The 63,089-nt window shown below is 47.7% G+C and overlaps 6 protein-coding genes and 1 pseudogene across 6 annotated transcripts; 6 read left to right on the top strand and 1 right to left on the bottom strand.

The window, feature by feature from the left end:
- Window positions 1-4,755: 4,755 nt before the first annotated feature.
- LOC139834095 (low-temperature-induced cysteine proteinase) lies at window positions 4,756-8,038 on the top strand. Its single transcript, XM_071824504.1, has 6 exons — window positions 4,756-5,467; window positions 6,215-6,450; window positions 6,540-6,680; window positions 6,773-7,204; window positions 7,527-7,653; window positions 7,760-8,038. Exons 1-5 carry the CDS (start codon window positions 5,008-5,010, stop codon window positions 7,623-7,625), a joined length of 1,368 nt encoding a protein of 455 aa, XP_071680605.1. The 5' UTR covers window positions 4,756-5,007; the 3' UTR covers window positions 7,626-7,653; window positions 7,760-8,038.
- A 2,288-nt stretch (window positions 8,039-10,326) lies between these two features.
- On the top strand, window positions 10,327-13,409 carry LOC127327262 (jacalin-related lectin 3). Its single transcript, XM_071824506.1, has 6 exons — window positions 10,327-10,446; window positions 10,823-11,041; window positions 11,335-11,799; window positions 11,903-12,133; window positions 12,211-12,552; window positions 12,668-13,409. Exons 1-6 carry the CDS (start codon window positions 10,444-10,446, stop codon window positions 13,181-13,183), a joined length of 1,776 nt encoding a protein of 591 aa, XP_071680607.1. The 5' UTR covers window positions 10,327-10,443; the 3' UTR covers window positions 13,184-13,409.
- Window positions 13,410-19,166: 5,757 nt separating this feature from the next.
- On the top strand, window positions 19,167-20,884 carry LOC127327261 (thioredoxin H-type). The gene is made up of 3 exons (XM_051354036.2): window positions 19,167-19,397; window positions 20,311-20,433; window positions 20,526-20,884. Exons 1-3 carry the CDS (start codon window positions 19,260-19,262, stop codon window positions 20,664-20,666), a joined length of 402 nt encoding a protein of 133 aa, XP_051209996.1. The 5' UTR covers window positions 19,167-19,259; the 3' UTR covers window positions 20,667-20,884.
- A 4,145-nt stretch (window positions 20,885-25,029) lies between these two features.
- Window positions 25,030-27,536, top strand: LOC127338513 (disease resistance protein RGA5). The gene is made up of 3 exons (XM_071824514.1): window positions 25,030-25,371; window positions 25,539-26,392; window positions 26,599-27,536. Exons 2-3 carry the CDS (start codon window positions 25,605-25,607, stop codon window positions 27,464-27,466), a joined length of 1,656 nt encoding a protein of 551 aa, XP_071680615.1. The 5' UTR covers window positions 25,030-25,371; window positions 25,539-25,604; the 3' UTR covers window positions 27,467-27,536.
- Window positions 27,537-40,176: 12,640 nt separating this feature from the next.
- LOC139834221 (disease resistance protein RGA5-like) lies at window positions 40,177-41,411 on the top strand. The gene is made up of 2 exons (XM_071824682.1): window positions 40,177-41,128; window positions 41,401-41,411. The coding sequence occupies exons 1-2, from the start codon at window positions 40,177-40,179 to the stop codon at window positions 41,409-41,411; spliced, it is 963 nt and encodes a 320-aa protein (XP_071680783.1).
- A 2,171-nt stretch (window positions 41,412-43,582) lies between these two features.
- LOC127338502 (3-hydroxyacyl-[acyl-carrier-protein] dehydratase, mitochondrial-like) lies at window positions 43,583-46,897 on the top strand. The gene is made up of 4 exons (XM_071824686.1): window positions 43,583-43,939; window positions 45,949-46,227; window positions 46,333-46,448; window positions 46,551-46,897. The coding sequence occupies exons 1-4, from the start codon at window positions 43,583-43,585 to the stop codon at window positions 46,675-46,677; spliced, it is 879 nt and encodes a 292-aa protein (XP_071680787.1). The 3' UTR covers window positions 46,678-46,897.
- Window positions 46,898-47,804: 907 nt separating this feature from the next.
- On the bottom strand, window positions 47,805-51,701 carry LOC127327256 (uncharacterized; annotated as a pseudogene).
- Between the last annotated feature and the right edge of the window lie 11,388 nt (window positions 51,702-63,089).

The raw sequence follows: 63,089 nt of genomic DNA on the forward strand, positions 1-63,089 counted from the left end.
TTAGATGTGTCACCTAAGAAATTGACAATAAACGGGCAGGGTATAGGGTATGGGTATACCCGCGGGTACAAAGCTATACCCGTGCCCTACTCATGACTTAACGGGTAGGGTATGTGTACTACCCATGGTCATGAAAGTGTACCCGTACCCTGCCCATGCGGATACGGTACCCGTGGGTAAAATTGCCATCCTTCATATGTGTTCGTTTTTATATGGTTGATTCATGTATCAACCTTATTTTCTCCTTGATTGTAAAACACTGAACTTTTTGCTACCCAAACTTTGACATAAATGAAATCCGCTGATGCAGAAGCTGGTGCTTGCTCCCATATCGGAGAAAAAAATATCGCTTAAATACCATCACCTGCCGACCTCGACATTTGCTGCGAGATCATTCTACCCTTCCTATGAAAATATATGAATATGCATATCTTTTCTTTCATGCCATTAATTCTGTAAAGATCAGTAAATTCATAAGTAGCTTGGGCTGCTTGGCCATGTCGTTGGTTGCTGGGGTGGAGGACAAACGGCGAGTGAAAAAACGCCTCTCGGGTCGCCCCCTCCAGGCGACCAGGGAGGCGAAACCCTAGTCGCGCCGCCGCCGCCTCCCCCAGCCGTCCTCTTCCTCCTCGTCGCCCCTAGAGGCGCCGCCGGGCTAAGCCCGCGACGCCGGTGAAGGGGGCGGCGGGGATCTGGGCCCTCGCCCCCCGCGCGGAAGATCGGTGGAGGAACTCCGCGCTGGGTTCGCCGTGGCCGGTGGGGCTGCTCGGTGGCTCTTCCATCGCCGTTGGCTGGCCTCGGGCCTAGCCGGAGGTAAGGGAGGGTGCTGCCGGCGGCATCCTCGGAGGGGGCTCTGGACCTCAGGGCGGCGGCCCTGATCTGGTGGACGGCGCCGGCTCTGCGGCGAGCGGTGGCTGTGAGTGCTTGCCCTCCTCTCTGGTCGTGTGGACGGCGGAGGGGTGGCGGGCGTCTGGTGTGGCCGGGGAGCTGCCGCCAGCTCTGTGTGCCTGTCCCCAGAAGATCCCCCCTTTTCCGGTCGGTGAAACCTGCATCCCTTGGCCAGATCTGCTTGCTCTGGTTTGCTGGATGGTGGCGGGAGGCTCGGGACCGGGGAAACTTGTGGCCGGCGGTGGCCACGACGCTGGCGACGCTCCTGGCGCCGTGTCCCTCCTTGGAGGCAGCGTTGAGATCCCTTGTTTCTTCCCCACCCTCACCCCTGCCCGGGGTGAAAACCCTTTTTCCTCGTGTGGGCGTTGGCGGCATTGCGATGGCGTTCCCTTCCTGGAGGCTTCGTCTGAGGATTGCAGGGGTGGTTGGCGGGTTCCGGTTGGTCGTGGTGGTGCTTGGCAGTGCGTTCTCTCCTTTGTCAACCATGTGCTTGGCCAGGTTGATGCTCTTGTTTGCCGGTCTTCGTGGTGCGCCGGCGCCCAGCAGCTTGCGTCCTCCTCATGGTGGTGCCGAGGCGGCTGATGGCGCTCGACGGGAGCTCTCTGTTGCGGTAGCCGACTTGCCCACTTCCATGCTCTTTGGGTGTTCTTACTCTGGTTTGCTCTTGGGAGAGCTTCTCTGTCTGCCGACGGCGGCGCTCTTCGGACCGGGGCGAGAGGGAAGGGTCCCTCTTCGGAGTCAGAGGCCATGAGTTGGACACTAATCACTCTTCTGGAAGCTGGCGTGCTCGTTCCTTCCGTTGATGGTGCTCCCTTCTAGCTATGTTTCTTCCTCTGGTGGCTGCTCGGGTAGACGATGGCCTTAGTGATCATAGCATCTGTGCTTTTTCTCTTTGGTTTGTAAGCTGTGTATGCCTTGTTGCACTCTGTATCTGCCGTTTTGGCTTTATTAATTTAAAGCTGGGCCTTTGGCCTTATGTTTAAAAAAAATGTCGTTGGTTGCTTAATCTTGATGATTAAGTTCATCTCATTTCAATCGTGTCATACCTTCCAACAGAGCAAACACCACAAGCCACACCTTGTCCGGCGGGGCTTATCTCCAACCATCTTAACCAAAATCAGCGTACGCACGCGCGACCGCCTCCGAGCTATCGAGAATCACCGAGGCCCGGCTAGCTGCTGCAAGCCTGCAAGAGTGCGAAGAACCTGGATCACCAAGCCGCCGCAGAAAGAAACACGTCTCGGATGGTTAAGCTATCAAGCAAAACATTTCATAGTACCCACAAGCAACGTTTCGCGTCCACATGAGCTGCTTTCGGATGTTATCATCGTACTCTGCCATCACATAGCAAATCCAGTGTGCAGCCCATACCCTAACTTGGAAGAATCGAAGGTGCTAGTTAGGGTATGTTTCAATTGCTGCCAAACTATATTTTACCGATTCTTTGGTTATGACTGAAAATTTGGTTCTTGTTTGAATAGTTGCAAACTTTTTGACTTGTCAATGCTCCACTATTAATTCGCAAAAAAAATGCTTCACTATTAACTTTAGTTTTTTTTTGCCAATGTTTGTTAAATCTTGGTTAAGCTATTTCTTATCCACAAGTTAGCCTAGCCAAAATCTTGGTAGGATAATCCTGGGCATAAACAAAACGCACCCTTAGTTTTAACATGCATGAGTTATAACTTCGTTCAGATGTTAGTATTGGCAGGCTTAGCATTGCATTATGTGAAAATCACTCCGGCGGCACTCACTCTGGCGTCTCGGAAGCCAGAACGGCAAACGGCTGAGAAGCCGATCATACCGCCATTGATGCATATTCTATCCTGGCTTGAACTGAACAGTCACATCGGCTGTCAAGCGGGCCCGAGGAGTCCTTCCTCACTAAACGCCGTTCCGGACCCAATTTATAGGGCCGGCTATTTTATTGACCTCCAAAACCAACCGGACTACTTGTGAAACGATGGTGTGGGCCCAAAAAAAAAAATACGGCACTGTCCCAGTAAAGCTGTGGAATTTGCTAGTATTGAAGTCTCAATGATATCGATGCTTCTATGAAAAGTTGAAACGGAGGCCGAGCTATACATAACCATTTATTTGCTAATAGCCGGGATTCATATTTTAAAGTTTTAAAATATCTGAAACAAAATTCTAAAGATAGGCAATGATACTACAATGGCAATGGTGTAAAATCTCAATACGAACAACCTCATATTCTATGCTACCGAAAAAATGACAATTTTTTTTTGAAATAGAAGGTGGTATTCCATTAGAGTGACACGTGACGGGTACAAATTGCAGACAGGCTCTTTACAACACTCGCCCTAAAGAACCTAGTATTTGAGGATAAGGCCTGCAAATTTACAAAACACACCCCAGAACAAAAGTTGAAAAAGCAATCAGGTCCTAGAGCTTCACCGCCACCGCTCGCCAGCATCCTCGAAGCGTCGCCGCCAAGGAATGGAGAGAAGCCGCTCGAACTCTTCCTTCTGGCGAGAATCCACCTCTGCTGGCTACCTCCAAGCCGCCGGGAACGAATCACTTGGCAGCGAGGAGGCGTCGAGCTCCAACAGGGACAGGGAGAAGCCTCTGTCACGGAGGTTGAGAAACAACCGCCTTGCTGGCTGTAGATGTGCTTGACGAACAACCACCAAAGATAGAGCTGCCGCCGCCTGGTCGAAAACACCACATCGCCCCCTCTTCTCCCCTCGCGACCATGGCCGGACAGAGAAAGAGATAAGGCTATGCTGCCCTTCAGCAGATAGCACCAGCTAGCCCTACTAGCTCCAAACTTTGCAGGGGAAGGCAAGGCAGTTCCTCCCTCACCACCATGGCCGGCCAGGGAACAAACCTTGCTTAGATCTTGAGCACCACCGTGCTTCTCCCCCCTGCCGCCACGACCAGCCAGGAGGAGCAGAGCAGTCACCGCACACCTGCAAAGAAGAAAGCATCTACTGGGCCCTTTATTAAAGGAGATTCTGGAGCATAAGGCCCGCCGCGGCTGCTCCCACCATTGGAGCTCGCCGCCGCCAAGCCATCACCAGAGGCACCAGATCCTGGCCGGAGATCCAGATGGCAAACTCCAAAAACCCGGCACGAAGCCGAAAAACCTACTCCTACACCTAAGATCTACTCCGGCGCCTTCTCCTCTCCATCTCCGGCCAGCTATTCCGGCGGAGAGGAGGAAGGAGCTGCCCGGTTTGGATAAGGAGGAGAGCAGTGACTGTAGCTAACCGAGAGCGGGGGAGGGGGGAAATGAGAGAGCCCTCTCGACCTACAAATTTTATATTGAGTAGTGCATATTTCAAGACTATAAAAGTAGCCAAATTTTATCAATTTTGTCGTGTGGCCTAGAATATAATTCAGTTTACACCACCATTGTAGCATACATTATTGGCTAACTCGAGAATTTTCGTTTCGGATTTTTTAAAACTTTGAAATATAAATTTAATTGTTTGAAGAGAAAGAGGTATACATAGCTCGGTCCATTTGAGCAAAATGTGCATCATGGAAGAAGAGCAGACTGGGTAAATTGTACAACCTCTGCAGAGCGTTAAATCTAAGTACTTAGCCGTGTCCCCGGTTACGGACAATTTGAGCGAACTGACAAGGCACATGTTCGAAAGTCTCCTCATCCCAACTTCTTAAATAAAATTTGATGGGTGAACAGGGAAATGACAATTGGTGTAAGTGACTATCGGCCTCTGAAGCACGGCTAAACATTCACAAGTTCAGGCTCGGGGTTCGCGCGAGATCTACCGGAGAAGGAAGAGGAGAGCCGCGACGTCGCTGTGCTGCGTGGCGCGGCGCCGGCCCCGCGAGAAAACCCGATCGCTCCTCCGACTGTTGCTGCAGTCCCTAGAGCCAGAGGCAGAGCCATTTATGTCGCGCACACGTGGATCACGCCTCGACCAATCCGCCTCGCTGTTCTTGTTTGTCCCGCGACGCTCTCTCTCTCAATCAACAAACACACCATCTTCCTCCTCCTCCGATCTCCCCCAGAGTCCGTGCTCCTCAATCCAAGCCCACGCCCTATTTATACACCGCAGTCTGCGGAGCAGCGTCGGTCCAAGGGGGAATCCAGGGGTGGAGCTGGACTGAGCTGCAGCGCGGACGGAGATGGCCTTCCTCGCCCACCTCCTCGTGCTGCTGCTCTCGGCCTCTGCCGCGGCCGCCGGGCAGCGGACCCTCCCGGTCTCTGACTACGAGCAGCTCTTCGACGCCTGGTGCGCGGAGCACGGCAAGTCCTACGGGTCCCCCGGGGAGCGCGCGGCGCGGCTGGCCGCGTTCGCGGACAACGCGGCCTTCGTCGCGGCCCACAACGCCGCTGCCGGCAACGGCGACGCGGCCCCGTCGTACACGCTCGCGCTCAACGCCTTCGCGGACCTCACCCACGCCGAGTTCCGGGCCGCGCGCCTCGGGGGGCTCGCCGCCGGCCCGCGCCTCGTCGGCGGGGAGCGGCAACCGGCGTCGTCGTCGGACGGGGCATTCGAGGGCGCGGTCGGCGCCGCGGTGCCCGACGCGCTCGACTGGAGGCAGAGCGGCGCCGTCACGGCCGTCAAGGACCAGGGCAGCTGCGGTGAGCGCCCCATCATTTAGCAACAGATTTGCACTTAGTTGTTATTATCATTATGCACATGAGACAGAATGGTGAAAAAATTCCCCCGTTTAGTTGTGAACTTCTGATACAACTAGGTAAACTAGGCGGCTTGTCGTTTTGTTTGCTTGGTCCAGTACTGCCAAATTATATTGTTTCTTAGTCACTTATGCTCTTCCCAGCACTACATCCACAGGCTTTGTTACGATGTTATCTTTAAAAAGTTAAAATGAAATGTCAAGTTTTTGAACTGACTACACTAGTATACTAGTAGATTAGATAGATAGAAACTTCTGCCCCTAATTCCTTAGGAGAGGTTGCTTCTTAGAGTGTCCCACACAAGAGAATTGCTTATAGTTTTGTTATCTTCTGCCATGGAAATAGATGTTTCAGTTTGTAGATGTCCCACACAAGAGAAGTGCCTTATGGCTTAATAGTTGAGATTCTTTGAAGTATTAACTTACATGCTATAAGCAATCCAGCATCCTTAGCTCGTGCAAGCTAGTACTACGACTGATACTAAAGGTGCATGGCTCTGCTTCCATGAAGTGGCACCTTTGGACTTCTAGCATTTCTTTCCTTATGTTGAAAGATGGACATACTTGAAGTATGTTTTCACTTAAAAAGTTGCTGATATCTCATTGCATATTTACTAAACCCTAATGGTACTTCCGGTCAAGGTGGTGTGTATTTTTTTTCTACTTATAACTGTTGTTTTCTTTTGTTCAGGTGCTTGTTGGAGCTTCTCAGCTACAGGTGCCATGGAAGGAATAAACAAGATCAAGACAGGGTCTCTCGTTAGCCTTTCTGAACAGGAACTTGTTGACTGTGACAGATCCTACAATTCTGGCTGTGGTGGTGGGCTCATGGATTATGCTTATAAATTTGTTGTTAAAAATGGTGGAATCGACACGGAGGAGGATTACCCTTTCCGTCAAGCAGATGGAACATGTAACAAGAACAAAGTAAGATGGAGATGTAGAAAACTACCTTGTAGCATGTTTAAGCACTTGATATGTCATATTTATAAATTTTGTATCCTATTTCTTTGCAGCTGAAAAAGCACGTGGTAACAATCGATGGCTACAAGGATGTACCTGCTAAAAAGGAAGATTTGTTACTTCAGGCTGTGGCTCAGCAACCTATTAGCGTAGGAATATGTGGCAGCGCTCAAGCGTTTCAGCTATATTCACAGGTTTGAATACAAGCTTTGGCTGTTCTCTCAGTAACTTATGCAATACACTTTTATCATAGGTTGAACTGTATTTTCATTGTTTTGCTATTCAGGGAATCTTCGACGGTCCATGCCCAACGTCTCTTGATCATGCAGTGCTAATTGTGGGATATGGTTCTGAAGGTGGCAAAGATTACTGGATTGTGAAAAATTCTTGGGGTGAAAGTTGGGGAATGAAGGGCTATATGCATATGCATCGAAACACTGGCACATCCGCAGGCATGTGTGGTATAAACATGATGGCATCGTACCCTACAAAGACTAGCCCGAATCCTCCTCCTTCACCAGGCCCTGGTCCAACGAAATGCAGTCTTTTTACCTCCTGCCCTGAAGGATCCACCTGTTGTTGCTCCTGGCGGGCATTGGGATTATGCCTTTCCTGGGGCTGTTGTGAACTGGAAAACGCAGTTTGTTGCAGTGATAACCGCTCTTGTTGTCCCGCCGACTATCCTATATGTGACACAGCTGGGGGGCGGTGCTTGAAGGTAGTAAATACAAGAGGTTTTATGCATTCATTATCTGAGCTTTCATCATGTTTGTGATTACAAACTGGCCTGCCTAATAGCTTGATATGGTTATGTTTTCGTCATTATTTATTTTATTTGACAGATGCTCTAGACTAGCCTTTTGCTTCTATCATAATTTTCCTCATATCATATTTCAGTTTTTTTGTTTTAATGGATTGTTATAGCTCTGTAAGTTGAGTCAAGTTACCGAAGTTCAAAAAAAAAAAGTTACCGGCGTGTATTCTGATGGCTAAAATGTATTCTGATGACTGAGAATTTGGTAAATTGTTTACTGTTTCAGGGCAATGGCAACTTCTCCAGCATAGAAGGGATTAAGAGGAAGCAAGCCTTTTCCAAGGTTCCCTCTTGGAATGGTTTGTTGGAACTGTTGGATCAATGAACATACACAAAAAAGTTATGCATCACAGGTAAGATCATGCCAACTTGACTGCCCAGTATTGACACTATTGGCATGGCAAATGCAATCTCACCTTTTGAATCCCTTACACTAACCAGTAAACATCCTTTCTCCAGGCACATAGACGCACATGTATGCAGGATCTTATACAAGTATTGGTAGGGCTCACTGCGTTCTTCAAATGTCCTGCTGCCTTGTTGTATGCTCTCCTAGCCTCTGGTCTTGGACGGAGATATGTCCAAGAAGAGAGATGTCCAGAACTCCAAAATTGTAGTGTCGCTAGTGTGTATTGGTGGATTACATAGCTGGTGTTGTACTGTAATATGATTGTACATGTCAGATTAGCCTATGATGTGCCCACATATTCGTTACACGGATGGTTTACTTTTACTCCACTTTTATTAGCTGGAAGAGAACCACTAATAATAAAGTGCTATGTGCATCCAGTTCAGTAATAATCTTTAAAAACAAAAAACAAATCTGGCTATTCCTACATGTCTGCTGTGATGCCAGTTTATATGCCTAAAGTTTTAGAAATCTACTCCCTCCGCACGTGAAAGATGTTTTAACTTTGTCTAAATTCAGATGTATCATGATGATAGTTTAAATACTTTAAATTTAAACAAATCTAAAAGCCTGTTAGATTTGTAGGATGCTTCAAACACAGGAATAGGAAAACTACAGGATTAGAATGTTAGTCCGTTAAATCCTACAGGATTTGAAATCCACACAAAAAATTCAAGTAACATTTGATTCATAGGAAAATCTGAAAAATTGTAATGATGTTTGCGTGGATGATGAAAAGTTCCTTCAAAATATAGTGAAATGCAATCCTACAAAAAAATCCTATGCATTCCTAATGATCAATCAGATGAATCACACGATGCGTATAGAAAAATATAAGTATTAAAATCTAACAATATTTTTATAAGATTGTTTTGAATCAAACAAGCCTAGGACTATTTCGTGGGATATAGGGAGTATCTTATTTAGGAGTCCTTTGATTCTTGGGATAGGGCAAGCTTATGAGTAGCAAATGCATTGAATTAGGAATATCATGTCTATATTATTTCTATAAAAAAATGAAGTATTGTTAATCGTGGCAAATAAATTTTTCAAGAGGTATGGCCTAAATTTTTTTTCTACAGAATTTACACTACAAGATTCTTATAAGAATTTTTCCTATAAAATATATTCTATAAATCAAACGATTTAAATGCGATTTTTTTATAGAATTTAAATTCTATATATTTTTATACAAATTCTATGAACTAAAGGAGCTCTTGCATGTGACCCGAATTTTTCTCTCTGAGGTGCACCAGAACTTGTTTTAATCCATAAAATTATGATAAGTACTAAAGATAATTTCAAAAATACGCCACAAAACATGTGAATATGTGCATGTACGTGCATGGCAAGTTTCAACCTAAAATATATAGGTATATGCAACCTACACAAAAATAACAAATTGCACTATTCATAATATAAGATTTAGACGTATAACAAAGCTTTATTTTCACTTTTTTTGCTGTTCACATATATGTATTTTTTAAAATAAAAATCGCACGAGTAAGTATTAAAGTGACATGTACATGCGTGAATAATTTATTTTTTCTACAATTCTACTAAAACATTTAAATAGAAAAAAAATTAGGTGCGCTGGTACAAAGGTTCTCTTCCATATTTTCGCTCTTTTCCATATTTTGGCTCTTCATGGTGCTAGTTTATGCCATGTTGTTTTGTTAATGTTGGAGGAGGTTGGCCCATGCGCCATGCCAGTGCGAAAACTGTGGTCCAGCCTCCAGAGCCGGAGAAGACGTCGCCGGAAAGAGAGACACACCACTCGCACCCGACGGACATGTTCCGACCTCGATACGCCGTCGAAGGGGCAATATGCGGCGAGCCACCAGTCCCAGCCGCGAAGCCGGAGGCCGTGCGTCCTGCGCCGCCACTTTGATGCCCGGGGCTGAGGGCGACGCGGCCGGAGCCACCCAACTTGGCCACGCCCGGTTCTGCTTGCATCACGCGCGCCCTCGATTCACGGCCAGCGCTCCACGATTCCCCCGCGGCAAAGCCGCGCGGTGAGACTCGGGTGCCTTCCAGCTCACTAAGGTAACAATCCGACCCAAAATTTGTATTCTCCACTTTGAGAAATTAGGGATGTAGGAAATTCGTTCGTCAGCTCCTGTGCAAGGCCGTGAACAACGTGGTGAAAGTCTTCCATTCCTTTCCATTTCATGCCACATAACCAACAAGTGCTAGCTAGTGAAAGGTAGAATACGGAATCCTGCAAAGGTAATTTCTGAAGATGGTTTTCACCCCCAGCTCTTCACTCGACCCACTAGTGGAATTCAGCCATCCACACACTTCAAGATATTATTCTGCGCGAAATGGGGGAATTGGGAGATGACATTTTGTTGGAGAATTGCTGAAAAGAAGCCTGTGCTTCTTTAATTCTCCATCGCCAAAGTCCGCATGGGAGATGGGCAAAAAAAAGAAAGAGAATCTTACAGACTTGGAAAAGATTGCGTTGTTTTCCAATTTGCGTGAATTGGCTCCAGCAGGCCAGAGAATCGAGTTCCCTCCGGTTGCTTTCAGGTCTCCCCAGCCGTTAACTCGGCTGCCTGCTTGCGACATTCCTCGTGGCCTTCTTGTTCCTGCGATCCTATAAATTGCCATGCCGTTGTTTCTTGGTGTGCCAGGAAGCAGAGAACATAGTAGCGGTAGCGGACCGGCAGTAGTAGGAGTCCACTCTTAACTCTATCTCTAAGTGTTTGAGCGTATTGGCACGACGGAAAAAATGGTACAGTGTTCTGTCAGCTCATGACCCTTTGTGTGCATATTTAGTTGGAGTATGTGTGTGAACGACAGAGAAATGGGATAGTAACATGAATAGAATTTGCAGAAATGTTATTTGGTTAAGGATTATAGTGGCGCTTCCAACATCTTAGGTTTTTTTTTTGGAACTTGGAGCTGTAGTCCTCGAGAAATTCTTTGGATCCATAACTGAACTCGTCACATTTGCACTTTTTTGGTCCATCTAAAGCATGCTCACTGAATGCCATGACATCAGTTTGATTTTACTAGATAAGCACATTATTTTCTTGATGGATCTGTAATTTCTAGTATTCATGTTCAATGACCATGCTCTGATAAGATCTTGGTTGCCATCTTAATAGAGCATCCAGAGCGGCAACGCAAAGAGCCCCATAGTTGTTGGGCCTTGGGGAGGGATTGGAGGATATCCTTGGGATGACAGTGTGTACTCCACGATACGCCAGATTGTGATCACTCATGGTGCAGCTGTCGACTCAATAAGAATCGAGTATGACCTGAAAGGAAATTCTATCTGGTCAAAGCCGCATGGGAGTACGGAGGAAGGGTCTGATACAGATAAGGTCTAATCTACTAAACCCTCGTTAAAACATTTTCCATTTGTATACTCTCAATCTTTAAAGAAATTGGCTATGATTATTGGCCTTGATAAAGCAAGTATGAACTTCTATACGCAAATATGATAAAGTGGAACGATACATGTTAGCACATAGGTTTGTACTTCTATATTCCTAGCTCGCATTTATGTTGCTTAGATTAACATAACTACTTTTATAAAACACAAGTCTATATTGGAGTATTTATGATTCAATGTTTCTGAACAAAATTATTCAGACTTTGTATTTATGATGTACAGGTGAAGCTAGATTTTCCTGGAGAAATTCTTGTGTCTGTAAGTGGATACTACGGATCAGTCTGTGGGAGTCCAATTATCATAAGATCACTAACATTTCAGAGCAACCGTTCCAAGTATGGTCCTTTTGGCACGGAAGATGGAACACCTTTCTCACTTCCAGTGAGCAGTGGCAAGATTATTGGTTTCCATGGAAGGTCTGGGTCGTACCTCAACTCAATTGGCTTTTACCTGAAGCAAGTTAATGTTCCAAATCCTTCAAGTTATCCAGCCTCACCTCAAAGTCAAAGGCCCTCAAGTGCATACAGCAGAAATGGTTATAGTGCTGCTGAGGGTGGTATGGAAGATGACATGGTCCTTGCAGTGAGGGATCGAGGTGACAGCTATGCTGCTTATACTAGCAATTACCCCAAGCAGCAGTATTCATATCCATCTCCAAACTACAATGATGGGGCTCTCTTGAATAAGGTGTCACAAACAACCTTATCACATTTGCATTCTGCTATGCATTCTTTGAATGTCGGATTACTCTACATACTACAGTCTTTATAATCCGAACTTTGCTTTGCAGATGGTTTCTTATCCCAGTTCTTACAGAGCAACTATGAACAGCCCTGAGACGCACGGTCCATGGGGCGGTAGTGGTGGCACCATCTTCGATGATGGCACATACACCGGTGTGTGGCAGATCAATTTGACCCGTGCGGTTGGAGTCACTTCTATGAAGGTACTGTATGATCGTCACGGGCAGGCGGTATGGGGCAACAAGCATGGATTCAGTGGAGGAGTCTCGCCAGACAAGGTAATGTGATCTTCAGCATTCTTTTTGCTTTACAATGAAGTAGAGGATTGTGATGGCCTGACACTTGTGCTTTGCAGATCGTGTTCGATTTTCCATCAGAGGTCTTGACTCATATAACTGGGTACTATGGTCCAACAATTATAATGGGCCCAACTGCGATCAGATCGCTCACGTTCCACACAAACAAGCGAAGATATGGACCTTATGGGGATGAGTACGGCACTTATTTCTCCACCAGTTTTACCAATGGAAGGATAGTAGGGTTCCATGGTAGGGAGGGCTGGTACATCGATGGCATTGGCGTTCATGTCCAGGAAGGCAAGGTGCCATCTCAGAGAGCTAGCAGACCAGCAAACGGGAGGAGCCCGTCGCCGAGCTACAACATGCTAGCACGGTCACCAAGTGATATCGATGATGAGGTAACTGATAAATTCTTATCCGTGACATGCATAATATTTGAACAAATACAGTACACAAGTAGCTACAGAATGAACTCACTAAGGATGTAATCTGAAACTCTGACTGATTCTGCAGGTTCCTTATAGCATGGTGCAAGAACCTGTCCCGATGGGACCGGGACCGTGGGGCGGGGAGGGAGGCCGACCATGGGACGATGGCGTGTACACCGGCGTGCAGCAGATCTACATCACGAGAGGAGCGTTCATCGGCTCGATACAGATCCAGTATGACCGAGGTGACCAGTCAGTGTGGTCGGCGAGGCACGGGACGAGCGGCCACATCACCCACAGGGTGAAGCTGGACAGCCCGCATGAGGTGCTGACATGCGTGCGCGGCTACTACAACACCGACAGGGAGGAAGGGCCCCGGGCGCTGAGGTCCATCACTTTTATCACCAACCGGGGCAAGTACGGGCCATTTGGAGACGAGGTCGGGACGCACTTCACGTCACCAGCAACGGCGGAGGGGAAGGTGGTGGGGTTCCATGGCCGGAGCGGGCAGCATCTGGACGCCATTGGTGTGCACATGCAGCACTGGCTGGGGGACCGGCGTGCCGCCCCCAAGTACGTCCTCTCCAAGTACCTCTTCTGAAGTTCTGATTCAGGAACTTGGTTGCTAGTTAGCCACACAAGATTCAATTATTTTTTGGATTTGGAATTGGAGGCAGCGAGTTCTTTGTAATAACAACGACGGTGTAATAAATTTTGGCTGTGTGCACCTCGTGATGCAGAGCCGGAAGATATTTTAGAAACTAGAAAATATGTTACTGTGCGACGGTCCTATATACATTGTTTCACCCTGTTTTTGTCAGTTGCAATTTGCTTGTCACGGAGAGCTGTTGCTGTTGGGTTTCAGTCCCAATTTATCATGTTGCCAGATGATTTGATATGCATGCCCGCATTTTGTACAGGATTTGCCAGCCTCGGGCCAGTTGAGGATGAGGTCGCGAGATGCACACAAGATTCCATGGATTCGCTGATGAACTGTGCTTGTAGGTGTGTACTGTAGGATGTATATTCTGACGGTTGTTAAGGTCTGAGTTCTGGATGCCAATGGAAGCTGATATACTCCACCACAAGCACGTAGCGTGTTCGTGTTATAGCTCTCTAGAACTATAAGGTGGTACTAGATGAAAAGGCGTGCTTCGCCGCGCAGCTTACGGTGCATTTTGGCACTGCAGGATTCGGGTGGTGGGCTAATATGTGTTTTCAAAAGTGACATCAAGGCTTACACTGCAATTGTGCCTCACCTGAACATGCATAATCATGTTGTCCGGTGACCAAATTGATGATCGATTCGATGATAGACGTGATGATCTATTGATGGTCTGCTCCAATTTATTCACCCAAATCCGATAAGAGACTACATGTTTTAGACACTTTTAGTTCAAATTTGAACTAAACCCACAAGAGATATTATGGATCGGAGGGAGTAACACAAATCTCTGACTGTAATTGTGTTAAATATACAACAACAAAGTGCTCATACTAATCACATCGAACTCACCAGTAAGATATCTAGTGGTGCCAGGTGTAGATACAGTAACCATTACGTGCATTGTAGTGATCAGCAATAGAAGACACTCATTTTATTAGCTAAGAACTCAGGCCAATGAAAAAACATGTACTTATTACTAAAGACATCAAGCAAGCAAAATTGCCTAGCTATAACAGCAACACTCTTCATTGGCATTAGTGTATTTTGTGTGTTTTCGTTACTTCTCAACACCCAAAGAACCCAGAAATCCAAGAACAGTCTTGCAGCAAAGAGAAGAATTATGTAACAGAGGAATCGTACTATCACTGTGAACACTGAGAAATGAAAACTTGATAGAACCGATCATGTAAATTTACAATCTCTAATGTATTCTAGAAGTTGGTAATTTTGCAAATATTCAGAGAAGAGAATGTGATTGTGCTCATCTTTCATTAAGAATTGATCAGGTAAGCATATGATCTGTAGTTTACTATGAAAGTAGGTAATTCTGCAAGTATGCAAAGAAGAGAATGTCATTGTGCAAATGTGAGTGAGGGTGACAAAGTGACAGACCAGCTCACATTGAGTTGTAGACAGGAAGAAAGCACAGAGTTCAGCTTTTCAAGATTCCCAACCCCTTACCAGGAAAGCAAAATAAGCATAATCATGCTGTATGCAACGCCCTCTCCGTATTAATGCACAGGAATCTATCATTGCTTTGACAGGAAGAAAGAATCCCCATATATGCAGAGCAAGAGCATCTCCAGCCGCGTCCCCAAAGCAATTTGGGGCGCGCCGGACAAAAAAACTGTTCCAGCCACGTCCCCCAAAGCTCATTTTTGTCCGGCGCGCCCCGATACGGTGTTCGGGCACGCCGGACACAACGAAAAGCGAGGTGGGCTCCCACATCTCGGTGACTTTTTGCATAAACCGTTGGTTCGCGCCTTTTTCCTCGTCGCTCCTTCCTTCCCGCGCCTCCCACCCCTCCGCCGCCGCTGGATTTCCCGGCCGTTTGGACGTGTGATCTCTGCTGAGAGTCGGCACCGTCGTCGCGGCTGGGGCTCCCGCCGGTCGTGCCGCCGCTGCCGCTTCGCCAGCACGTCCCAGAACGCGCCGTCAAATCCGCCCCACCTCCGCGCCCACAAGGTGCTCGATGACTTGCCAGGTAGGCGCGATTGGCCGCTGTTCGTTGCGTCGTCTGCCTCGACGCAATTTTAACCATTGATTTTGCTTTATCCATGGACAGCGACGATGAGATGCTTGCCCTGCTGTTGGAGGACGAGCAAGCCTTCAACGACGACCTGCGGGAGCATTTGCTGATCATCGCGTCCCTCCAGAACATGGTTGACACTGAGGCGGAGAAGAGGAAGAGGCCGTGCCGCGGAGGATCAAGGCGGGGAGAAGGAAGTCCAAGCCCCGTCAGAGGATGGAGGGGCATACCATGCTGCACAACGACTACTTCGCCGATGATGCAACACATGCCGACAATTTTCGGCGCCGGTACAGGATGAGCAAGGGCCTGTTCATGAATATCCTCCACGGCGTTCGAGAGTTCGACCCCTACTTCAAGCTCAAGCTCGACGCTGTACGCGTTGTCGGGTTCTCGTCCATTCAGAAGTGCACCGCCGCCATGAGGATGCTTGCATACGGAGCACCTGCCGATACACAGGACGACTACCTTCGCATGAGTGAGTCTACTGCCATTGAGGGCATGTACAAGTTTTGCCGAGCTGTGGTGGGAAAGTTTGGCAAATACTACTTGAGAGGGCCAACTGAGGAAGAGACTGCAAGGATCATGGCACAAAATGCTGCCAGAGGATTCCCTGGAATGCTTGGAAGCATCGATTGCATGCACTGGGCATGGAAGAACTGCCCGTTTGCTTGGCAAGGTATATACAGAGGGCGTCATGGATATTGCAGTGTGGTGCTTGAAGCTGTGGCAGATTATGACCTGTGGATTTGGCATTCTTTCTTTGGCATGGCGGGATCACACAATGACATCAACGTGTTGCAGCAGTCTCCGGTGTTCAGCAGACTAGTGGAAGGGCATGCTCCACCATGCAACTATGAGATCAATGGCCAACAATATACCAAAGGCTATTATCTAGCCGATGGTATATATCCAAAATGGGTCACTTTTGTCAAAACAATATCGAATCCATCAGGTTTGAAGAATTCCCACTTTCCTACGCGACAGGAGGCTTGCAGGAAGGATGTCGAGCGGGCATTTGGTGTGCTTCAAGCACAATTTACCATTGTCCGGTACCCTGCTCTAAGCTGGTCTCACGACCAAATGTGGGAGGTGATGCAGGCTTGTGTGATCATGCACAACATGATCATCGAGGATGACTGCAAGAATCATGCCAGGAAATATGTTGGTCCCTATGAGTGTGAGGGCCCTCTTGCGGAGGTTGATCATGAGTTGCCTGCAGATTTTGCTGATTTTCTCGCCATGCACACAGAGATCCGTGACAGCAATATTCATGATCAACTTCAACCTGATCTCGTTGAGCATTTGTGGAGGATCAAAGGAAATACCGTGGCACCTTGATCTAGCATCTAGCCCTATTTATTATATTTGTTTACTTGTTTTATTGTTTGTTCTAATTTAGTTTCAAAACAATCCTCGCAAATATTTTTATTCATATGCTATATTTGATAAATGGTTATGTGTTAAAAAGAAGTATTTTAAATGTTTGGGGCCGGCGTTTGGGGGACGCGGCTGGCGAGGGACGTCCCCCAAACGCGGCACGAACAAAACACGTCCCCCAAACGCTCAATCCGGCGCGGTTTGGGGGACGCTTTGGAGGACGCGGCTGGAGATGCTCTAATCTATAATTGCTTCAACAGGTAGAAAGAAACAAGACCAAAGAACCTTATTATCCATATAGGCTATCTCTTTACGTGTTAACTCAACCGCATGCTGGCATAAAGCTTGAAATAAGCACTTGCATTTGTAACTTTGTACTGCTCTCATCTCATCTACTTGACTATCTCTTAAATGTAGTCCATACATTCTTTCTTCTCAGCTTCAAGATTGATGCTGCCAAATCGCTTATTCAGATAGAAAACGGTTCATCTTGTCATGGATGAGAATGCAAGAAAACTTCTCGGTGAGCCTTTTTGGAGCAAGCAAAACTAATTAGAGCTCATGCTTTAAAGCATATCCAGGCCTCCAGAGTCTAGTTCAAACCTTGAATGCCTAACACAATTCAAAGTGAGGAGTTGAAGCCGCCAGGACATTTTGGAAAGACTCTACATTTTATTGGTTGAAACACAACTAAAATTCTCAAGCCCAACAATCAGAGGGCGATATCATCCAAAAGATAAATAAGTTTAGTAGCTTGTAGAGCTCTGTAACTTGAAAAGAAATATGCGCCGAACACCTGATAAAAGTGATAAAAAAAACAACATGCTTAGGGTGATTAAGGAGTTTCCTATAACCTGATGGATCAGTCACAAATCCTGAATTTCAACCATAGACGAATGGTCCTACATTTTTATATTATGTTACAAAGAAGAAAACATACATAGTTTATATAATGAGATCTTAGGCCGGCAGAAAGCGGAATAACATATTTTCGAGTACTTAAGTAAGCTTGTATGGTGCATTATAAGTGAGTTGCAGAAATTATTTTACATATTACATTAATAACTTTTAACCAAATTCAGCAAAATAGAGATGTATAATAGTTCAGTTATTAAAAGAGAGATAAATGATGTTGAACTAGTACATACACATATTGAGCTGCAAATTCTCATCCAACTTTGACATGTCCTCCGAATCGGGTTCCCGTGCCATCGCCGCCGGTGGGCGGGGAGCGCCATCCTCCGCCACCGCGAACTCCTACCACCGGACTTCCTCGTGCTACCCCGATATGGCGTCGATTCTCCGTACTAGGACAAGGTATTCGAGCTCGAGCACACGCTCCGCCACCGCTCCTTCCTCGCATGGGAGATACCATAGTCGTCGTGGCGCGAGGAGGGGACCTTGCCCACCTCAGACGACTCCGACATGGCGCAGAGCGTTGACGACATGTATGTGCGCACCCCGGAGGAGTGCCTCCATCGGTTTGGCACACCAATGCCTCCACGGTCACCGTGGTTGCCCAAGTCGATTATTATCCACGCGCAGTACTTTCGCCTCTACTTTGCTTAGATCTAATTTATTAGTTTTGAGTATGTTTTAGTTTAAATCTAGTTAAGTTCAATGTATTCCGAACTATGTTTAAACTAGTCCTAATAGAAGTTTGTATAAATTTTCAAGTTGAAATATAAATTTAAGTTTAAAGAAGTTCGAGACGCAGACATATTTTGGGTATCGAAGTTGGGCGCAGGAGGTGGACGTCGTGTGAACAGCAGTCGTTTGGCGCCTCTAATAATTCCTTCCGAGAACAAAATTGGACACGATTTGGGTGTTTCTTTGGAAATGGTCTAATAATAAGACGCTTATAAGACTAGTCACAATAAAAATATCATATCATATATATCATGTTGACAAAAATCTGATGTAATACAATAATTATTGAGAAGAGAGATGAAAATGGTATCATAGGTAGATACCGTATCATAGAACGTTAAATTAGAAATTTTAATGCTAAACACATCATGTACATAATTAATTTATATTAAAATTATATAAAACATTAAATATACTATCTATGATACTCCGTACTACGGATTAGAGGAACGGTATTACAAACTATTATCGTAGGCATGATACTAGTATATGACAATTTCTATTGTGACTAGTCTAAATTACCTAGTAGACTGATTCATACCAACTGTCATATCTTGTGACACACCGTCCGGCCGTCTAGTATCTGTAAACGTAAACGTAGCACTGCCTCCGTGGCAGAACTATCAATTTGATATCACACGACGGTAAAAAAAGATCTTGTATGGTGCTCACGTGGCTCGGTCGGCTGAATCAACGGCCTCAGCTGGCCACACTTGGGCCAGGTGGCCCGAACACACCAGTCCGACCCGTTCGTCACGGATGGACAGCAGAGCAGTCCACGTAATTTCGTGCAGAAGGGTAGTTCCGTCATTCACACCGCCCACCGATAAATCAGGTTCCCATCGGACAATATCTCTGGGAAGACGAGCCGAGCCCGGAGAGATAGAGGCGGAACACAACAAGCGCGTGAGAAATAAGCGGTCCTTGTCCTTGCCGAGAGGAGAGAGAGAGATGGCGTCGGCAGCAGCAGCGGCGACGCCGGCGACGCCGGCGGCGGCGGCGACGGATGTTTTGGGGGAGGTGATCGCGATCCACAGCCTCGAGGCGTGGACAATCCAGATCGAGGAGGCCAACGCCGCCAAGAGGCTGGTACGAATCTCCCGATTCCTCTCCCCTGCGACTCCTCCCTTCTCTAGCTCTGCAAAGCGGCGAGCGGGATTCTTTTGTACGGCTTAGGCGCATGGTGTTTCAGATTCTGCTCGAGCGTGCGTGCCTCGTTGTTCATCCAAGCGTGAACCCTAGGTTGTTGGGCGAATTTGAGATATTTCGTACTAGTACTATGTGTTTTATGGGCACCTGAGGACGAGTTCATGGTTAATCAGGTTGGTGTACCTGCGATTATGCTTTGTGATTCGGAGAGCGTAGTACGGTTTTCTTTGATCCCCTTCTTGGCGGTTCTGGGATCTATTTTCTGACCACAGTTAATAATCGGGCCTTGTTAAGCACACTGTTAACCACAGTTCCAGTACGTTAATAATCGGGCCTTGTTAACTTAACCCAGCTAGTACTGTAGTTTTTTGGGATCTATGCCGCAGGTATCCCGAGCCTCTAGCGGTACTGTAGTTTTCTGTACTTCTTATCTGGCCTTGTACAGTTCATGTAGGTTGAAAACTATCCTCTGCTATTTTCGTAGTGATACAAATTTTTCACTGTTTTTCTACATGTAGACCGTAATTTTTATTCAAGTTTGTATGATAAGAATGATCATGCTATGTTTTTTTTTCGTAGATGTTAATTAAACTCAACCCTGACCCATGATATTTCCTATGACAGATTATTTCGTAGTTTATAATGTGGCTTTACCTTGGCTGAAATTTCCACCGGGAGTTCAGAAATGAATGATCACATCGGTTTGATGTAATTTTTCTTGGCAGAAGTTATAGTAACTTTGGTCTGGACGCTCTGTAGGCTTTTATGCTGTTGAATTGTCAACATTTTCATCAACCCATGCACACATTTTTTTTTGTCAAGTTCATACTAACCTTGTTTTTCCTCCTAACAGGTGGTGATTGACTTCACTGCATCATGGTGCCCGCCATGCCGCATCATCGCTCCAATTTTCGCTGATCTTGCTAGGAAGTTTCCGCATGTTGCTTTTCTAAAGGTTGACGTTGATGAACTGAAGGTAAACGGAACTTCTGGTGCTGTTTACAGAGTACTGTTGTGCAAAATTCTGAGTTATTTTCCTAACAAAGAATATGTCTATGTGACAAACAGCCAATTGCTGAGCAATTCAGTGTTGAGGCCATGCCGACATTCCTGTTTATGAAGGAAGGAGATGTTAAGGACAGGGTTGTTGGAGCTGCCAAGGATGAACTGACGGCCAAGCTCGGGCTACACGCAACCGCATGCGCGTAATTACGTAGTCGAGTACTATTCGCCTAAATAAAATGATGTGTCACCTCTGAATGATGTAGTGCCTTTGTACTGGTACATTATATGTTGTGTTCACTGCTTTCTACTGCTTAGTTTGAGGATAATCTCTTTCTTGATCCAAGCTAGTTCTTTTGCATATGATCGGCTTATTTCACATGAGATGATTAAATGGTGGTGAATCATGCCTGTTTCTTTGGTAATGGTCGAAGTTCCTAATTGGCTTTTGCATATACGGGGTGATTGGCGAGAAGGGCTTGCTTAGCTAAATCATGACATCTCAAGCCAGCGCATTTCGGTTTCGATCTTGATCTTCGAGCTCTACAAGCTTACAAAATTGTGGCTAGCTTAACTTTCTGGTGCTTATTTAGGGCCACATTGGATCCAAATCTTAGGAATTGTCAGGATTTAGCTTTTGGAATCGGAGCAGCTACTTGCTCCTTACGGATTGGCGCAAAAAAACGTCAAAAAATGCGTCCGCACTCAGTGACTATCATGCCACCAGACGCAAATGCGATTCAAACATGCTCCGCGAGTGCATCTACGCATACACCACGAGGCCAGCGGATGTGTCTGCTCCTCGCCTAGCAGCGACCCTGATGCTTCGCCTTCAACGCGGGCGGCACTTCGTAGCTTTTCTGTGCCACGTAATGGTGCGCCTGCGCTGGTGAGCAGCGTCACAGCGATGGGCTGTTATGGGTATACTTTATGGGTATATCGGGCGACCCAATTGCTGTAGATCCTGAAGGTTGAAGTCCAGCCCAGGAGCAGGAAGCTGGATCCCAACCGACCTACGAAGGAGGCCGGATCCGTAGAGGCCAGACGGATCCTTGACGTACACGGCAAGACATTGTGCCGTAGTTACGCAACTTGTATTTCGGCTAGGATTCTCCGTGTAAACCTTAGATCTGTGCGCCTTTATAAGCCGGATCCCGGGAGCCCTAGAGGCACAACCACAACTCATTGTAACAACACGAAAGCGCTAATTTCAGACAAGCAGCAGTAGACCTTGTCATCGTGCAGGTGATCCGAAGCTGGGTAAATCGCGTACCACCGTCCCGAGGACTCTCCGCCCAATGGCCCCTACTTCTTCTTCCTCTGGAGTACCGTCGAATAGGCAACGACAGGGGCATCCGAGCCTTTTTTTTAAGGGTTGTTGGCGGTGCCCATTATCTCGCCCACGCCATTGCGCCCTCTTGCCACACACACAGGCGACCGACGCCATGGGGAAGGGCTGGCCATACCGAAAGAGGAATAACGACCACGAGGCCGACGGCTCGAGTTCCGGCAAGAAGCCGCGGCACAAGCGGTACGTCCCCATCGGCCTTTCGTGCTAGCTCTGGGAGGAGAACCGCCCGATGCCATGGCTGGATGCGGGCCTGCCGGGAGGGGCTGGTACCTGAACTCTAGACGCGTACCAGTCCCCCATGCCATGTGAGGGATGAGAACGTCACCATGAGGTCCGGCGCTGCCGAGCCATCTTGCCACCGGATCTACGCGACGATCCGACGCTCGCCCTAACATCGTACAACTGGATCTTGTTCGGCGCGTGGGAGTTCGACGCGCACCGGCGAGCTGGATTCCTCGGCGATGTTGACTTCTTCGCCCGCGAGCTCGACGAGGAGGACGAGCGCGATGACGAGGAGGACAAGTACGAGGACGACGAGGACCGGTACGAGGACGACAATGATGAGGGCGGGGACATAGACAACGTTCAGGTCCTCGGAGCGAGCGACAACGGCAAGGCGGCTGGGCCTAGGATCCGGAGACCCAATCGCCGGACATCAACGAGGAGGAGGCCATTGCGATGGAAATGACCAACAGCGAGCTCGACAAGCCGCCATGTGGGACGGCCTCGGCGTGCAGCTTCGTGAATCCTAGCTGCCGCAGGGGACGCCGGCGACTCCTCCGGCCACGCTGACACACACCCACGCACACGCCGTCTCCTGCTCCATTCCTGGCCTGAGATTCGTGGCCGTCGTCACTGCATGCTCCTCTTCCTCCTCCACCGCCGGCGCACTTCCTCCGCCACCGACGGCTCCCTTTCCTCCACCACCCGTCTACCAGCTGCCATGGCAGACGCCGGAGATCATCGACCTCGTCAGCGACGACGAGCAGTAGTCGATGGCCAGGTTTTAGCAGGCCTTGCTGGCCCTTTTTAATTAAAAAGTTTTTATAATTATGTAAATTATGGAGAACCAACCTGAGGTTGGGTGGTTAGGATGGTGGTTGTACCCCCAGCCCACCAGAGTTCAAAGCCTAGGTTTGACATCTGTGTGTCTCATAAAGGCGGAATATTCTTTCAGTGGGAGGCGACGTTCCCGTCGATAGCGAGGCGCCTGTGGTGACTTCGTCAATTTCAAGATTCAATCCGCCGGCTCGGTCTTCCAGAGGTGCTCATAGGGGTAGGGTGTACGTGTGTGCGTTCATAGGGGTGAGTGTATGCGCGTGTATGTGAGCGTCTGCGTTTGTACTGTGTTTCTAAAAAAAAATTATGTAAATTATGGGTTTTTAATGAATGAAAAAATGTTTCTCCTTTTTTATGTGTCAGACCGTTGGGACATCTCGAGACGCAAAGTTTTTTTTGGATCTCTCCATCGAATTAAAAAAGACATTCTCAGGCATGGCCTGCCGGAAACGGCTGATTCGGGGCAGGCGTGGACCGGGCTGTTAGGTAATCCAAAGTATTAGTCGGTTTGTTTTTACAGTTTCCAAAGTGGTCGGCTTGCATGCCATAGTTTGTCCGTGTCCTGCTTGTACTAGCTGCATCAATCAATACTAGTAGAATAGGAAGGTTTAGGTTGAGTCGGTTTAGATTTCCTAGTTAGGTAATACGTATCCATGTAGTAGTCGAGCAGATCGTGAGACCCTTGTGTGCTATATAAGCAGGGGTAGCGAGCCTGTTGTAAATCACCAGAAAAACGAAAAGCAATAAAGAGAATTAACGAGGCACGACACGTGCCTCTGGCGATCAATTTTGTTGCTGCGTTCGTTGCGTGTTGTCTGGTCGCAGCTCACGACGGATAAAGGAAATCGCGTCCTTGCGTTTCTGTCGTGGTTGAAGTTCCGGCGAAGTCGTATACGAGAAGTTGCGTTGCGCGTATACGGTGAGTTGTGGTGCCGCTGGACCCGTCGATTTGCCGCAAGATCGTGCGTTCGATCCTAGGCAAAGCTAACAATTGGTATCAGAGCTAAGGTGCGAGGCTTCGCCATCAAGTTGCGCCACGGTGGAGTTTGAAGATTCTTCTTCGCCGTCAAGTTGCGTCACGGACGAAGGAAAATCGAAAAAGAGGATCATGTCAAAGGCAAGAGATGGTGGTGTGACCATCCGGTACCCTATGCTAGAAGGCGACAACTACGGAGTGTGGGCTGCAAAGATGAAGGTTTTCATGCGTGCACAAGGAGTTTGGACGGCAATCGAAGGCAACCCAAAGATCGACGACACAAAGGATGAAGAAGCTTTCGCCGCCATAGCCCAAGCTGTACCTGATGCTGTTTTCATGACCATATCAAAAGTCCGTTGTTATAACTGTCAGGAGTTGGGGCACTTCTCTCGCGAGTGTTCTAATCCACGAAAGGAACGTAAGGAGCACGGGATACTTCACCTAGCTGCGCACGATGATGACGATGGGCCGATGATGCTGTGATGATGGAGCGGTGATCACAAAGTTAAAAAGTCTTGTCTTTATTTTTTTCTCTTAGTGTCGGAGTCGTCTGTGTGTCTCAGCAAGAGGATGAATATCAACATGAAGATGGATGCGCACCGGTCAAGGCGGCAACGTGGGCTGCTAATCCGGATAACATGTTGGTTACAGTCTACGAGTTGAAAGTTTTTGGATTAGGGGGTGATTGTTAGGTAATCCAAAGTATTAGTCGGTTTGTTTTTACAGTTTCCAAAGTGGTCGGCTTGCATGCCATAGTTTGTCCGTGTCCTGCTTGTACTAGCTGCATCAATCAATACTAGTAGAATAGGAAGGTTTAGGTTGAGTCGGTTTAGATTTCCTAGTTAGGTAATACGTATCCATGTAGTAGTCGAGCAGATCGTGAGACCCTTGTGTGCTATATAAGCAGGGGTAGCGAGCCTGTTGTAAATCACCAGAAAAACGAAAAGCAATAAAGAGAATTATCGAGGCACGACACGTGCCTCTGGCGATCAATTTTGTTGCTGCGTTCGTTGCGTGTTGTCTGGTCGCAGCTCACGACGGATAAAGGAAATCGCGTCCTTGCGTTTCTGTCGTGGTTGAAGTTCCGGCGAAGTCGTATACGAGAAGTTGCGTTGCGCGTATACGGTGAGTTGTGGTGCCGCTGGACCCGTCGATTTGCCGCAAGATCGTGCGTTCGATCCTAGGCAAAGCTAACACGGGCGACCAATACGCTGGCCAGTCCACGGCCCTACTGATTGAGCTCCATCTATCCATCCCTGTTGCTGCTTCTTCTCTACCATCTCAACCCCCTACAGTTTATACCTTCTTTCGAAAAGAGGGATCTGGATCTAGAGGACGATAACTCTGGATTTTCCAACGGTCCATCACTTCAGGTGGATCTAAAGCAGGCCTCCAAGAGGAGCACCGACGGCGCCACGGCTGCATGTCGAATGCTTCTGCTTCTGGAGTAATGAATGGCCGCAATAGAATGGATGACGGCGTGACTCCAAGCTCGTCCTTTCAAGTTAATCACTCATCCAGCTCAGGTACCGATTCTTACAGCATTATCCTTTTACTCTGAAATGGATTTGAAATGAAAACTTGCTGTTATGGTATGGATGTGCTGTTGAAGTCTCTGGCCCCATTTGTTTCATGGCCTTTTTAGCGACAGAAACTTCATTCATTCAGCAGCACTGCTGTTTACATGTTTCAGGTGCAGCGCAAGCATAGCTAGAGAGCCAAGGTAGATCCTTGCCCAGCCATCTCAGACAGAGAGGAGATGGCAGGAATAATGGTGAGCGCTTCTACCGGGGTAATGAACTCTCTTCTGGGTAAGCTGGCCACCCTGATGGGGGACGAGTTCGCCAAGCTAAAGAACTTGAGGAAAGAGGTCAAGTACATCAGGGATGAGCTGAGCAGCATGAAGGATGCTCTGGAGAGCCTTGCATATGTGGACGAGCTAGATAAACAGACCGCGGGGTGGAGGGACGCGGTCAGGGAGATGTCTTATGACATCGAGGATATCATCGATGACTTCATGTGCAAAGTTGGGGAGAAAAGTAAGAAATCTGGTTTCGTCCACGACACCATTCAACGCCTCAAAACGTCGAGAGCCCGCCATCAGATTGCTGGCCAGATTGAGGGGATCAAGAAACTCGTGCGCGAAACAAGTGAACGGCGTGAAAGATATAAGCTCGATGTCCCCAGACCAGGCAATGTGGCAGTTGACCAACGAGTTGTGGCACTCTATGAAAATGCAGCTAAACTTGTTGGTATCGAGGGCCCAACCAACGAGCTTGTCGGTTGGCTAAACGGTGAGGAGAAGCAGTTGAAGGTTGTATCAATTGTTGGTTTCGGAGGTTTGGGTAAAACAACACTTGCCAATCGGGTATACCATAAGTTGGACAGGGAATTTCAATGTGGTGCATTTGTGCCGGTGTCTCAAAAGCCAAATATGTCGAAACTTCTTCATAGTTTATTAACCCAACTTGGGTGTGGACAACCTTTTCATGACTGTGAGTTAAATGTTCTTCTCGACCAAGTCAGAGAAAATCTAAAACAGAAGAGGTACTTCTTTTTTACTTTGTATATTATTGTTGTTCAGATGTGCTTCTGATACTTGGATTTCCTTAAAAGATTTAATACTATGTTATTCTATAGAGAATTAATATTTAATTTGATAAAAAATACTCATATTTTCTTCTACCTCGAACCATTTGAAATGTTTGATACTTTTTGTTAATTTACTTCCCACTGCACTGATTTTCTTGCAGGTACTTGGTTATCATCGATGATCTATGGGATGTATCAGCATGGAATATTATTAAATGTGCTTTTCCAGAAAATAATCTTGGTAGTAGATTAATAGTAACTACAAGAATCAAGACTCTGGCTGAGGCATGTTGTTTTGGTCACCACGAGCACATTCTTGAAATGAAACCTCTTAGTGAAGAAGACTCAAGGAAACTGTTCTTGGGTAGGATATTTGGCTCTGAAGAAGCTTGTTCAGGTCAACTCAGAGATGTTTCAGTTGAGATTCTCAAGAAATGTGGTGGTCTGCCACTTGCAATCATTAGCATATCCAGCCTATTAGCAAGTGAAAGTTCCAACCAAAAGGAAAGGTGGAAAGATGCACAGAATTCTTTGGTGTCAGTATCGGGCACAAACCTCACCTTGGAATCAATGAGACAGATCTTGAACCTTAGCTACAAGAATCTTCCTCACCACCTAAAGACATGCTTCTTGTATCTTGGTATGTTCCCCGAGGACTCTGAAATATATAGGCACGAGTTGGTAAGCCTATGGGTCGCTGAAGGTTTCGTTAGTAAAGCAAGTGGACAAAATCCGAAACAGACTGCGATAAGTTATTTTAATGAGCTTGTCAACATGAGCCTTATTCAGCCTGTACAAATTGACATGCATGGGTCAGTGATAACTTGCAAAGTACATGATATGTTGTTGGATCTTATCTTGTACAAATCAGCAGAAGAGAATTTTATCACTGTATTAGAAAACCCAGAGGCCATTATAGGACAGCTTCAAAAGCCCCGTCGAATGCTCTTCAACTTGGATGGTGCAACATTGCCAAGGGACATTAGTGACAAGGTATCAACTTGTCAATGCCTATGGATTGTAGGCTAGGGTTTAGTTGGAAGTAGAGGGTAAGTAGATCTCGAAGGTTTCAGCCGAAAAGTACTCGACGATTATGAAAACTAGGGTTTGCAGACAATGATTCGATTGATTCGTCGTCCCTCGACTCCCCCTTTATATAGGAGGTGGAGCCGAGGGATTCGTGTTATACAAGTTTACAGAGTCCGGAACGGTTTATAACTCATCCCGCCAGATTACAAATAACACTTCCTATTACAACTCTATCTTTCCTTAATAGATCTTGGGCTCCCGAATCTTCTTATTCTTCGGGTATTGGGCCTCCAAAGAACCCCCGGTACCATCTTCTACAGGCCCATTTGGGATGCCTATGTCAAGAGTCTCCGAGATTTTGCTTGAATCGTAGAATCGTGGAAAATCTCCACCGTTTATTTTTATTCGAAAGCTTTAACTTTTTTATACTTCTTCACATAAAATTCTATATTGTACGGGATAATGGTAGTTGGGGCTAGTTCATCCGACGGATCGGTACTAGTTAATCGCTCTAGTGGCAATCCGCAAAAACCTACTTCAAAATCACGTCCCGGACATGATCTCGGGATATCGGTGTAAACTTCGACAGGTGCCGCTTAAGGTCTTACCATTCTGTCGAGTCCCAGTCAAATTTATCGGGTACCTAACGCGTCCGTTAGGATTTTTCTTCGTATCTGTTGATACGGATAAAAGTAGCAGAGCGCAGTCTTTGGCGATGCCACGCCCAGCAGAACGGATCTGGGGTCTTACCTTCGCAAATTTGCGGCATTCAGAAATTGATCGCAACTTCGGCGTTCTGAGAATATATTGTCGAGTGCTTTTTCGGCTGTTGGAATGACACATTTTATCGAGTCAAATATGACTTATATTGCTCTCCCGATGGGAGTATATTTCGAGTTATAATTAACTCTACATATACTCTCTTGCTTTTCTATTTTTCCTTTGTTAATTTCATCGGGCACGCGAACAGCGTTCCCGATGGGAGTAGCCCCCGAGGCTACAACCAAGAACTTGTGCTTGGTTGTAGGCACAACATTTCAGTCCACCTTGTCGCTATATTTTTTTATCTCTCGGGTGCGCGAACAGCGCTCCCGATGGGAGTAGCCCCCGAGCATTTGGGCAAAAACTTGTATTTGATCAAAGGCTCCCGAAGTATTGAATAATTCTTCCTGTCGCCAATCTTCTTTTATTTTTCTTGTCGACATGCTTCCCTTAATCAAATTTACTTCATCCCTGTTGAATAGTCGTGATTTTTCTGCCCTGTGGGTCCATTGCTTCCACCACGTTGACACGTCGTGCAAGTGGGGGACACACGTCCTCCGCTTTTTCTGGCGCACGTACGGTAACGCCTACCTCAGTAAAAATACCTTTTTGCCCTTGTATCTAGAAGATCTATTCTCACCACACGATTTCTTCATCCAACGGCACGCTGCTTCACCCGATTCTTATATAAACCTTTCTTCCACCTCAGTTCATCCCCTCGCTTGCGCCGCTCATCTGTTCCTCTTCACAAAACTTCCCCTGCGCCCAACTCTCTCTGATCTTCCGCACTCACCTGCATTGCTCTGCCCATTGCCGTTGATGCCACCGCGCGCGTCGACTCGCCACAAAGACTCCGGAGTCCAAGATGGCCGCCGAGGATCCCGAGTGGGAGAGATCCAAAATCTCCAACCAAGACACCAACATGCCGAAGAGGCTTGGCCTCATGAAGAAGGAGGACGCCATCCGCTTTCCCAAATGAAGAAAGCTACCCCAAGCCTCCAATGGAGTACCGGGTTAGTTTTGTTGATCACCTCATCCGCGGGCGTTCGACCCCAATCCACGCTTTCCTCCGCGGCCTTCATTTCGTTTACGGGATTCAACTGCACCAGTTGACCCCCAATTCCATCCTTCACATTTCTATTTTCATCACACTTTGCGAATGCTTCCTCGGAATCCCTCCCAATTGGGCTCGTGGAAACGCATTTTCCGCCTCCGCCGCAATGGCTCCCACAACGTCACTTATAACATAGGTGGCGTTGTTATCTCGTGTTCGCATGCGATGTCGACTATTTCGACGTCAAATTTCCCGATTCTCGTCCAAGGATGGCGCAAAAAGTGGCTCTACATTCACGAAGAGAGCGCCAACTCCGTTGAGCACAACATAATTCCTTTCGACGGAAGTGCCAGAATTCAGCCGCCGCTCCCGGGATGCCGAAGCTTCCGAGGAAGAGAAAAAGGCGACAGAGGCACTCATGTCTCGTATTCGTCAACTTCAAAACACTCGAGGCAAAGAGCTGTCTCGGTGTTCAAATCACCGCCTACTTCCTTAGGATTAGAGTGCAGCCTCTTCGTGCTCGCAAAAATCCCCTTTGGACGTATTCTGGTAAAAATGACGCCAACAGAATCTCCGGTGACCTTTCCACCAAGGACTTGGAGAAGTTGATTCGAAGACTTTCTCGCCTGGGTAAAGACCCAATTCCTTCCTCTTGTCGCGTGGAACCGTACAGCTCCGCCAATCCACTCCCCGAGGTATTTTCTCTTCCCGAGTGTGTATCTTGTTCCGCACGTTCTCTCGCATCTCATTGTATTGTCATCTCTTTAATTTTCCTTTGGTCACTATTTTTTGAGTAACCATCCTACTATGACTTCCCTTCCTCCTCTTCCAGAGGGTGGAGAAGTCGAAGAACAGGCCATCGTTGCCGAAGATACTCAAGGTTCTTCTATTCCTGAAAGTGAAGTCGCGGGTTCTCACAAATCTGCGGCTTCTTATGAAAAAGAAGTTGAGTCTGAAGCCAGTGAGTCGACGCAATCCCTTCCTCCCGCTCGTTTCTCCAAGGAACAAAAGGAAAAGGACCGATGCCGAGGATTCGGCACCTCTAAGGCTGAAAAAGTTGTTCCTTCTCATCCGAAGGCAGCTTACGATCCTTATGTTGAATCCCTCGTCAGCTCGTAAGTCATCTTTATTTCTCCCTATTTTTGTACTCGAAATATTTATCTTGTCTTGCTTTTTATGCTGCCGATTTTTTGATCAACAGTGATGACGAGGAAGAAGTGCCAATCACTGACGTGGCTCCTCGGACAAGCACGTCACGCATCGTACCGCCTCGGACACGCTAGTTGAAGGAGAAGAAACCTCGCCTCCTCAACAAAACGTCGTCACCACTACTCCACCATCAAGCCCCCTTGCTCCTTCGCCAAAAAGGACAAGGGTTGAAAAGATTGTTGAACCTGCCCCTCAGTTGGGCAATTCGTCGACTCTACTCTTAGATGATGTAAGCTTGTCGACATTTATATTTTCCTTATTTTGCTTTTTTCACACCTTTTCTCTTTTTCATGCCGATGTTTCCCTTGCTGTGTTCACCTTGAACAGCCTATGATCAAGGATCTTCTTCGCATCGGTTCCCAATTTATTGGGTACCGTGAATATGCTAATAGAGCCGAAGGTAACGACTTTTATACTTGCTGTTTTTCCTTGATTTTTTACTCCTGTTGCTTGTCGCGATTGTTGATCTTTCTTCTCTCTCTTTTCTATATCTCGACAGAGAAACTTGCAGAGGCCAACGAACGCGCCGACGCACTTGCTCGAAAACTTGAGCAAAGTGAGGCGGCTCGCAAGAAAGCCGAACTCGCTGCTAGCAAAGCCAAGGCCGAAGTCGATGAAGCCAAGGCGAAAGCTGCGCGCGTCGAGGAACCGCAGAAAAACTTGAGGATGCTACGGCTGCCTTAGATGAGCACAAAATCGCGCAAGCTTCTCGTGAAGAAGGAATCCTCAAGCGCCCGAAACTCGTAGTCGCCGCACTTTCAGTAATTTTGCTGATCCCTGCTATTTTTATGAGAATTGTTGTTTCTTGTCTTTTCACTAATGCTTTGTTTCCTTGATAGCCCAAACAAACCAGGAGTTTGATCTGACGAATCCTGTCGATGACCCGCTCCTTGACGCACTTTCCTATCTGGAGCTTCATGGGTCCGAGATTCGTGAAGGTGTGTCGAATGCTAGCGCAGTACTGTCGGCACTGTTCCCCTACTTCTTCCCGAAGAAAGAGGAGCCTGCGACTTTCCTCAACCTTGCCAAGATGTTCAATACACCGGAAGACCTTGGACTGAAGATGCGCCAAGAAAATATGAAGGTTGCCGTTGAGAACACTGTCGCGTTGGTTCTTGATAGTCGTGAGACTATTGACTGGATGAAAGTTGGCGACACCGAGCAGATAGAGCAATCAAGGTGGAAGTCGCTGATTAAGGCGGCCAAGCCCAACACAAAGAAGATCTTGGCCTATCTCGGGATTAAGCCATCGTCGACTCCTAGCTCGTCAAGGCCGGAGGTCTAGTTGCATGCCTCTGTTTTTCTTTCTGTTTCTTTTGCTCTTGTCGCCAAAGTAGTCATTTGGCGACACGTACTTCCTTAGCTCCACTGTAATGCCCTTGTAATTATTCCAAGACATTAATGAAAACTTCTATCTTTGCTTGTTGTTTGATGTTGTCTTGTTTAAATTTCAGTTGATATTTGATAACTATACTCCATCTTCCGCTCCTTCCAATGTTTCGCCTTCTTCTTCTCGCGCGAGGAGAGCTTTTGCCGACATCGCACTGTCGACGATACCTTGTCGCAAGAACTGGATGAACTTCGACAAGAACTTCATTATGCGAAGAAGCAAACACTTGTAATGATGGAGCATTCTCGTAAGTCATCTGAAGCCGAAAAAGTTGCTCTCCAGCAAGCTCGCGAGGCCGTGGCTGCCAAGGAAATTGCTGCTTCCGAGGCTGAAAAGGCGACTACTCGAGAAAATTTCATGCTTGAATTAATGAATGAAGCCAGTGCAGATATGTCGGGTATGCTTGTTTCATCCTCTGATATCTTTCATCTTCATGCTATTGTCTCTTAAAGGTTTCCACTTCGTTGTTTTGATAGGTGCCTTTACCGATGTCGCCGAGGAAGAGAGGGTAAATGTTAGGACGAACCTCCTTGTTAACCTTTCCCTGGACCATGGTTCTTTGTTTTGGGCTACCCCAGAGAGGACCCGCCAAATTGTCGATTTCAAGATCGCACTTCTCAAACTCGCGACTTCCTTGACTTCGTACCAAGACCTTGTCCATGGTTTACAACTCCATGTTTCCTCGAACGTCCAACCAAAAACTCTTCCCGAATTGATGGAAAGGTTCAAGGATGCTCGCAGATTCCATGATTTTGTCAAAGCTCAACCGGTAGTCGGCGCCAGATTTGCTCTTATCATGCTCCAGATCCGCCACTCGAATCTTGACCTTACCCAAGTTGTCGCGAAAGTTCATCAAAAGGTAAAACGTCGGAGAGTTGGTGTTGACAGGATTAACACGAAGGTTACGCCTATAGCCGAAGAAATGATTGAGGACCTTCTTCGGATGGACGCCGACTTTTTTGCCGATGGCCATTATGCCGATTTTCTTGGTGCTGCTCCTGAAGAAAACAGAGTTACTCTTGATGACATATTGAATCAAGACTAGTTATTTTCCTCTTATAGATGTTTCTTCTTTGTAATCCATGATTATATTGTAAAGCAATCATTATATTTCTCTGTTTGTCTAGCCCCCGAGTGTTTCGGTGACTCTTTATCGTATTTGTATATTTGCGAGGTTTTGAACCAAGGCATTTATATATTTATGGCGAATATGAGCCCCCGAGCTTTTTATTGAGTACTATTTTGTATTTTTATTGACTCACGAGGTATTTGAATACCAAGGCAAGGCTTTTCTTTTGTCGATGAACTATATTGAAAGACTTTGATCATGTCGATAAAGAAGAAAAGTTATATTGTCACTATCTTTATTATATTGCAGCACCGCGAGCCCGCCTCATTAAAAACCTTCTCCGGCCCCACTCGGTGCCCCGAAAAAGGAAAAGAGTGCGTCTGAAAACTCGCGGGCGTTTCAGTACATTGGAGTTTTACAAGGGCTATATTTCGACTCTAGGCGTAGAACCGCCTAAGTTGCGCCACGTTCCAGGGGTTTGGCTCCTCCACCCATGTCTTCTTGTCCTTTATCCTGTATGCTCCTCCTCCGATCACTTCCGTGACAATGTAAGGGCCAAGCCATGGTGACTCGAGTTTTTCATGACTTTTTTGCGTGAGCCGAAGAACTAGGTCTCCCACCTGAAAAGATCTTGGCCGCAAACGTCGACTGTGGTAATTCTTCAAGTCCTGTTGATATTTGGTTACCCGAGATAATACTTCATCTCGAGCTTCATCAAGTGCGTCGACGTCGTCTTCTAGCGCTCTTCTCGACGTTTCTTCATCATATTCAGCGACACGTGGAGAGTTGTGCTCTATCTCGATTGGTAGTACTGCCTCTGCTCCCTGAACCAGGAAAAACGGAGTTTCTGCGTTCTTGTGTTTGGTGTTGTTCGGATGCTCCACAACACGCTTGGTAGTTCTTCTGGCCAGGTATGTCGAGCTTTTTCCAGTGGTCCTAACAAGCGCTTCTTGATGCCATTGCAGATGATGCCATTGGCTTTCTCGACTTGCCCATTGGTTTGAGGATGTGCAACTGACGCAAAGTTCAGCTTGATACCCACCTCTTCGCAATAATCTTTGAATTCATGGGATGTGAAGTTATCGCCGTTGTCCGTGACGATCTTGTGGGGCACTCCAAATCTGAAGACGAGGCCTTTTACGAATTTTATCTGCGGATGCTCCGTCTGGTGAATTTATCGGCTTCGCTTCTATCCACTTTGTAAATTTGTCGACACTACTAACATGTACTCCTTTCCTCCTGGCCAGGATTTGTGTAACTTGCCCACCATATCAAGTCCCCATTGAGCAAAGGGCCATGACAATGGTATTGGTGCTAGCTCTGCTGCTGGAGAGTGAGGTTTTGCGGCAAACCTTTGACACGCGTCGCAAGTTCTTACTATGTCTTTGGCGTCCTCGATTGCTGTCAACCAGTAGAATCCTGCCCGAAAGACCTTGGCTGCAATAGCTCGACTACTTGCGTGGTGGCCATATATTCCTTCGTGTACATCCTTTAGAATTATTCTTCCTTCTTCGGGTGTGACGCACCTTTGCAAGACGCCTAAAATACTTCGCTTATACAATTCTCCCTTGACCACCGTGAAAGCTTTGGAGCGTCGAATTACTCGCCTTGCCTCAACTGGATCGTCGGGTATTTCTTTCCTGAGGATGTATGATATGTACGGCTGCATCCATGGTATATGTATCACCATGACCAGGTCCTGATCTTCTTCTTCGTCCTCTTGCTTTTCCTTGGTAGCCCCCGAGGGTTTCTTCTCCTTCTTTTTTGATTTTGTCGACTTAGTGGATCTCTCTGTTATCTCTTCCCCTAAAAAACATGGCGGGACTGCAAGGCATTGCGACCCGATGTTTGCAAGAACGTCGGCTTCGTCGTTGCTCAATCTACTAATATGATTTACTTCGCATCCATCGAACAACTTCTCGAGCTCGTTGTATACCTCCTTGTATGCCATCATGCTATCATTGACTGCGTCACATTGGTTCATAACTTGCTGTGCCACCAACTGTGAGTCGCCAAAGATTTTTAGTCGAGTTGCACTGGCAGCTTTCGCCATCTTCATCCCGTGTATGAGAGCCTCATATTCTGCTTCATTGTTAGATGCGTTAGGGAACGTCATCCGAAGGATATACTTCAATTTGTCGCCTTCAGGTGATATGAGTACTACTCCTGCGCCAGCCCCTTCTAGTCTCTTGGACCCATCAAAGTTCATGGTCCAGGTTCTCGATAAGTCTGGGGGTCCTGTGTTTTGCAACTCCATCCACTCTGCGATGAAGTCCGGCAGAACTTGCGACTTGATTGCTTTTCTTTTTTCATACGTGATGTCCCGAGGGGAAAGTTCTATTCCCCAAAGGGAGACACGACCCGTAGCTTCTGGGTTGTTCAGTATATTTGACAAAGGAGCTTCATTGACCACTATGATCGGGTGTGCCGAAAAATAGTGGCGCAATTTTCGTGCTGTCGTGAACACTCCATATGCTATCTTTTGGTACTGAGGATACCTTTGTTTTGAGGGCGATAAAACTTCGCTAACGAAGTATACTGGCCTCTGCACGCCGTGGAGTTTTCCTTCTTCTTCCCTTTCGACAACTAGCACCGTGCTCACTACTTGGGGTGTGGCTGCGATATACAGCAAGAGAGGTTCCCTTTCTTTTGGCGCCACCAAAATTGGTGGTGTCGAAATTGTGCGCTTCAAATCCTCGAAAGCTCTGTCGGCTTCTTCGTTCCACTGGAATTTATCTCCTTGTTTTATCAAAGCGTAGAACGGCAGCGCTTTTTCTCCCAACCTCGCGACGAATCTGCTCAAAGCTGCGACTCGCCAAGTTAGCTGTTGTATTTCTTTCAACTTTGTTGGCTTCCTCATTGTTACGATAGCTTGTATTTTGTCGGGATTTGCTTCAATCCCTCTTGCTGAGACTAGGAACCCCAGAAGTTCTCCTGCTGGGACGCCGAAAGAACACTTCGTCGGGTTTAGTTTGAGGCAGAACTTATCAAGGTTGTCGAAGGTTTCCTTGAGATCCTCGATCAGCGTTGCCCCCTTTTTTGATGTTATGACGACATCATCAATGTATACTTGCACGTTCTTCCCAATCTGTGTCGCCAAACACTTTTGCATCATCCTCTGATATGTTGCTCCCGCATTTTTTAGACCAAAGGGCATTGTTCTCAGAGCAAAACACGCCGTAAGGTGTAATAAACGCAGCTTTTACTTCATCTTCTTCTTTCAATCTGATCTGGTTATAACCAGAGTATGCATCCGTGAAGGAAAGACGTTCACATCCAGCCGTGGAGTCGATAATTTGATCGATCCTCGGGAGGGAAAGTGATCCTTTGGACAATGTTTATTGAGACACGTAAAGTCGACGCACATGCGAAGGACCTTAGTGTTTTTCTTTGGCACCAAAGACGGGATTTGCTACCCATGTGGCTTCGTGAATATCTCTTTGATAAATCCAGCTTCTTGTAGTCGATTGATTTCGACAAAGCATGGCTTTGCGGTTTGGTTCAAAACGCCGCAAAGGTTGTTTGATTGGTCTCGCTAGTGGATCCAAGTTTAGGTGGTGCTCGGCAAGTTCCCTGGGTACTCCTGGCATGTCAGCTGGACACCATGCGAAGATTTTCCAGTGCTCACGGAGGAACTCGACGAGCGCGCTTTCCTATGCGATATCCATGTCGTTTGCGATAGATGTCGTCTTTTTCGGGTCTGTCGGGTGAATCTGCACCTCTTTTGAATTTTTCTTGGTACTGAAAGTTGATTCTATGTTTGGCCTTCCAACGTCTGGCAGTACGTCGTAATCAGTCATGCTTTTTGACGCCAAGTACTCAGCTTGCATCCCGAAAGTTTCTGACAACCGGTGGAAATCCTTGTCGCACTTATCGGCTAAGGCAAAGCTTCCTTTGACTGTGATTGGTCCCTTTGGTCCAGGCATCCTCCACAACAGATATGTATAGTGTGGTACCGCCATAAATCTAGCATATGCTGGTCGTCCCAACAGAGCGTGATATTGCGACGGAAAATCCACGACTTCAAACTCGAGCCTCTCGATTCTATAATTTTCTCGGGTCCCAAACTGAACGTCGAGATTGATCTTTCTCAATGGATAACTTGGTTTCTCTGGTGTGATGCCGTGGAACCTTGTGTCTGTTGGTTTCAAGTTTGCTAAGGATATGTTCATCTTCCTCAATGTATCTGCATACATAAGGTTTAAGCTGCTGCCGCCGTCTATGAACACTCGAGAGACATCAAATCCCGCGATAACTGCTGGCAAAATAAGTGCTGACTGCCCTGGTCGAGGAACTTGCTGCGGATGATCTGCTATTGTGAAGCCGATATCTTGTCCCGACCAATTAAGGTACTCAACTGTTGGTGGAGGCATTTTCTCTGCCATAAACACTGTCGTGAGATTACTTTCGAGCTCTATTGGACGGCCTTCCCTTCGAATCATCGACACCGCTCCATTGGAGTTAGGATCAACATAAGGTGGTGGTGCAAAGTGCCGCTATTCTCGAGCCGATGCCGATTGTCTTCGTAATCGCGGGAGGAGGCGGCAAGTGAATCTCGCTTCGGGTTCTCGGGGATTTCTCTCGTGCTGCCCGCGCATTAGCGTTCTCGCATACCGCAACATTGCCTGAAAATTTCGACGCTCTTCTGCAAGTGCCCCGACTGTCTTTTACCGTTGTCGTCGAGGAAAAATGCATCCGGCACGGTCCATTCATCATCTCTTCGGGGACACGAAAGGTCTTGGGAACCTAGGCCCGCTACTTTGCCTCGTTGCGTGAATCATCCTGTTATCACCTCGCTGTTCATTGCCTCTCTGGTAATCATCTCTGTTGCTTCCTCCTGTATTTGTCCGAAAACCTGCCGAAATTTGTCCTGGAGCGTCATAGTTCTGGTACGACCGAGGAAATCGTCGCCTCGGTTGATAGTTTCGACCACGGTCCTCCTCTGGCGACCTGTGCCGTTTGTTATGGACAGCGTCTTCTCCATCTGCCCATTTATTTGCTATCTCCATTAACGCGGATACTGTCTTTGGATTGGTCCTTCCCAAGTCCTCGACAAAATCTCCACGCCTGACTCCTGCGACAAACGCATCTATTGCTCTCTCGTCAGATATATTTTCTGCCGAGTTTTTGATGATATTCCACCTGGATGTACTTTCTCATTGGCTCATCTGGCTTTTGTCGACACGCTCTCAACTCCTCTAACGACGCGGGTTTTTTGCACGTGGATCTGAAGTTCTTGACGAACACATCCTCGAAACTTTCCCACTGTCGATGGATCCTGGAGCGAGTTTCTTTATCCAAGATCGTGCGGCTCCACTCAAATGCACCTGGATGCTTTGCATGGCTGTTGCCCTAGTTCCTCCTGTCAGCTTCACCGTCTCCAGATAGTCGACTAGCCAATCCTCTGGATCTTGAAGACCGTCGAACTTCTTGAAATTATCGGGTAACTTGAATCCTGAGGGGACTCGAGTTTTTCGGACTCTCCTCGTGAAGCATGGTAAGCCGCACATATCTTCATCGTTAAGTTCTGGGGATTGCCGATGATCCCTTCTGCTTTGCCGCGCTCTGTCGACCCTTGCTTGTGCTTCTTGTGTCCCTTGCGCCACTTGGTCCTTCAAAGCCGCTGTTGTCGCTGCAGGTCGTGGACTATTTTGTCTTGCCGTTCCTTCGGGAGGCGTTGATACAAACGCTGTCCCCATAGCTCCAACTCCTGCTACCGCCATATTGTACAGTGTTTCCTTGGATCACTCGGAGGTGGTTTAGATGCAAGGATAAAAGCATGTGTCGCCATATACCCAGCCTCTGGTGTCTTAGGGATGATGTTTCCTCTTGTATCTATCGACATAAAGGACATGTCGAGGTTTTGGACCAAGTGCTCTCTTTCTGCTTCGGGTATATGTTGCAGCCTTGATCTTGCTCTGTTCCGCGCCTCCCGGTGGCTATCACCCGTAGTTCTAGATTGTCGACTTAGATCTGCCCTTCTTCTGCTGGATGCAGAAGCTGCCTCCTTTCTCCTGTTCAACTCAGCTGTCTGTTTTTCCAATTCCCTGGCAGCTCGTGCGAGCCTATATTGATATGCTTGCAATTCCTCCAGTGTGGCCGTGGTAGCCATTGGTTCTGTACCGTTCATAGCTCTCGCGGCTCGTCCCACGCTGCTTGCGAAAGTTGAACTCTATCTCGCGGCTCTGGCCCGACGTATTTGTTGCCCAGGCCTTGGCGCAGATTGGAGGGATCGACGTATGAATTTCCCAAACTGTCGAAAGCCTCAGATGTCTCCTCTTGATCTTCAATGGCGTAAATCTGATGATACTTTGTACTCAGATCTACGTTGGGTTTGGTGACATCATCGTTGAGATTGATGAAGACCTTGCCCACTGTGAGAGATTTGTCGATGAAGTCGTAACTGTCGACATCGCTTGAGCCATCGCTTATATATGAGTCCGCAGATGACTCAAACGACATGTCGTTGAAGATCTTGGCGAGTTTCTCTCTTGCTCTGGTGCTGACGTAGCGTGTCGCCGAGGTTTCTTCTTCTCCTGACTCGATAGACGATGCATAGCTTGAAAAATCGGAATCGACCACCGACGATCCCGACGAAATCGGAATCTCGACACGATACGATCCTTCCTTCTCGACGCGAAAGTGAAACCTTCCGAACGTCATCTCCATGGGCTCCGCCAGATACGCATATGCATCCAAACGGGAGGGTGGGTGAGGAACAAAATCGACAAGACCAGCAGCGATCTGTTTACCTCGATCCATTGTGTTGCTTGCGGTTGACGATGTCGAAGATCTTGAGCGTGCCATCGAGATCAGATCCTTACGCCTCTAGTTCCCACAGACGGCGCCAATTGACAAGGTATCAACTTATCAATGCCTATGGATTGTAGGCTAGGGTTTAGTTGGAAGTAGAGGGTAAGTAGATCTCGAAGGTTTCAGCCGAAAAGTACTCGACGATTATGAAAACTAGGGTTTGCAGACAATGATTCGATTGATTCGTCGTCCCTCGACTCCCCCTTTATATAGGAGGTGGAGCCGAGGGATTCGTGCTATACAAGTTTACAGAGTCCGGAACGGTTTATAACTCATCCCGCCAGATTACAAATAACACTTCCTATTACAACTCTATCTTTCCTTAATAGATCTTGGGCTCCCGAATCTTCTTATTCTTCGGGTATTGGGCCTCCAGTAAACACCGGGTACCATCTTCGGCAGGCCCATTTGGAATGCCTATGTCAATTAGTATGTCACAAGTGCGATCATTTGCAAACTGGAGAGGCTCCACGAATATACCTTCGTTGGCAGAATTCAAATATCTTCGAGTTTTTATTGCTGACTTCAGTTCTAGTTCTCTTGATGACAAGCGGAAAATCAACCTGTCAGGATTGTGTAAATTATATCAGCTGCGACACATACAGATTGAAGGCTGTGATAACTGCCAGCTACCAACACAGATTAGAGGGCTACAAAAGTTGGAAACATTTGATATAGATGGGTCCTATATCCCAATGGATATTTTTCACCTGCCGTGTTTGCTGTCTGTGCATATTTTTCAACTGCCGTGTTTGTTGCCTGAGGGCATTGGTAAAATGACATCCCTACAGCGTCTGAGATGGTTTGACACGCTGCACACCTCAATCGGCAGTATCAAGGGACTAGGAGAGCTCACCAATCTGAGAGTTTTGTATCTCAGAACCGGTTTTTCTGAAGCTGTGGACATGGATGTTCTAAACTCTTCTTTGGGAAAACTTTGTAACCTGTACTCCCTGAACATATTTTCACCTGATTCTTGGATACCTGAGGCACTAACCTTGTCGCCTCCTCCCCCCAACCTCATGAGTCTCTCCATGATGCGAATATCCCGGGTCCCAAACTGGATTGGGGTACTCCATAACCTCCAGAGCTTGCATATCAATGTTGATAAGCTAGAGAAGGATGATGTTGGTATTCTTGCGGAGTTACCCGCCCTCATCGACCTAGAATTAACGTTCAATAGAGCCCTGGAAGAAAGAATTGTCATCTATGGGACATCATTCGCAAGCCTGAAGCGGTTTGTTGTCTACTGGATTATCATGCCACACCTGACCTTCAGAGCTGGGGCAATGCCTAAGCTCCAGAGGCTCTCTCTGCATTTGAACGCCAGGGGGTGGAAGCAGGATGAGAGCACCACACCTACAGGTATCGAGCACTTGTTAGCACTTGAAAGAATCTCTGTGGGTATCGGGAGTGATACTGAATCTGAACAGAGAAGCGCAGAGTCTGCCATAAGGAGCGCTATCATCATGCATCCCAGACATGCTCACATTAAAATCGATATCCAATGTTACTAACAAACAGTGTGGGGGATTTGGTGGTAATTCTCGGTACCGGCCACATCCAGCAGCTGGTACGTTCAAATTCCACCTCCAGTCTGCTGACTCCAGTCTGTCTCTTAGTTTCCTAACTTCCAGTTTGGCTGTAGCTCCCCATAATACTGCACCTTTCCTTTTTTTGTTGTAGCAAGACTTTGGTAGATTTATCTACATTCAAAAACTGAAGATGCTTCATTCAAATAAAAAATCCGGAGCTCTACCAATGTATGAGTAGTTATGATTTCCCTTGCGAACAGGCGTTAAGCAAGTCTTTGCAAATGTCTAGGTAGAGTGTCCACAATAAAATTTGAGGTGCAAATATCTCGAAGTGAAGTACTCCTATATGTTAGCACTGTTTGATTAACTCGGCAACACACTAGTAAATTAGAGAGTTCAGCCATTCTCACAGACTGATTTTCAGGGAAGTCAGATTTCTTTTCTATGGAGCATAGGGATGAGATACGAAGTGATCATTGAGGTGCTTCCAACATCAACATTTATGTCGTATTGTAATGGATGGATATGGATTGCTGCATGTCCTTCCCATCAGGAACATCGAACTTTCACTTTGCTTTGTGCTACTAGTTATCTGATCGAACCGTTTCTTGAAGGTGATGCGCGCTTTGCTTGGGTTTCTCTTTCTCCTGTAACAAGGCTTGATGGTGGGCAGGAGTTAGCACTTGTGACTCGCTCCTTCCTTGACTAATCACCAGGGATTATATGTATTTGTTATTGTTGTATGTGTACGCTTGCCTCTTAATTGCATCAAACTACTTGCCCCTTATTTGTATTCAACTGAATGTTTTTTCCTTGTACTGTTTGCATTTCTCAAAAGGACAATTGAGGTGTTGTATTTCCCTACATTGATTCCTAGATGCGAGTTTGTGTTGGGTTGCTGGATGTTCTATCTGCAGGTTCGTTCCTTTCCTTTGGACGTGGATGTCACTGAAAATTTTGTGTAGACAGAGTTGTGCAGGGAGCTGATCATATGCAAGGGAAAGCTTCTGAATATTTTTTTTTTTGAAACGGAGGCAAAAGCTTTGCCTCATCCATTAATTAAGTAGAAGGTGTCCGGTTTTTAGGAGAAAACCAGGCAAAAACCTACAAAGACAGGGCCAAGCCCACACCCACCCACACGACGCCGCGAAGGCACACCGAGCCGCCCTGGCTACCCACACAAGCTACACAAACGCGAAGCTCGAGTTGGCCTATGCCAAACAGATGGCTCCCCAAGAAAATGCCGGTAGCTCTGATTTTGACGACGAGCCGCGGAGAGGAGATGCACAAGACCTGCGCCTAAAAGGACCTTCACCGTCGAACCGCCCCTCGAAGGTCATCGTACACCACCCAAAGGCAGCTTCGACTTCACAGCAAGAGGAGGCCAACCTGAAGACATTCGGACACGCCGGCACGGAGCCGACTAACACGGTCTTGCAGCAACCAAACCATGTTCAACGCCATTGTCGTTGCCGCCCAAGCCCACTGTCGAGAGTCACCTTATCGCCCAAGCGACCCAAGGTCAAGCACCCTCGAAGATGACGAACATTCGGAGCCGCCGCTCCGACATACCGTTGCTCCGTCGCGCCCTGCGCGTCCACCAAGACCACCACCTTCCGGGGCCGCCGCCCCGACGTACCACCGCTCGCTCTCGAGCTGCGACGCCGCACGAACCATCCACCCGCAACCCACGCTGCACAGGGCAAAAGGCCGCAGACCACGGGCATCACACCAACTCATCCGGGGCCGCCGCCCCGACATAACGTCCGACCGTCCCCTCTAGGACGCGTTTGACCGAGCCGACTGCCCTACCGCCCACACAGCCAGGGTCGCCACCCAAGCCGTGACAAGCCGCATCCCTGCACCATAGAGATGCTGCCGCACCGCCTTCCGGGGCCGCCGCCCCGGCTCACAGCCACCTACCCGAGGCCGCCGCCTCGGCATCCTCCAACGCAGACGGTAAGGCAACGCAGTCCGGCAAACAAACCACCCTCGCCGAGTGAAGTTCACGCCCTCCAAAGACGACGCCTCCAAGAAGGGAAGCGACGAGACCGCCGCCGTCGCCCGCTCTGACCGAGGCAAGAGCTTGGGTTTTCACCCAGAGGGCACGAATCCTCGAAAGCAGGAGAGGTAGAAGCTCCATGACGATGCCTCCAAGAAGGGGAACGGCGCCCTGAGGCGTCGCCATCGTCGGCACCGACCAAGTCGGGCAGAGCTTTCGCTCGGAGCAAGCACCCTACCGCCGAGGCTTCCTTCACCGGTAGGGAAGCCGGAGCACGCCATCATGCGCGCCAGCACCGTCGACCACCTCGCCCACCATGACGCCGCCGCTGCCCGGGATCTCCGCCCCGGCACACCACCACCAACCAGCAGCCGCTGCAACCTGCAGCACCTCCACGGCCAGAGGCCCCTCGCTGGCCAGCACCTCCACCACCACGACGCCCAGACCTCCCGCGCCCTCGCTGGCCCGCAAGGCCCAGATCCGGCCCAGCCGAGCCCGACCACGCCCGGCGCCGCCGCGCCCCGCCACACCCGCACAGCCACCGCGAGCAGGCCGAAGCCAGCGCCGCCGCGCCCGCCACGCCGCCGCGCCCGTCGCACACCGCATCCCGCCGCCGCGGTTCCCCCAATCCGCGAGCTAGTCTCCGCCGGCCGGAGAGAGAACAGGTCCTGCCGCCGCCGCTCCACGTGGGCTTTGCCCGGCGGAGACCACCGGCGACGGCAGGGGAGGAGGGGGCGGAGGGGGAGGGGTGGTTACTGGAGGCTGGTGTCGCCGCCCGTGTCGCCCAGGGGAGGAGCGACGCGGGGGCCTTTTTTTGAAAAGCTTCTGAATATGCTGTAGACAGTAGCGGATTGTATGATGGAGTGAGTGGATGGCTGCCGGGAAGAGGTGCCACATCGCATCGGCTAATCCTCGGGTTTACTTTTGTGCTGGGACACATTAAGATTTTTTTTGCAGGTACGAAAACAAAGAATTAAGAGGGAACAATAGGGGGGGGGGGGGAGCCGACACACACGATGACCCTCTTGATCTTATTTCATTTCGAAAACTAATTACTGGTCAAATTAGATGCGGGTGTTTCAATGACGAGCACCTGTAGTGGGTTTCCCTGCGATGCATTGGACTCGCTCTCCTCTTTCCCGTTCGGGCTGTTCCTTTTACACCTTCTCTGACGATTGTATTTTCGTTACTCATGTAACGGGGGGGGGGGGGGGGGGGGCCCCCACACACACGATGACCCTCTTGATCTTATTTCATTTCGAAAACTAATTACTGGTCAAATTAGATGCGGGTGTTTCAATGACGACGAGCACCTGTAGTGGGTTTCCCTACGATGCGTTGGACTCGCTCTCCTCTTTCCCGTCCGGGCCGTTCCTTTTACACCTTCTCTGACGACTGTATTTTCATTACTCAGTTTGGATGTCGAAAATATGTTGAAGAGATATTGCAATGCACCAACCATACTCACGTAACAGGTAGAGTCATCTTCCCCAAGTATTTCACCCTCTATGAAGGACAATAGGTGTGGTGCTTCATGCCAAGCTCTCTTAATTTTCATCTTAAAAAAACTCTCTTAACGAGGGTCGTGGCCTTGGCCACAACTAGGCGGTGACCGTGGCCACCACCACAAGTACGCCGTGGTCATATTCACTCTTTAGTATATAAATACATCTGAATTATGTTTCTAACCACCAGCCAAATATAATTTGTAAGAGGCCACAAGAACAAATGTTACTGAGTCTTATGCCCATCGCAAAACTCACATAGTTCTACTTTCTTTCACCCTCTTTTTAATAAATTTTCTTTGGTCAGAATTCTGTTTCTAACCACCAGCCAGAAAACTTTGATCCTCAAAGGCATTTTGAGGGTCCACAAAACTTTATAAATGGAGAAAGTAGTACTTTCTTTTGTTATATCCAACATTTTTTAGATGAAGAAAGTAGTACTTAACAACCTTAATATCCACATGCATTTAACAGATACTTAACATATGGATCCATGATCATATCATGCGTCTCAACGTCCTCGAACTAATGTTTCGGTTGCAGTTCGTTGAGAGCAGAAGGAACCTTACTCTAGCAAGCTCGCAAGTGGGGCTTGAAGATGACAGGTGTGGAGTCGCGTGATTCATTTCGGATTACTCATTCTATAACGGTTTAATAGATGCGTACACAACTTAAGACAAATTTTACCTGTTAATTCGTTCAACAACATATCATTTATATACACAATAGCTATACTACTAGATTCATATTTTAAAAAGCTTTGCAGAGATATATATTTATGATATATAATTTATATTTTATTAGCTAAAATCATTGTTAAAGTGTACCTTACATACGTGCCTATTAAACTGATCTGGAGGAGGTAATGAGAATCGGGCAGGAACTCTAACCTAGAACATCTCAAAAAAAAAAGATAAAAACACATCTTACCTGGAAGCAAAATCAATTTTTTCAAAATAATACAAACCAAATTTATAAATAGTACGTGATTTTACAAAATTTGGAATCTAGAACTCGGTCGGCGCGCTAGTTGGCCAATCGGCCACTAGCCAGCCGATTGAGAGCTCGCCCGCAAACTGAGTCCTACATTCGGAAATTTTTAAAGTCACATAGTATTTGTAAAATTAATTTTAAAAATCGTAGTATTATTTTAAAAACAAATCGCGCCGGAAGGCGGCGACCTCGGCCTCGGCCTCAGGGCCGGCGACGACGACCTCGCTGAAGGTGGGCGACGCGCTGCGGTCGGGCCGGCGGCGGTTCACGGAGGCCGACGTGGCGGCGTACGCGGCGGTGAGCGGCGACCGTAACCCGGTGCACCTGGACGACGCCTTCGCCCGCGGGGCCGGCGGGTTCGCGCGCGGCCGCGTTGTCCACGGCATGCTCGCCGCCTCCCTCTTCCCTGCCCTCATCGCCTCTCGCTTCGTACGCATCCCCTGATCCCCTCCCCTCCCTCTCCGGCGTTCCGCCGAACACTCTGCAGGCATGACGAGCCCGATCTGATCGGTGGTTTGCTTTGCGACGATGCAGCCCGGAGCGGTGTACGCGAGCCAGTCGCTCAGGTTCGCCGCGCCGGTTTACGTCGGCGACGAGGCGGCCGCGGAGGTGCGGGCGCTCAACATCAAATCCGCCGGCGGGAGGCACATGTACGTACCCACTATCATCTATCTAACCCCATCTCCTCTCTTCGTTCTATAGACCACTGCTGTTCTTCATGCTGTAACTGATCAGCTCTGTGCTGATTGCAGCGTCAAGTTCACCACCAAGTGCTTCGCCAACGGCCATGAAGATGGCAAGGACACTCTCGCCATTGATGGCGAGGCCATGGTGTTCCTGCCCACGCTGCAGCTCGGCTCGGAGGCCATTGCTGAGTAACAAGTACGTTGAGTTGATGCAAATGCTGTCATGATCTTAGCTTGTTTTGGTGGATCAATCTGCTGTAAACGCTTCTTCTTGCTTTGTTAGAGCTCTGGAATATCCGTCTGTTTTTTCCTTGCTTAGAGAGTTCATGCACTATTGTACTGTGAGATGGTTATTACCTAAAGTGAGTGATCCATGACAATTCCTTTTTATATTATCAAATTAAGATCTTCAAGCTGTTGCAAACTATAAGATCATACAAGCAAGGCGAGTTCTGGCATGAAAACTATGGATCAAATTCTGTCAAAAAACTGAATTATTAATCATTTGAATTGGCCCAACTCTGAACCTCAGCGAACAGCATCACCAGCGAGCAACACATCACAGCAAGCAAGACAGATATCATCACCTTTACTGAATTTATCCTTCTTCTCAAATTCATCCCAGCTAAATATAGTTTTAAGATGTTATTCGCGGCAACGCGGTACCGAAATCGCAAATTTAGAGCAAGGCATCATTATACACCAAAGTTTTTTAAAAGTACACACAGCTCCCCCTTAAGTAAAATGATCACCAGATACTAATACTCTACACTGGGTTGCTCCCTGAGGTTATGCCCTGAGGTATTCTGGCAGCTGCAGGGGCCTTCTTGCTTGGCTTCTCCTTCGATGATATATGCCGCAGAAATAATGGGGATTCAAGCCCACAGTCTTTTGTTTTTCATCCCAAGTTTCATTAGATGAATGTCATTGCTGTTATACCCTTCTTTCGTTAACAATAGGGCCATGTCCCATGGAGCCTCAACTACATGTCAAAAAAACCCAATACAGGCACGGCGTGCAGTTTACCAGAAGGAAAAAAAAAAGGGTACAATATGCTGGTGCATCCGTATGAACTATGGCACGAGCTTTGGCAGCGTAAGCGGCCCGTGGAGGCTTGCGAGGATATTGGCGGCGAGGCACAAGAAGCGCAGCGCTCATCTCGGGATGGTCGGACAGTAGGGCTTGGCCTTTGGCAGCGGAAACAGCTCATGGAGGCTTGCGGGATACGGGCAGCAAGGCACAAGCAGCGCAGTGCTCGTCTCGGGTGGATGGCCAGTAGGGCTCAGCGACGAACAGGTACACACCATCGTATGCATTCCTAATTGCTTGATATGGGTGCGCTCCATTCTACCTGCAGACTTCGGTCTCGGCTCCGCTCTGTTCTACTAGTTTGCTTAGGTGAATTTCGTGCTTGAGTCATGTTAGATTTAAGATTTAGTATCCAATCTGATGGAACATCATCTCCTGAAAAGTCTACCTGGATTTACTGTAGCGCATTTGTTGATCTCTACCTGCTCGTGTTGGGCTTCTTGAAGTATTACTGTTGAATTCATAATTAAATATGTTAAAACATAACAAGAAAATGTCAAAAATGACACAAATTGCTAATGCCAAATACAATAGTGTCACTAACTGAATTTAAAGTAAAGCCCACAATAACATGGTACTTTTCTACTTCTTTTTACATTACTTCTGGTATGAGCAACTATCATTCTACCAAAAAAATACGCTTCAGCCGACCTGCATGTTTGAGGCCTCATGCTTGATCCTCAGGATCTCATTACAAACTTGTCCCATTTCTGGTCGCGCTCTGGGTGATGTCATGGAGCAGGAAAGCGCTATTTTGACCAGTGGAATGACACAACTCTCCATCACATATGCTGCATTGCTGTCATGTTGTAGCATTTCGGGATCAATAATCCCGCAGATGTTCTTCGGAAATGCTCTATCAACAGTTTCATGAAGGGTTGTACCGTCCTTAAATTTCTCAGCAGTTGGACTACACCCTGTTACCATTTGTAACAGAACCACTCCGAAACTGTAGACATCGCCCTTGGTCGATATCTCTTCGCTCATGCCATACTCTGCATTTACATTCATGTACATGTGACAGATTTAGAATGCACACAAATCTGTACAAATCTAGAAGAACAAGCAGAATTGAAAAAGCCTGTCTCACCTGGTGGGATGTATCCGATGGACCCTTTTAGGCTAGCCAAACTTGTTGAACCATCTTCATGTGCATTCAATGTAGTGAATAGAGATCTTGCTATGCCAAAGTCGCTGACATACGCAGTCATGTCATGATCTAAAAGAATATTGCTTGGCTTCAAGTCGCAATGTATTAGTGGAGATGCACACTGGTTATGAAGATAATCCAAAGAAAAAGCTACATCCAAGCCAATATTGATTCTCTGGCTTAGAGTTAGAATATACTTTTCGCTTTCATGGCCCTTTGGATGCAGCCACTTTTCTAGGTTCCCATTGGGCATGTATTGAAACACGATGGCCTTGAAATCTGCCCCGATAGAATCCACTGAAGAGCATGTAGTGATGATTTTGACAAGATTTCGATGGCGTACATTTCGTAGGGCTTCACACTCTGCATTGAAGCTTCTATCTGCTCCATAAATGTCAAGTTTAAATATCTTGATGGCAACTTGATCTTTCTGAAACTGCAGACTTCCCTTATAAACCATTCCAAATGACCCCGAGCCAATCAGGTGTTCAGAAGAGAACCTATTTGTTGCACCTATGATGTCTTCATATGAAATATTCTTTATGCACCCATCTAATCATTGCAAAGTCGAATTTATGTGCATTCTCTTTCTCCAATAAATTTTTGCAATGCATGACAAAATGATTATAACAACAACAATTGGCACTACGATCTCTAGGACTAGAATCAATAATTTGTGTCTTCTTTTCCTGTCAACCAGTGCAGGACAAAGAGGCATACCTCTTGTTGGAACGCTTGCACACAGATGATCATTTCCTTCAAGTGACAATGTGCTAGCATTGTCAAAAACACCTCCTCTTGGAACTGCTCCACTGAAATTGTTGAAGGATAACTTGAGATCTTGCAGAGAGCTCAATTTCGTCAGTAACACTGGGATGTTTCCAGACAAATTATTCTGTGAAATATCCATCTTTTCTATGCCGGCTAAGTTCACAAAAGACTGTGGAATGCTTCCTACAAAAAAATTGTCTTGCATCTCAAGAAACTCCAGAACCAAACACTGTCCAAGAGTGGATGGGATGTTGCCGGACAAGCTGTTATTTGAGATGCTAATTTTCTTCAAATTAATGAGATTTCCAACTTCCTTTGGCACTTCTCCAGATAGATAATTGTGCGACAAGTCAAATTCATAAAGCAAATAAGTTTTAAATATTTCCCTAGGTATACTCCCATCTAGTGAGTTATAAGAAAGGTTGAGCTTTTGGAGTTGAGTGCATCTTCCAATACTTGCAGGTATCCTTCCAGTGAGGTTGTTCCCGTCCAACTTTAGAGCAATCAGCTTAACAAGATTGCCAATATTATCAGGGATTTCGCCTGTGAGTCTGTTATGTGCCAAGGTTAGATCGACCAAGCTGTTCAAGTTCCCAATTGTGGTTGGTATATCGCCAGTGAGATGATTGTAATCCATGTACAACATGGTGAGGCTCTTGAGGCTACTTATCTCTGGTGGTATATGTCCAGAAATTTTATTTTCACTTAGCCACAACCACTGAAGGCTAGCGGAAAGATTGCTGACTGAACTTGGTAATTCCCCTTGAAGATTGATCCCAACCAGAAGCAACATAGTCAATCTAGAGCAATTGGACAGTGAAGAGACAAAGTCCCAGTTACCTGCTTCTAGCCTATTATATGACAAATCAATTTCCTCCAAATTTGGCAATGACCCAAAGAATGGTCTGTAGACAGTGAAGCTGTTGTTATATAGGTAAAGCTGGCTCAGGTGGGAAGCACTGGTAAGGGAAGCTGGTATTGGACCATCAAACATGTTGGTTGAGAGGATTAATCCCTCAATATTTGGGAGTGTGTATCCAATGTCGCAGGGTAATCTTCCAACAAGCGAGTTGTTTGCCATGCCGAGGAATGTCAAGGATGACATGTTGAAGAGAGATGGCGGAACTGCCCCGGATAAGTCGTTTACACTAAGGGTCAGTACCTGTAGTGTTGGAATGTGGCCTAAGCTCTCTGGGATGCTCCCAACTAAATTGTTCTGTGTAAGACGAAGATAAAGTAGGGAGGAAAGGTTACCCAGTGAGGAAGGTATTGTTCCTGAAAGATAGTTACTGCTTAAGTAGAGATACTTAATAAGGGCAGAGGTGGCTGTAAAAGAAGGTATCTGACCAACACTGTTCTGCTGGAGGCAGATAGCAGTAAGCGATGAAGTGTTGAATATGGCCTTCGGGATTTCTCCAGTAATGCTATTACTCATGAGCCTAAGCACTTTAAGAGACCTACTGTTTGCCAGGGACGCCGGGATGACACCCATGAGACCATTCATTCCAAGATCGACATAGGTGAGGTTACGGCTGCTGCTGCCCAGGGACGGCGGTATGTCGCCGGCGAGCCTGTTGCTAGAGAGAATGAGTATGCGCAGCTCAGGAAGATCCCCGAAAGCAGAAGGGATGCTCCCTTGGAGCTTGTTGTTGCTGAAGTCGATGTCTTGGAGATGCTTGCACTGACCTAGGCTAGGTGGGATCTCTCCCTGGAGGGAGTTGTTCCCCAGGCCTAGGATTTGAAGTTGGGAACATGCAGAGAGTTGAGCCGGGATGTTACCTTCTAAACTGTTCATGCTGAGGTTAAGGTTGATGAGCCGGCCTAGAAGGCCCAGCTCAGACGGTATGGCACCATGGAAGCTGTTGTTTGAGAGCTGGAGCTTTGAGAGAGGTGAGGTTGCCGACGCAGGGTGGAATGGAGCCTGTGATGCCTTGCGAAGCAAGGTTTACCACGACGACATGACAGGGAAGCCGTGCGCTGCAAGTGACCCCATGCCAGTCGCAGAACTCCGTGGAGGCGTTACTGGTCCATGAGGCGAAAACCGTGGCTGGGCCTGAGAGTTGTGACCTGAAGCAGAGGAGAGCCTGTCTATCTATTTCGATGTCAACGTCGTCGCAGATGGCTAATGGTAGGTTGAGGAAGAAGGCGAAGAGGTAAAGAAAGCAGACAAGGCCAGCTGGAAACAAGCCACTCGGGGAGGCGGCCATTGCTGCGAGCTCTCCGTTGCACAAGGGTGTTCAAGCTAGGAATATTGTGTAACACGAGCTCACTGTAGGAACTAGATAGAAAGATGCATACATGCATCTGGAGCCTGGCTGGTGTGTATTCAAATACCATTGGCTATGCAGTATGCGGCCGATTGGATTAATTCGAGGTGGTAATTTTTGACTTGTCCAGCATGGAGTAGCAAGTCGTTGGGTTTAGTTGGAGTCACTCAAAAACCATTTGGCAAGGCGACCTTGGAGTCTAGCTGGTGTTGTTCAAAAAACATTTGGCTAACTGACTGCTTGGATTCAGTTGGGAGTGGTTATTATTGACTTTTACAGCATGGAGTAGCAAAGCCGTTGCTTTCTAGGCACTGAGATACTACAATACTTTGCATCGGCCCAGCAAGAAGCAGAGTACTCCAATCTCCCATGGTATGAGCGCTCACCTCATCTTATCTTGAATAGTCAGGCCGCACTTTTAATTCTTGGAGTGGTCTGGGACGCTGTATCTGTGAGGAACTCTGGCATTCCGACCTGATTTCTGAAAGCATAAATACACATGCAAGCAGCTAACTAGCTTACTCGGGAGAGGGAAGACAGACTCGCTTCTTTTTGAGAAAATCGATCAACCTTCTTAGAGAGAGGGGATTGATGGCAGTCGTTCTGCTATCCGCTGCGCAAGGATGCGATGGTCCTGCCGTTGAGCATCCAGCCGTTCCAGGCGCCGATGATACGTCCTCGGCTGCAGTAGAGCCTCCAGCCGTTCCAGATGTCGGTAATACGTCCTCGGCTTCTCCTGCCGTTAACCCTCCTCCAGCCGTTCCAGGCGGTGACATCCTGGATGCTGATCCGACAGTTCAACCTCCACCAGCTCCAGGTAACTTCTGAGAGCTTTTGAGCCTTTGGTTCTTTTTTTTCCTTTATTAATCTAGACAACTGTGAATTAATTCATAGATGTGACTCTGATGGAGTAGTTTTCTTATGGAAAACTAAAACTGTATTTCATCGATTTCTACTACTCTGTAACAGTTATTCCATGCCGTTGCAGTTTCATCGGATGGTCCAACTCACAGCTTCCGTCCCATTAAGCGTCCAGGGGACATCGATCCATGTTCATCGAATTCCTGATGGACCTAAGGGGCCCCAGGGAGCTCAGTAGCCACAGAATCAAGACAAGCTGGTGTAAACACTAGAATTTGCCTTTCATCCCATTGATCGTCCTTTGGGAGGGCATTCTTAGGGCATCTCCAGCGGGCCGACGCATTTCGGACGTCCGAAATGTCCGTTTGCGTCGGCCCGCAGACGCGATGTAGCCCAGGGCGACCGTTTGCGTCTTGGGTACCTCCAGCGGTGCCGACGCATTTTTTGACCGGGGACAGCGTCAAGCTCGCTAATGGCGTTTTACGTCCCGTCGAGGACTGCCGCCGGCGATTAACTGTTCCCACACGACGACGATCGTTCCCGCGCTTGCCCAATACATTGGCAAGTTTCGCCGTCGTTTCGCGCACGCGGGAAACGCCCTGCGCGCCAACGCCGTTTCCCGCCCCGCCGTGGCTATATATTGTGGACACCGGCGGGGGCGACGGGCACACCTCAAGCTACCATCCATCCATGGCCGACCACATGAATTGGGAGCATGTTGTTCACATGTGCCGCCAGCTCCACCCGAAGGAGGAGGTAGCCGCCGCCGGCGTTGAGGCCCAGCAGCTGGACCTGGAGGTGGCGGCGGCAAGGCGGAGGTCGCGGAGGCGGAGGCGGAGGCGGCAGAGCGCGCGGAAGGGCGCCTCGCGGCGACCAGGGCGGAGATCGCCAACGCCATGGCCGAGCTCGCCGACACCAGGGCCGAGCTCGCGGAGGCGCGGCGGCCATCGCGGCCCTCGGCCGGCGCCGTCATCCACGACATCGCGGATGACGACGCCCCCGGACCCATGCGCTTCGAGTGCGCCGGCGAGCAGCGGATTCTGCTCGCGTCCTTCGAGTCCCTGGCTGGGGACGCCCAGCGCCGTCAGGCTTGGGTGGAGGAGGAGGAAGCCCATAGCTATGCGATGGCCATGGCTCGGGGTTAATGTGCTCCGACCCGGACTCGCTCCCGGCGTAGGGGCCCTTCTCCCGCGCGGGTCGAGCAGAGAACCGCGAGCCGGAGGCCGCCATCGCCGCCAGGGACGGCGGTGGCGGCGGCAGCTAGGGACAGGGCCCGCTTCGCCGCCGACATGGCGGCGATCCAGCGGCGGTCCAGCGAACGAGGACGCGGCGCAGCGGTCTGTGCAGCGGCGGAGGAGGAGGCTCGGGCGGCGGAGGCGGCGGTCCGAGCGGCGGAGGAGGAGGAGGAGGGACGGGCGGCGGCGGAGGAGGGACGGGCGGCGGCGGAGGAGGCCTCGGCGACGGCCCCGTGGGACAGCGCCACGGCCGAGGCCCTCGAACGCCGCAGGCGGCAGGACGAGATGTCCCGTCGCCGGCGTGCGCGGCGCGCGGAGTGCGCGAAGCGCTCCCACTTCGACGACGCCGCCGGCCCTTCCGACGGCCAGTAGTAGGGCGCGCGACTGCGAGTAACCGAGGCCGGTGTAGGTCGCGCGACGGCGTGTAGGTACGGCCGTTGTAGTTTTAGGTTAACTCGACTAACCATCTCTGTAAAGATGGTCCTTTTGGCCAATCAATAGTAATGAAAAAAATCTTTTGCTTATCTAGTCACTGCCGACCGGGCCTGGATGTACCCAACGCGGACACATTCCGCGACCGCCGAGCGTCCGCGGAGACGCAAACCTGGCGCATATTTGGGCCAGGTTTGCGTCTCCGTGGACGGCCCGGTCACTTTGCGTCGCCCCGCTGGAGCAGGCCCCAGACGCATTTCCGGTCACGGCGGACGAAAACGGTCGCTCAGCGTCCGTTTGCGTCGCGCCGCTGGAGATGCCCTTATTCATCGGATTCTTGGGGGACCTCGGTAGCCGCATAATCAGGACAAGCTGATGTCCACACTAGAAATTTTCTTTTCTTTTTTTATTGTGGTGATCATATTTGGATTTGAATTAATCTTGTGGCAAAAGTTATATTTCTGAGAATAATTCTGAAATAAGTGGAGGGGATTTTGAGCTGCAATGGTGCCACAATGTGCATATTAACTCCTAAAAGATTGTCTAACATGCTATTCTACACATGAAAATGCACACACGCATGCAGAGTACGCAAATTCATCAGGGGAAGCTATAACTAAAGTTTTTATTGGATGCTCTAAATTGGTACATTTGCACGGGAGGTCTGGGCTCGGTTCCAACATTCGCACAATCATGCTGTGCTGGTTGCTGCTACCTCTGCCTCGGTCAACAGGGCAAAGCTGCGTCGTGGCAAGAGCTGTGAGCAAAAGAAGGAAAATATTGCCTTCTCGGTTTATGCTTTCTGGCATATTTGGAAGGAGCCGGGTCGTCGTATTTTTCAGAACGAGTCGTTAAAAGTAGATACAGAAAACTCGTTCTAACACTTTTGCGTTCGTCTGAGTCTTGTGTAACTAGTTTAAGTGAATTGCATTTTTTTCGAGAATACATCCAGGTGTACTAATCATATAGAAGAAAGGGCAAGAAAGCCCGAACCACATGTATCACTACCAACAAGGGGTGGCAGCTCCCCTACTGAAGGAAAACCTAATCTCCATCTCTCCACGAAAAAGGAAAAGGCTCGGGAAATCCAAAGGACTCCGAGCGAAAAAGCCTAGCTACACGCCACCTTTGGTACTCCTCCCTAATCCTATTTTTTTTCGATAAAGGGAATATATTAATATCAAAACGATACCAATTACACCCAACCTCTGCAACAACGCACCACCCTAATGGCACTACGGATGCACACAGCCAAAAAAAAAAAAAGAAAACTAAGAAACAAAAGTCCCGCTACAGTATCTCGGGCCTAACAACAGCAATACATCACAACACCTGAAATGCAGAATCTCCAAAAACGACGCCTCCAAGAAGGGAATAGTGCGCGAACACCATCGTCGCCCGATCAACGATCTTAGGTTTTCACCCTGAAGATAGTCCCCGCTCTCAAAACAATGCCTCCAACAAGGTCATTGCCAGGCACAACCAAGCATAGGCCAGACCTTGGGTTTTCACCCTGAAAGGTAGGACTCTGAACTTCACCTGTATTGTCGCCCCCACTTTCATACCGCTGCTGTGAAGTCCGGAACACCAAGCAAGTCCCTCAACAACGCGGAGACTTGAACCTCCCTTAGCTAGTCCTCCCCTCCGGCCTTCATGAACTTCTCTTCTTCCGACTTTCATCATGGATCCATAGTCACTTGATGTCAACACAGAAAAAGAGCTTCGCGCCGCTCCCTCCAGAACCAATCGGTCGGAATAAAAGCATGGGTGCGCACGACCGAATACCACCGATCCAGCAAACTCCAGGCAAAAAGCACTGTTACATTCGCCGGCGGAGCCTTCCGGAACTCAACACTCCGGCTAGATCATGAGTCCAGGCCTCCGGTAGGTCTTCCTCTTCACGCAAGAGAGACCCTAGGACCACCGCCTTTATTCAGGTCGGACCCCCACGTCGACGACCATCCCGGGCTGGCCACTCCAACCCTCCACCGGCGACTCCGTCGCCGGCTTCCAAGCATCTCCATCTCGCCGCCGGAACGCGGTGATAGATCGATAGATCCACCACCACCAACCGCAGGCCAACCCTCTCCGGCGAAGAAGAGGGCCACCTCCACCGTCTTACCCAAGGCTGCTGCCCCGGGCGACCTCGTGTCGCGGGTGAAGCCCGAGATCCCCTCCTCCCTAATCCTATGCCTGATGGCGCCACTGATTGGCCCGGCTTTTGACTGTTTGATTTCCTTTCAGCTGATGGCACACGTCGAGGGATTATTGTTGCATGGCGCTCTGACTGCCTCCAGTTGACCACAAGACACAAAGGTGACTTCTCCATCACCATGGATGTCCAGTCACTCAAGGACGCCAAGTCATGGGTGCTAACCTCTGTCTATGGTCCACAAGAGATTGCCAAGGAGTTTTTCTTAGCTGAATTGGTGCAGATTGGCTCCTCGGTTCAGTCACCATGGATCATCAATGGGGACTTCAACCTAGTAGCTGACCCGACGGAGAAAAGCAATGGGAGGGTGAATCGGCGCATGATGAACAAATTCCACCACACAATGAACTCGCTGGCGCTGCAGGACATGCCACGCCAGGGCAGAAGCTTCACTTGGAGCAACGAGCAGGAGTAGCCAATCCTTGACAGAGTTATGTTCAACCCGCTATGGGAGGACGTTTACCCAATCAGCGACCTAAGTGCTCAATATATCAGACCACTGTCCGCTCCTCTTGACTTGCTCTTCCGCCAGGCCAAGATCATACAGATTCAGTTTTGAAAATTACCAAGATCATACAGATTCAGTTTTGAAAATTACTGGCCCAAACTGCCAGGTTTCTCGGAGGTGGTCCAGAGCGCATGGTCTTCAGCTATGGTCACCGCTCCGCATCTTGGATACTAAACTGATGGCGACGGCTAAGGCTTTGCGCAGCTGGGGGCAACGAAAACAAGGTCAGTTCGCTCTTCTCTTTCAAATTGCAAACGAAGTTATTTTGAGACTTGACGAGGCTAGGGAGAGGAGGAGGTTGTCAGATGGCGAGAGAAACCTGCGGGCATTCCTCAATGGAAAGTGTTTGGCTTCTCGCCTCGCTTGAACGCACAAGGCTTAGAGCATCTCCTTCCCAAATCGCGCCGGATTGAGCGTTTGGGGAATGTATTTCGTTCGTGTCGCGTTTGCGGGACGTCGCTCCCTAGCCGCCACCCCAAACATTAAAATACTCTTTTATTTTTTTTTGCATTTTTATTTCAATAAAGAGAAGTAATATTCCACAAATTAATACATAATTGGGAACGTGGTTTACACGAAGACACAATTTGGAACATGGTTTTTCACAAACTAATACATAATTTGAACCATGGTTGACACAAATATAAAATATTGCAAAAAAACTAAACCTAACTAGGTCGTAAATCGAAGGTTTCCTGTGTTCACTGCTAAGAAAGAACACTCGAGGGCACACCCAGTTACCCAAACTGGAAAATCCAACGGGCAGATGGTGCCCTTGTTGGTTCTACCGATGACGAACATCCAGAAACCTCCGTGCACGTATTCGCTGCGAAGAAACAACACTCTTCATCAGTCGTCCTCCTCGTCGGTGCTGTCGCCGTGGTAGTCCCGGCGGCAGCGCGTCTCGTCGAAGACCTTGACGCTCATGTCCCTGTCGCCAAAGTAGGAGAACAGGAGGATGAAGCCGGCTTCGAGGCTGTGGTGGCGCACGAACTTCTCCCAACCGATGTGGAGGCACGTGCACGTCGTAGATCACGTCGACGATCCACCGGTAGTAGCCGCACGAAGCCTCCCGCAGATGCATCGTGCCCGGGCGGTCGTCGCCGGCGACGTACTCGGCGAAGGAGTCCGGCAACCTCTGGATGCCGCGTGGGTCGCCCTTGAGGACGAGGACGAACTCGAACAACACGTTCGCCTCCACGTCCATCTCCGACGATGAAGACGACGACGTGGCAGGCGACGGTGAGCGTGCAGCTGTCACGACCACGACCATGACCGCGAGCTCGGCCTCCGCCTCTCCCAGCCATGGCGTCGACTTTTGTTGAGATGGTGGCGGCTAGGGTTGGGGAGAGAGGCGCTAAGGTTTGTGTGTGAGAGGGACGGTGAGAGACGGCCCTTTATATAGGCCGGAGGGAGGCAGGGGAGCGGTGGCGCTCATTAACGCCGGCACGCAGAGCTAGGCGCGACGAGACGCGTTGCTGCGCCTCTGCGGGAACTGCACCGTCGCTACGCGTCAATAATTTCCGTCGCGAGGTAGGCGACGGTTAAGTTAGAATTTATTGTGCCGCTGATGGGTCGGATCCGTGTCGCTTCGCCTCGCTTTTCGTTGTGTCCGGCGTCCCCGGTGCATCCACTGTGGGGCGGAAACGGGCTCGGGGTGCCGAACACCGTATCGGGGCGCGCCGGACAAAAAACGGTTTAGGGGACGCGGCTGGACGTGTTTTTTTACGCGGCGCGCCCAAATAGCTTTGGGAGCGCTTTGGGGATGCAACTCCTAGGCAACGAGCAAAGATTCGTGATATCCGGGAAGGCGACGCTAATTGAGAACAAGCAAGTGCAACCCCCTTTGCCCTATCCCAGGGCTCTCCACGTCGTCCGCGATATCGCCCGTGTCTCGCTCGCGTTGGGTGAAAATTTTGGCTGTCGATGTACTGCCTGGCAAATTTGTACTGCATCTGTACTACATACAACACGACTCGTTGTACTGCAAGCCAGCGAGGGAAAAGAAATCTGACTAACCTTCCCTACTGTTGAAAGTAATATCGAGAGAGAAATGAGAGATAGCAACAAATGATTCAACTGTTCTGTTCCATTGATGATTCACAACTTATATACAAGGGGAAGGGACGCGAATATGGGTCACGTCCGTTCGAAGAGGTGTGAGGAAGGGTTGTGTCTGTTGACAAACCAATCAACATAGAGAATTACATGAGGGAGGATTACCCCTTTAATTAACCTATTAATTAAATCCTAACACTCCCCCTAATCCTTCCCTGTCCTTGTGCTTGGTCATCTCTAGAATCATCTTTGGAATCATCTCCTCTAAAAACCCTGTGGGAAAAATGTGAGGAGAGTAGTGTGTATGATATGTTGCTAAAACTCCTTAAAACCCAGTGGGAAAAATAAGGAGAAAATGATGCAACACATAATGGTTGGATATGCTGTTAAAACTCCTTCAAAACCCAGTGGGAAAATAAGGATAAAATGACACAGCATATAATTGGTATTGTCTCTTTGTTAACTCAATATGAGAAAAACCTTGTAAAAGGGAAAAAAAAAACCCATAGAGTTTAGAGAACAATATATGTCGTATATACTTTCCTAAAAACCCCGGTGGGGAAAACAGAAAATATGACATATCATCTTGTGTTGATATTACCTCATTAAAAACCTTGATGAGAACCTGTGTAGTAAACTCATAAAGGGAAAAAGAGTGTAATATGATGCTTTGAACATGATTGATTCAGGAAGATACTCCCCCTGATTCTTGCAATTTTGAAGCCGTCGCATACCAATTCCATAAAATACTTCTGGAACGTTGAAATTGGTAGAGACTTCGTGAACAAACCAACAACATTATTGTGTGATTTGACTTGCAAGATGTTTATTCTCCAACTCTTCTGAAGTTCATGGAGATAAAACAATCTAGAGGCAATATGCTTAGTGATATTGCTCTTGATGTATCATGTTTGCATCCATGCAACACAAGCAACATTATCTGTGTAGATAATGATTGATGGTTCAAGAGAACAAATACCACATGACTCATATATGTGGTTTATCATTCCATAAAGCTACACGTGTTAACGCGGCTTTGTATTTTAGAATGATTGGTAGGTGTAGTCACCAGAGTCTGTCTCGAAGACATCAATGGAGCGACAATTCTACCATGTTGATACACATTGTGGGGATCATTCAAATAGCCAACATCAGTGTATCCTGATGATATTGGAGTTCAGATTTCTCTGAAATTACAAGAATATGTCAAGTAATGTGTGGTGCCTTCGAGATATCGAAAGATATTCTTGATTCCCAACCAATTGCATTGGTGAGTCCAATGGCACTGGGATATGGAACTTCAAGTTCCAACACCCCTTCTACATCATCCCGTGGTTTGAGTGAATCTTTCTCTACGTCTAGAGATCGAACAACCGGCATGGGAGATGGATATGACTTGTCCATTTCAGTTTCTCCAATATTTATAATATAGGCAACTTGGTGTACCATAATACTTGAGTGAAGTAGCTCGACTTGTAGTATCAAACATTGTTTGGGTTAAACCAAATTCTTCATCTCAAATTCCGTCTTTAGGATGATCACGTGCTTCATCATTGCAAGAGAAATACTTGTGTATGACAAAAACGCATGAGTAATCATCATTGTAGGAGTAATTCTTGTGTATAACAAACTCACTACATCGGTTGTACCAGAATATACAGACAACAATAAGCCATGTTGTGACTTATTAAATTTACATAAACATGTTGCATTTCATTTCGATTCGGATTGTGATTCCATCGAGAACCATACATGACCAAATCTAGTGATCTACTTGGATATGTAGTCACTACATCTATCAACTGCATAGATAGATGATTTTGTACTGCCAATGATATAATGTATCGGAAATAGGATTTCACTCGCGTCTAGATATTAGGTCTCGGATCTCTGCGTAAATCCGACCTTGTGCTACAAGCCTTGCTTTCTCACCACCTTGTTATCTCGTTCCGTTGCTGGAAGAGAACATATTGAACCGCATAGGGAATTCATTTGGAGGAGCGAGGCTAATTCTGCTTGGATTGCATCCTTTGATTGTTTCAATCCAAGAAAGTGGTTTACACTCTGCCATGGCCATGGTCTTTGGATATGAATCATTATGAAGGATGTTTGCAATCATACAAGAGAAATATTGTCGACATTCGTAGGCTTTAATCATATGATGCTCCAGAATCAATATAGTTGGAGGAAATCTCCCAAGCACCCATGATGACTCTTCGTGATTTCCCAATACGAGTGAGTCTGGATGTTCCGATGTCCCGCCTAGTGTGTGCAAGCTGCGGTGGCGTGGAGGTTTTCCTTCCACTGGGTGTATACTACCCATAAGGTGTTAATCAACGCTAGGTTGATATGCATTTACTAATTCAGAGGATTTCTCCTCATTTTACCTTGTTGCTTCTAGGAAGCTAGATCCTGGTTAGAGGCCGTACTACTCCCCCTCTTTTAAGAAATAGGGAGTTGAGTGGTTTTTATTGGTACCTCCACTCTTTCGGGCGTATTTCTAGCCGGACTAAAGGATTATATAACACCTTTTAATCAGTAAATGAATTTGGCAGGGTATTTGCAAAGTGTTGCAAATTTGTGAATCGTAGACGTATAGTCCAGATTCTTGAGTACGTGGATATGGAGAGGAACATGGAGTTCCAAATGATTTCCTGGCATTCTATTTGGTACTTGAAATCTCCCCCTAATGCCTGGAAATATCCATCCTTCAATATTTGCAATCAGCGTACCAGGCTATGAACAGATCCCTTATGAGGAGTTCAAGGTACTTAGTGATCGACGGAGATCTGTACCCCACATAGATCCCTAATTTGTGGGCCTATGATGTACGTTGCGGTGGTGAGATCGGTACGCGTGAAGCGATTCCGAACTTACGCAGATAGGAAATGCTCGGAGGATTTCCACGTATCAACTGCAGAGGGGAAGTTCTGCGCAGTTAGTAAGTCAAGGGTGTGTAAAACCGCATGACTTCAACGTGAAGTTGTTAAAATTTCAACTCATTAACAAAGGTCGTGCAAAGAGCCTAGTCCTCTTGCTTAGATATTCAACCAACCTTTTGTGTATGAACATATGTGACAAAGTGCTGAAGTTCAATCTTCGAAAGCCGTGCAATAATTATTCGAGGCACATGAAGAGAATTCTGCATCATTATCCATTTGAATTGATTATAATTCGTTTTTTAGTCCATACAATGGTTGGATGAGGCCACAAATATCACCTCGAATGCATTCGATCGAGGGACTATATGAGAACCTCAAAATGAGCTACATAATATTCAATTATTAAGGAAACTTAGCTTCATGCAAATCATGACCAATGGAATTGATTTATAGGCAACATGTGCTACGGATTGGATGTACATGTAGTACAATCCAAACAATAGAACGCCTCCAAACATGTCGGTTGAGGCATACTCAATGATCATGTTCTCCGTGCCCATAGGGTCCTGTGACCGCTAGAGAGTCATGGTGTTGCAATTTCGAAGAGAAACATCTCGCGAACAACCATCTCTATTAGTGCAATCTGGATGAAGGTTGAAGTAAGCTTCAAACCTTTTTTTCTGAGGTCCTTTGCATGCTAGGGATTGTTAATACAGAATAACCAGATGTTGTTGGTGTGGCATTCCTCTGTCATATGCGTATAGCATTCACACTCGATCTGGATGTATGTTGCCTTGTGATGTACATGACAACATACTTTTACTCTTCTGTCAGCGGCGTGGCTCCAGTCGGAGGTGAATCCCGCGGGACTTGGATCGCACGCATTATCCCATGAAATGCAAGAGTGATCTTGATGGTCATGTTCCATGTAGTGTAGTTGTGGCCATTGAGGGCAAATGCCTCAAATCCTTTTTCGGCCATCATTTATTTACATGGGTGAACCAGAGATTATTAATTTACAATTGGTAAATTAAAAACCATCATGGTTATATTGTAATGAACTTTGCAAAATTAATAAAGATTCAAGGCGTTGACTTGAAATCATTAGTGTGAACCTCAAATTGTTAAGTATGACACTTT

The sequence above is a fragment of the Lolium perenne genome, chromosome 1, assembly GCF_019359855.2.
Source record: "Lolium perenne isolate Kyuss_39 chromosome 1, Kyuss_2.0, whole genome shotgun sequence".
Lineage (NCBI taxonomy): Eukaryota > Viridiplantae > Streptophyta > Magnoliopsida > Poales > Poaceae > Lolium > Lolium perenne.

Excerpts from the sequence above, each read along its gene's own strand:
- LOC139834095 (XM_071824504.1), top strand. The coding sequence starts at position 5,008 with ATGGCCTTCCTCGCCCACCTCCTCGTGCTGCTGCTCTCGGCCTCTGCC. Across the intron at positions 5,468-6,214 it reads CAAGGACCAGGGCAGCTGCG|GTGCTTGTTGGAGCTTCTCA; the intron begins GTGAGCGCCCCA and ends TCTTTTGTTCAG. Across the intron at positions 6,681-6,772 it reads CGTTTCAGCTATATTCACAG|GGAATCTTCGACGGTCCATG; the intron begins GTTTGAATACAA and ends TTTGCTATTCAG.
- LOC127327262 (XM_071824506.1), top strand. Across the intron at positions 11,042-11,334 it reads AAGGGTCTGATACAGATAAG|GTGAAGCTAGATTTTCCTGG; the intron begins GTCTAATCTACT and ends TATGATGTACAG. Across the intron at positions 12,134-12,210 it reads GAGGAGTCTCGCCAGACAAG|ATCGTGTTCGATTTTCCATC; the intron begins GTAATGTGATCT and ends TGTGCTTTGCAG.
- LOC127327261 (XM_051354036.2), top strand. The coding sequence starts at position 19,260 with ATGGCGTCGGCAGCAGCAGCGGCGACGCCGGCGACGCCGGCGGCGGCG. Across the intron at positions 19,398-20,310 it reads CCAACGCCGCCAAGAGGCTG|GTGGTGATTGACTTCACTGC; the intron begins GTACGAATCTCC and ends TCCTCCTAACAG. Across the intron at positions 20,434-20,525 it reads TTGACGTTGATGAACTGAAG|CCAATTGCTGAGCAATTCAG; the intron begins GTAAACGGAACT and ends TGTGACAAACAG.
- LOC127338513 (XM_071824514.1), top strand. The coding sequence starts at position 25,605 with ATGGCAGGAATAATGGTGAGCGCTTCTACCGGGGTAATGAACTCTCTT. Across the intron at positions 26,393-26,598 it reads GAAAATCTAAAACAGAAGAG|GTACTTGGTTATCATCGATG; the intron begins GTACTTCTTTTT and ends ATTTTCTTGCAG.
- LOC139834221 (XM_071824682.1), top strand. The coding sequence starts at position 40,177 with ATGCCTATGTCAATTAGTATGTCACAAGTGCGATCATTTGCAAACTGG.
- LOC127338502 (XM_071824686.1), top strand. The coding sequence starts at position 43,583 with ATGCGCGCCAGCACCGTCGACCACCTCGCCCACCATGACGCCGCCGCT. Across the intron at positions 43,940-45,948 it reads TTCCCCCAATCCGCGAGCTA|TATTATTTTAAAAACAAATC; the intron begins GTCTCCGCCGGC and ends TAAAAATCGTAG. Across the intron at positions 46,228-46,332 it reads CCCTCATCGCCTCTCGCTTC|CCCGGAGCGGTGTACGCGAG; the intron begins GTACGCATCCCC and ends GCGACGATGCAG.